Source organism: Corythoichthys intestinalis, chromosome 12 (genome assembly GCF_030265065.1).
Source record: "Corythoichthys intestinalis isolate RoL2023-P3 chromosome 12, ASM3026506v1, whole genome shotgun sequence".
Classification (NCBI taxonomy): domain Eukaryota; kingdom Metazoa; phylum Chordata; class Actinopteri; order Syngnathiformes; family Syngnathidae; genus Corythoichthys; species Corythoichthys intestinalis.
In genome coordinates this window covers 19,470,754-19,542,842 of record NC_080406.1, presented here as the reverse complement: position 1 = coordinate 19,542,842, position 72,089 = coordinate 19,470,754, and the positions used below count along the sequence as shown (strand labels likewise).

At 39.8% G+C, this 72,089-nt stretch overlaps 4 protein-coding genes across 7 annotated transcripts; 1 reads left to right on the top strand and 3 right to left on the bottom strand.

Annotated features, from left to right (window-relative positions):
• Positions 1-535: 535 nt before the first annotated feature.
• Positions 536-1,688, bottom strand: LOC130927286 (trace amine-associated receptor 13c-like). Of its 2 annotated transcripts, none has more exons than XM_057852996.1 (2): positions 1,604-1,688; positions 536-1,343 (listed from the first exon to the last, which is right to left on the bottom strand). In XM_057852996.1, the coding sequence occupies exons 1-2, from the start codon at positions 1,678-1,680 to the stop codon at positions 536-538; spliced, it is 885 nt and encodes a 294-aa protein (XP_057708979.1). In that variant the 5' UTR covers positions 1,681-1,688. The 2 variants fall into 2 exon arrangements, with proteins under 2 accessions (XP_057708979.1, XP_057708978.1); XM_057852995.1 differs by having other exon boundaries at positions 1,508-1,680.
• Positions 1,689-14,356: 12,668 nt separating this feature from the next.
• LOC130927289 (trace amine-associated receptor 13c-like) lies at positions 14,357-15,490 on the bottom strand. Its single transcript, XM_057852999.1, has 2 exons — positions 15,318-15,490; positions 14,357-15,164 (listed from the first exon to the last, which is right to left on the bottom strand). The coding sequence occupies exons 1-2, from the start codon at positions 15,488-15,490 to the stop codon at positions 14,357-14,359; spliced, it is 981 nt and encodes a 326-aa protein (XP_057708982.1).
• A 13,534-nt stretch (positions 15,491-29,024) lies between these two features.
• LOC130927224 (trace amine-associated receptor 13c-like) lies at positions 29,025-30,927 on the bottom strand. 2 transcript variants are annotated; one of them, XM_057852900.1, is made up of 3 exons: positions 30,509-30,927; positions 30,230-30,345; positions 29,949-30,023 (listed from the first exon to the last, which is right to left on the bottom strand). In XM_057852900.1, the coding sequence occupies exons 1-3, from the start codon at positions 30,679-30,681 to the stop codon at positions 30,004-30,006; spliced, it is 309 nt and encodes a 102-aa protein (XP_057708883.1). In that variant the 5' UTR covers positions 30,682-30,927; the 3' UTR covers positions 29,949-30,003. The 2 variants fall into 2 exon arrangements, with proteins under 2 accessions (XP_057708882.1, XP_057708883.1); XM_057852899.1 differs by having other exon boundaries at positions 29,025-30,345.
• Positions 30,928-43,200: 12,273 nt separating this feature from the next.
• Positions 43,201-68,449, top strand: esd (esterase D/formylglutathione hydrolase). Of its 2 annotated transcripts, XM_057851704.1 has the most exons (9): positions 43,201-43,291; positions 53,159-53,226; positions 53,324-53,412; positions 54,403-54,501; positions 59,078-59,202; positions 59,293-59,412; positions 59,547-59,645; positions 64,176-64,343; positions 68,273-68,449. In XM_057851704.1, the coding sequence occupies exons 2-9, from the start codon at positions 53,159-53,161 to the stop codon at positions 68,351-68,353; spliced, it is 849 nt and encodes a 282-aa protein (XP_057707687.1). In that variant the 5' UTR covers positions 43,201-43,291; the 3' UTR covers positions 68,354-68,449. The 2 variants fall into 2 exon arrangements, with proteins under 2 accessions (XP_057707687.1, XP_057707688.1); XM_057851705.1 differs by lacking the exon at positions 64,176-64,343.
• Positions 68,450-72,089: the final 3,640 nt, after the last annotated feature.

Sequence of the window (72,089 nt, the reverse complement as noted above, 5' to 3'; positions counted from 1 at the left end):
AATATTTAATGTAAAGTGCCTTATGAAATACTGTATGTATTTTATACATAATCTACACATGATATAATAAACACTATAAATATGCAGAATACATACCACATTTATGTTGGTTATAATAAACATACATATACATATTTAAATCATGCTTTTCCATACATGCTAATTCATAAATGATGCTCCTTGACCTTTTTTTAAGGTGGAATATTGACTGATTTATTATCAATCCAACATTGTATATACGGGAGAGGAAATCGGAAACAATGTAGACTGGATGTAGCAGCTTGGTCAGGGCGAGGCAGACGTGATGGATCCAATTGCTGGAAAGAGGGAGGTGAGGCTGCGGAGCATCACAAATTAAAACACATTTATTTTCTAAAATGCATAAAGTACTGTGCTTACTAAAGCAAACACTTGAAAAGTCAAAGAGGAAAGTTAGGTGATTCAAAACACATTAGAGTAAAACAACTTGCAGCAACACACGCACGTCAATGTGGTTATTCAGAGGGCATTCAATTTGAAGGTGAGCACATTGAGATTACAGTATATTGGCATCACAAGAGCCGGGCTGCAGTACGCGCAAAGTGACAATGTTCTTAAAAGCTCTTCTAAAACAGGGGTAGAACACAGCATATATCAACGGATTCACACACGAGTTCAAACTATACAAATAAGCAACATAATTCATCACGTTCTCATGATAAGCGATCAGACTGACGATATTGTACGGACAGAAACACATTAGAAAGACCAGGACGACAATACCCAGAGTCTTGGCGGCCTTCAGCTCAGATTTCTTTGCTCTGAAAGGGGCAGAATTTTGTAATTCAACACATTTATCGTGAGAGCGCATGGCTCTCGCCTGAGACACTGCAACCACAAACACTCTTGTGTATAGAATGACAATGATGCCGAGAGAAAGAAGGAAGTTCACGATAACGTCCAGAATGCCCCCGATAATGTCAATATGGTAAACACACTCTCCAAGGCAAGTGTTACCGTTTTCAGGATGAGCCAATTTTCCCTTCAAAACAATCCCACAATGAATAACAGCAGCACACCAACAGAGACAAATACAAATTTGAATTTTTTTCATGGTGACTTTGGCAGTATAATGCAGAGGATCACAAATAGCCACAAAACGGTCGGCTGATATCAGCACCATGTTTCCTACTGAGGAAGACTGACAAATTAAAGTCAGGTAACTCAATAGAGTACATGCAATGTCACCAAGAAACCAGCAGGATATGCTCATGGTGATCAAAACTGGCATCCCCACCAAGCCCACCAGGATGTCAGAGACGGCGAGGGAGAGGAGGAGGAGGTTGGTTGGAGTGTGGAGCTGCCTGCACAAACACACACACATAAAACAATCAATAATGCAAACAACTTGTTATTATTAAAAACCCTCTCCGGTCAATTACAATTAAGTGGATACATCATTTAACACATTGGAACATTTCACTGCTGTCGCAATCTAATGTTAGGTTCAGAGAAAAAGAGCATGTGCCTGAAGTGGGAGATTGAGATGACGACGAGCAGGTTGAGCAGCACAGTGAAGATGCATGTGGTGGGTAGGAGGACTATGAAAAGAAAACTCTGATACCAATCAGACGTTGGCTTCCTGCAGGAGATGTTGCCTAGCTGTGGGAAGCAGAGATCTGATTGTTCCTCTGTGTCCATGGAGAACCTTGAGGTCGAACAGCGTTCTGCCTAAACCTCTATGTTGTCCATCTTACTTTATGTGTTCTTATCCCCTCCCTCAAGCAATTGTGATTGGTCAATTTTGCCAAAATATGATGTCATGATGAGTGCCAGACCCCAGATGCTCATTTACCCAATTTTATATATTCCTAAAATGGCCTTAATAGTAATAATCAAGGAGTTTCATTGCAACGAAAGTTTGAATCTCCGGCATTATCGAGCCAGATGACCGCCGTGACCTTGCCTATCAAAATGATGCTTTTATTTCTTTGGAAGCTCCTGATACACTCAGAAAATGCACATGCACTATTTTAACTTTTAAATATTATAACTTTTAAATAGGTGTTTTTCATTGAATATACACATAAGCATTGTGTTTTTACTAATTACCTGGTCTTTCCAAGATCAGGTATATGTTATTCTGTTTTTTTTTTTTTTTTGAATGGGAATCCTTCGGCGCGACGCGCAGCCCGAACCGCTTGACCGATCAGCACCGTTCAAGTATCCACACGTCCGGAATTTTCGCGCGACGCAGGCTTTTTTCCGAAAAATTTTCCGTTCGCTCGTAAACGGCAATTTTCCGAAAAAAAAAAGCAATTTTCAAAATGTATCTAGTCCTACAATTTTTGACCAAATCACATAATTTGGGTATCAAAAATTCCGGGACGGTGAGGGGCATAAAAGTTGTGTACAGAATTTGGAAACAAATTACGGTTCCCCGGAAATTTGCCAAAAACTCTCCCATTCATTTCTAATGAGAGAAAAAAAATTCAAAATGTATCTAGTCCTACAATTTTTCACCAAATAACACAATTTGGGCATCAAAAATTCCAGGACGGTGAGGAGAATAAAAGTTATTAACACAATTTGGAAAAAATATACGGTTCCCCGGAAATTTGCCAAAAACCTGCCCATTCATTTTTAAGGGGAAAAAAAAGACAAGTTTCAAAATGTTACTAGTCCGTCAGTTTTTGACGAAAACACACAGGACGGGCATCAAAAATTCCGGGATGGCGAGGGGCATAAAAGTGACAGAGAAAAAGGTTTTGATAATATGTACGTTTTCCCGGCAATTTGCGAAAAACTTGCCCATTCATTTTTAATGGGAAACAAAGAAAAGTTTCAAAATGTATCTAGTCCTTCAGTTTTTGACCAAATCACACAATTTGGGCATCAAAAATTCCGTTAGGGTGAGGGGCATAACAGTTGTATACAGAATTTTGAAAAAAGTTGCGGTCCCCAGGAAATTGGCCAAAAACTGTCCCATTCATTTCTAATGAGAACATTTCCCATTCACTTACAATGGGATTTCTAATTGAAGTTCCATTGCATTGATGCCATTGACGGCCATGCATGTCGAATCTATTGATGCCAATGTACTTGGATTCAATTGACTGTATGGATGTTGATGCCATTGACGGCCATGGACGTCCAAATTTTTTCCCATTCATTTTCAATGGGGGAAAAAACAAAATTTCCCCAATTCAACAGAAAATGACCAGATATCAATAGGATGTGTCCCCCAAATGTCCCCAATTCCATTGACGCTTATGGAGGGTGCTGCCAATGACTGCCATGGAAGTCCAAATTTCCCATTCATTTCTCATGGCATTTACTTTGTTTAATGCCATTGACGGGCATGTTTCTCCATTGTATTGATGCCAATGTACTTGGATTCCATTGACGCCTATGTAAGTCGATGCCATTGACAGCCATGGACGTCCAAATTTTTTCCCATTCATTTTCAATGGAGAAAAAACAAAATTTCCCCAAATCAATGGAAAAGGACCAGATATCAATAGGACGTGTCCCCCAAACTTCTCCGCTTCCATTGACGCTTATAGAGGGTTCTGCCATTGACGGCCTTAGATGTCCAAATATCCCATTCATTTTTAATGGCATTTACTTTGTTTATTGCCTTTGACTGGCATGTTTGTCCATTCTTTTGATGCCAATGTACTTGGAGGCCATTGACAGCCATGGCCGTCCAAATTTTCCATTCATTTCTAATGGCATTTAATTTGTTTAATACCATTGACAGACATGTTTGTCCATTCTATTGATAGCCCTGGGCGGGGCTACGATCTGTATAGCCACACAGGAAAGACCAGGTGTAATTTCTCCAGAAATTGCAGTTTCTAGTTACTGAATATATTGTTGTATTCATCATGTAAGAGAGTCAGTTAAAAAACTTATGAAAAAGCACTGCTTAATATATACGTACATAACGTAATTGCACATACTGTATGACTTTTGTCAATCTGAGGTTGCCGTACACAGCAAAATCTTGAGTTGATCGATGTTGATTTGGGTGTTGTTTTAACATGATCCATAGACTTCATAATGATAATAACGGGACACTTTCCACAGACACTGCGCCACGCCTTCAAGTAGGGGGCCGTCCCACAGTCCGCTTCAGTTATTTGCAGTCGGTCGCAGTTATTCAACACATGCCGCGAGCTAACGCCGGATTTAGTTTGAAAAAGTACGAAAGCTGTACCGCATACAAACAGGAAGGGCTGTTTCAGGAGTGATTTTTTTCGAGGATTCAAGGTAATTATTATATTTTTCGTACCATGCATGCATTTTGAAACGTTGTGAAAAAAAATCAATGGGAGAAATTAACCGCTACACCATTGGCGTCATAATTCGCAATATTTACGTAAAAATGCCCGATTTTTGTTTTTTTGCTTTTGACCAAGAATCGAGACTGTTTTATGTTCATATCTATAAAGAATTCGGGGATTTAAGCATTTATTCACAATAATTTTCAGCGTAAAAAGCTGTTTGTGGTGATAAGGCGGCGCTAGAGTGGCTTAAAGACTGGCAGCACATTTGACATATTTACTAGGGCTGCCAAACGATTAAAATTTTTAATCGAGTTAATTACAGCTTAAAAATTAATTAATCATAATTAATCAATCAAACCATCTCAAAAATATGCCATATTTTTCTGTAAATTATTCTTGGAATGGGAAGATAAGACACAAGATGGATATATACATTCAACATACGGTACATAGGGACTGTATTTGTTTATTATAATAATAAATCAACAAGATGGCATTAACATTATTAACATTCTGTTAAAGCGATCCATGGATAGAAAGACTTGTAGTTCTTTAAAGATAAATGTTAGTACAAGTTATAGAAATTTTATATTAAAACCCCTGTTAATATTTTCGTTTTAATAAAATTTGTAAAAATTTCAATCAAAAAAATAAACTAGTAGCCCGCCATTGTTGATGTTAATAATTACTTACACAATGCTCATGGGTGCTGAAGCCTCCCACCTTCCATAGACCCCCTCCAGTTCGCGTATCGGTCGAACCGCTCGACCGACGACGCCATCACCACCACCCTCCACTCAGCCCTCACCCATCTGGACAATAAGAATGCCTACGTCAGAATGCTGTTCATTGATTTCAGTTCAGCATTCAACACAATCATTCCCCAACAGCTCATCATTAAACTGGACCAGCTGGGGATCAACACTTCACTTTGCAACTGGCTGCTGGACTTCCTGACTGGGAGACCTCAGGCAGTCCAGGTCGGCAGGAACACATCCAGCACCACCATATTGAACACTGGGGCACCCCAAGGATGTGTGCTAAGCCCCCTCCTCTTCACCTTGCTGACACACGACTGCACAGCTCCAACCTTCTCGTCAAGTTCGCCGATGACACGACTGTGGCGGGCCTCATCAGCAACAACGACGAGACCAACTATCGGAGCGAGGTGAGCCGCCTGGCCCTGTGGTGTGACCGCAACAATCTCTCTCTAAACGTGGAGAAGACAAAAGAGATTGTTGTGGACTTCAGGAGAACACGCCCTCAGCATGCACCCCTGACCATCAACGGTGCGGTGGTCGAGAGGGTGAGCAGCACCAAGTTTCTGGGGGTGCATGTCACTGAAGACCTCTCCTGGACCACCAACACCGCATCAGTGGCCAAGAAAGCCAACCAGCGCCTCTACTTCCTCCGCAAATTGAGGAGAGCCAGGGCCCCGGCCCACATCATGTGGACCTTCTACAGAGGTACTATTGAGAGCATCCTGACCAGCGGCATCACCGTGTGGTACGGAGCCTGTTCCAGCTCCTGTAAGAAGGTCCTCCAGCGCATGGTGAGAGCCGCTGAAAAGATCATGGGTACCTCTCTCCCCTCTCTTGGAGAACTGTATACCTCTCGCCTCACCCGCAAAGCCCTCTGCATTGCGAGAGACTCCACCCATCCATCACACAGCCTCTTCAGCCTGCTGCCATCAGGCAGGAGACTGCGGAGTCTGCGAGCCAGAACCAGCAGACTGAGGGACAGTTTCATCCACCAGGCTGTCAGGATTCTCAACTCTCTCCCTGCTCTGCCCTCGCTCCTCACATCCGCTCCATCTGGACTCTGACTTCCCAGTCCCACTTCACAAGCAACAGTCATTTTGCACGCAGTCACTTTACAATAGGCACCTTAAAACAGTTACTTTATACTCACTTTATAATAGTCATTTATAAATAGTCATCTAGTCACTTTATATAACCCTTTTTGCACAATCATACATGTTGGTATGTATGTATGTATGTATGTATACGTGTGTGTGCGCGCGTGTGTGTGTATAGGACAAAACATTTGCACTATTGCAGTCTGCTACTTTTCCAGTACCTGTTTTTATTTCGTGTGTTTCACATTGTCAGATTGTACAGTTGTCTATTTTTATATATATTTATTTCTTTTATTTCATTTTTACTGCCACTGAGGTTAGAGAGTCACGCAATTTCAATTCTCTGTCTGTCCTTGCACATGTGGTAGAATTGACAATAAAGCAAACTTTGACTTTGACTTTGATAAAATCAGTCGCACCCAAGCGCCAGCAGAGGGCGGCAAAACTCCATAAAACACAATTAATATGTGGGCATTTCACTGTACTGTCATTTAAATCTGTCTGAGCGGGGCATGTGCGTTAATTGCGTCAAATATTTGAACGTGATTAATTAAAAAAATTAATTACCGCCCGTTAACGCGATAATTTTGACAGCCCTAATAGTTACATTAGAGAAATGCTAACTGCCCGGTTCTTTGCTCTTTTGACAAAGAATCAAGACTGTTTTGCGTCCATATCTATAAAGAATTCAGGGATTTAAGCATTTATTCACAAAAAATCTCAACGTGAAAAGCTCTTTGTCTATGTTTCCACTCGGTCAGCTTTGACAGAGATAGGCCCCCTATTAATTGGCCCCGCGCCCTGTCAATATCATAATGAAGTCTATACACTAGCAGTGTTAAGATCGCTCTTGGCGCGGTGTCAATTAAGTTAATTGAACACAGACACCCCTAGCAGAGTGCGCAAAAACTTGTGGGTGAAGTGACACCACGACTGTAAGCAGTATTGTCTGTAAATAGTTGGAGTGTGTTTGGTTGAAAAAGCATAATAGCGACCTTGACTTTTATGCATACTAAAGTGATACAAAGTCACTCTGTTACCTCTCACGAGAGCAACAGAAGAGTACAATTGCCAATTAGGCCCATGTTCTGCTCTAGGGTTCCCCCACTCATCCAGAATATTAATGAATATTTTAAAATAACAGTCCTATTGTAAGAAAACAAAAGGTTGTTACACATTTTGCATGTAAAAGGTTTGAATTGGAATTGCTTAAGTTGTTCAAATCAATTAGGCATTTTTCATTTCAGTACAAAACGTAGTAGTTACTTAAAGTGCCTGTGACACGAAAAAGCATGTTTATTTCATACACGCGGTATTTTATACTCCTGAATGATATGGACCGCTTGGATGTGTGTGGAAGCGATGGCTATATTTATTTAGTTTTTTTAATCCCGCGCCATGAAAATGAGTGAATTTTGGCAACAGTCTCGAGTTGAGAAAGAGGGCGCTGTGACGTGTACGGAGAAAGTCCTCTTCACAATACAGCCGTATACTATACCGTACTATACAGAACTAAGGATTCAGCTGATTTTGTGGATTAATACGTTTATTTTTCGCATCACGCCAGCCAAACGGCTGCAGAAAAATCTTGTTGTCTGAGGGAGAGGCGTGTACGCCTTTTTGGAGTTTCAAAAGGTTCCCATTCACTGGTGGATATTGGCCAAAACAAGCCCTACTACTGTGGGACCATGGGACTCACGAGTAAGTGAGTAAACATCTTGTTTTGTATTATGTCAAATACTGCAGCGATTACAAAGTAAACACTACAAACTTTCTTTGAATAAAGGACTACTTACGTTTGATCATTGATAGGCATGTAAAAAGCTCTCCTCATGCACATTAGCTGCACGTTAGCTGCACAACAACTGCAGCCGCCCTCCTCCGGGGAACGAGCTGTAAATTGCTCTCCGCCGGGCGGTTCGCCGATCCGCAAAGACAATCAAGAACCCAGTCGTCATGTCAAATAATCCGGGCTAGTTATGTGTGATTTTCCACTTCGAAGACTTTGAAACATCACTCGGTTCGGGTTAGCATGTCGTCTAGCTGTCACGCCTCTTGGTTTGTTTACATTCTCCAAAGCCGTGGAAGGGAAATGACATATGTCCGATTTAGGTAGTAAAACCAATGAGCCCAGTCTCCCGCTGACGTCATCCACCTGTTGGGGACGCTAGAGCCCTATAATGGTAGGCGTGGCTAACCAGCAGATTAAAAAACTAATTTCTCGTCATCTGCGCTTTGCTAAATTGATGTATATAGTCGAATCATCTCAAAATATGATTGTAATTCACATAATAATGCTATTTAAGACTTTTTTTTTCTCCTGTCGTATGCTCTTTAAAGTATAAACACTACTCGGGAAAAAGATGGGCTCCTTGTCGGAAAATGGTCTTTTTAATCCGAGATCTATCAAATAAGAAAACGAATAACTTGTGAGGATGCTGAAGTCAGAAGTCAGTGTTTTTAGAGTCAACATTGCAAAGTCCCGATTTCAACCCTGTTAAAAAAATATGGGCAACTCCATAGCAAAAAAAAATGATATGTTCAGACATCTTCAAATTGAACATTGTATTACAACTCATAAAGAATGTTATCAAGAATGTACCATCGGATTTAGACAGATATCTCATCAATATCATCAAAAACCAGTTAGCCAAGATAAAAAAAAAATATATTTCTCATTTATATGGAAATCTATTGCTGGACATAGTAGATACAGTGCTGGTCAAAAATATTAGCACCCATGCAATTCTGTCAGTTAATGCTTAGTTTCTCCCAGAAACTGATTGCAATTACAAATGCTTTGGTAGCAATAGCTTCATTTATTTTGCTTGCAATGAAAATAAAAATTCAATGATTATCATTTTACACAAAAATGGGCCGGACAAAAGTATTGGCACCCTCAGGCTAATACTTGGTAGCACAACCTTTAGACAAAATAACTGTGAACAATCGCTTCCGGTATCCATCATTGAGTGTCATACAAAGCTTTGCTGGAATTTTTCTTTGGCCAACTGCTACAGGTCTCTGAGATTTGAAGGGTGCCTTCTCCAAACTGCCATTTTCAGATCTCTCCACAGGTGTTCTATGGGATTCAGGTTTGGGCTCATTGCTGGCCACTTTTCAAGTCTCCAATGCTTTCTCTCAAACCATTTTCTAGTCTTTTTTGAAGTGTGTTTTTGGTCATTGTCCTGCTGGAAGACCCATGACCTGTGAGGGAGACCCAGCTTTCTCACACTGGGCCCTACATTATGCTGCAAAATTTGTTGGTAGTCTTCAGCCTTCATAATGTCATGCACACGGTCAAGCAGTCCAGTGCCAGAGGCAGCAAAACAACCCCAAAACATCAGGGAACCTCCGCCATGTTTGACTGTGGGAACCGTTTTCTTTTCTTTGAAGGCCTTGTTTTTATTTCTGTAAACTCCATGCTGATGCCTTTCCCCAAAAAGCTTTACTTTGGTCTCATCTGACCAGAGAACATTCTTCCAAAAAAAACTCCAGCCTGGCTTTTTTATGTCTCTGGGTCAGAAGTGGGGTTTTCCTGGGTATCCTACCATAGAATCCCTTTTCATTCAGACGCCGACGGATAGTACGGGTTGACACTGATGTACCCTCGGACTGCAGGATGGCTTGAACATGTTTGGATGTTAGTCGAGGTTCTTTATCCACCATCCGCACAATCTCTCTTTGAAATCTCTCGTCATTTTTTTCCCGTCCACATCAAGGGAGGTTAGCCACAGTGCCATGGGCTTTACACTTATTGATGACACTGTGCGTGGTGGACACAGGAACATTCAGGTCTTTGGAGATGGACTTGTAACCTTGAGATTGCCCATGCGTCCTTACAATTTTGCTTCTTAAGTCCACAGACAGTTCTTTGGTCTTCTTTCTTTTCGCCATGCTCAATGTGGTACACACAAGAACACCCGACAGAGGTTGAGTCAACTTTAATCTATTTTAACTGGCTGCAAGTGTGATTTAGTTAGTGCCACCACCTGTTTTGTGAAACAGGTAAGTAACAGATGCTGTTAAATACACAAATGAGAGAAGCATCACATGATTTTTCAAAGGGTGCCAATACTTTTGTCTGGCCCAATTTTGGAGTTTTGCGAAACATGATAATGATTTAACACTAGAAAACCCAGCAGAGGCCGACTCGGCCTTTCCCAAGACAAGTACGCCTAATATTCTCCTAATATATCCTCCTTCTCACTACACAAACTCAGCCTGTTACTGTTTTTCCTCAAAGTTTTTACACATTTTGTTGGACCAACTTCAGACACAATGACCACAATTCATGCTCCGTGCCCCTGATTCAGTCCTTCTAAACAATAGACACAATGCCTGCTATACACTCAAATTGCAGTTCTAAAACGCTATATTTCAAAACAATGTACACATTTGGGCCATTTTTTCCCCTGTTTTTGTGTGTAGTGTAGGAGAAGTGAGTTAAAAAATGTGCAATAAGTACAAAACTCCAAAAATAAATGTAAATAAATAAATGTAGCTTGACTTGAACTGACGCAAACTATCATATGAATAGTTCAACCTTGGTGTGTTCCCTTCCGTTTGGGCTGCATCCCAACACAATGTATATCTAGTAATTGCACTTCCATATGAACAGCTGTTGTCTGTCGGACAATGACTTGCCAGTTTAAAAGCATTTGGGTCATTTTGGCCGCCTCTGGGTTTTTCCAGGGGGTATGCCATTTCGGGCATTGCTTGAGACTATTAGGAGTACCAGCATTCTCTGGGACTTTTAGTGTTAATTCTTTTTTTTCTTTTTAAATTCTTTTTCATGTTATTTCATTGCAAGCAAAATAAATGAAGATATTACTACCAAAGCATTTGTAATTGGAATCATTTACTGGGAGAATTTGAGCATTGTCTGACAGAATTGCAAGGGTGCCAATACTTTTGGCCAGCAGTGTATGTTTCCAGAAAAGATGGAGGCCTAAGTATTGAAGAATACTTAGTTTATTGAAGGGTATCCATAATATGCTGTATTCATAGGAATATGAAATCATGCATAGATGTATTTGCTTTTCACTCACCAGCCTTATTTTGTCTGTTTTCTCCCAACATATGTATACCTTTTGTAGACTATTGATGATGTTGTCAAGGATTCTTTTGTGTTGTATTCTGCTGTGTGTTCAATAAAAACAAAGCCCCCCCTCAAAAAAAAAAAAAAAGTTTGGCCAGACCTGAAATGGCGAGTGCAAATCCCAGATTTGGCTCAATTAGACAACTTCTGTTTGAAAGAATGGGCAAATCTTGTGAAAAGATATCAAAACCATTTGATCCAAGTCATACAATTTTAAGGAAATGGTTCTAAATAGATACTAATTAAATGTATGTAATCTCAGATTGAGAATCATTAACATCTATATTCACAGGTTGACCCAGACAGCTTCTCCTGCTCCACCTCTCTCGCTAATTTCCTCTAAAATCTATTAAATTTTTCAGGAGCAAAATGCGAATTACAGGGGTAAAATCTGTGCTCGCACTCGTGCTCCTATTCTTTTTTACTCTTCTTACAACAAATTATTTTTAGGTGCAAATACAAGCAAAACGCTCGCACTGAACAGCCATGGCCGGGATACACCCAGAATTAGTTGTCAGCCAATCACAGGGCACAATGACACAAACAACCATTTGCCTCACACGCGCACCAAAAGACAATTCTAAAACTTTCCAGTAAGCTTGAGAACGATTAACCGATACGACCGGATATCCGGTTTTACATGTGAGAGACACAGATGTATCGATAGTAAAGTTACCATTCGACAGTAATTAGCCATTAAATATTCAATGAACCGATAATAGAGGTAGAATTCGGCTATCGCAAGCACAAGAATCAGCTTCTAATGCCTAGTTCAATGCATTGCTTAATATGATAATAATTTAGCTTTTACTTCACATGCTGCGCTTGTGTCATTCACCACACAGCGCACTTGGCTCGAGACCACACTCATGATATAATATGGACAAGCACTACTCACAGTCATGGTTGCCTCAACTTCCCATGCATTTCGTCAGAACCGCTACTTGTCGCCGTCATTACCCGATCGTCACGGGCGTGTCATAACAACGCGAGAGCTAACGAAACTACTGTAACGCACGCTCCGTAGCATTTTCTTCACAGCCCAAAACGAAACTAGTAGTGGCAACGAAGTAACATGCTAAAACAATGGACAGTGTGATCACCGACGCCAGCGACGTGCAGCGATTGATTTTCAACGCACCCAGAAAACAAAAGTCGGAATTTTAAGTGATGAAGGCAGCCAGATCTGTTCGCATGGGACAGAGCTTGTGTGACGTGTGGAGCGGTACAGAGATCGTGAGTTTTTAACCCTGAAAAATAACCCACTACAATGGTGGAAAGGGCGGCATATTGTTTCCACGAAACGCAGTCTACTTAAACATGAACATGTGGATTAGTTGATCTTCCTCAAGAAAAATCTGCCCTTCAAAAAAGATATGGACAGTGATGAGGAATAAAAAATGAGGAAGCACAGGCATTAGTAAATGACTTTGCTGTGTATTAGGTTAAAGTAATGATTATTGACCTGTTTGTCTAAAATGCCATGTTTTTATTCCCCAAATTATACCAGTCGTAAAACATAATTTATCATTTATTTATGATAACACTAGCAGGTTTAATTCTTTTTTTTTCTCTAGAGCTGCTGCATATAATTAATATTTTTTGTTTGTAAGATGTTTACGTTGAAAGTTTGCACTTAAATTACTTACCTCTTGTGTTAAAAACACCAGGAAATACAGTAATTGAATTAGTGCACTTTATTGTTGTCTGTCACTGGAGTTTTATTTTATTATCAATCCCATCCAACAAAATGAGGGTCATATAGTAAGCCTTATCATTTATTTTTTTTAAATAAAAAAATATAACATTGGTATGAAATTTTGTTGTTTAATTTTGCTATATTAGAAATGTGGTCTTTTTATATGTTTACAATACTGTACAAACACACAAAACAAATATTTACTATCGTATCGTTTTCACTCTATCGAACCGTATCGTTCTTACACTGTATCGAATCATATCGAATCGCTCTGTATCGTTTTTTAATCGAATCGTAACCTGTGTATCTAGATACATATCGAATCGGCTTCATGCCAGAGATTCTCAACCCTACTTTCCAGACATGGTTTTGAGTTGTGGGCGGATACAAACCCACACAGGCACAGGGAGAACATGCAAACTCCACACTGGAAGGTCGGGATTAAACCCTTGTGTCAGAACTGTGAGGCGGACGTGCTAACCACTAAACCACCACTTACTTTGATAATGAGTCCCCCCCCCCAAATTCTGTCTCAATATTCTGGCATTTACCTCACAGGAATATATTATGTGGACAAACCCAATTTTGTAGTAAAACGCTGACGTCATACTGCTTTTAACATTGTCAACTAGATGAAAATAAAACGACTTTCTTGTTTGTCTTTCTTTGTGTCTGCTGCTAATATATGTAATATATTTAATAATATATGATTATCTTATATTTGTTTGCTGTCAGGGTGGCTAATTCAGTCCACGTGTTTATCTTAAACATATCACAGAGAGTAAAAGTGACATTCGGTTTATTTTATATTAATTTTATATTTAAAAAATTATTTCAAACAAAAAAACAAATGACAAATCTACAGGCAGTCTGTAAAGGCCTTTGACTCTTATTGAACAATATTTAATGTAAAGTGCCTTATGAAATACTGTATGTGCTTTATGCATAATCTACACATAATATAATAAACACTATAGATATGCCCAATCCATACCACATTCATCTTGGTGATAACAAACATATATATTTAAGGGGGAAAATGCTTTTCCAGACATAGTAATATATAAATGATGCTCTTGTGAGGGTGGAATATGGACTGATTTATTATCAATCCAACATTGTATATACAGTAGAAGAACTACAAAACAATGTAGACTGGATAGAGCAGCTTGGTTAGGGCGAGGCAGACGTGATGGATCCAATTGCTGGAAAGAGGGAGGCTAGGCTGTGGAGCATAACAAATTAAAACACATTCATTTTCTAAAATGCATAAAGTACTGTGCTTACTAAAGCAAACACTTGAAAAGGCAAAGAGGAAAGTTACGTGGGTGATTCAAAACACATGAGGGTAAAACAACTTGCAGTAAGACATGTACCTCAATGTGTTCATTTAGAGGGCATTTATTTTGAAGGTGAGCACATTGAGATTACAGTATGTTGGCATTACAGGAGCCGGGCTGCAGTACGCGCAAAGTGACAATGTGCTTAAAAGCTCTTCTAAAACAGGGGTAGAACACGGCATATATCAACGGGTTCACACACGAGTTCATAATATACAAATAACCAACATAATTCATCACGATCTCATGATAAGCCATCAGACTGACGATATTGTACGGACAGAAACACATCAGAAAGACCAGGACGACAATACCCAGAGTCTTGGCGGCCTTCAGCTCAGATTTCTTTGCTCTGAAAAGGACAGAATGTTGTAATTCAACACATTTATTGCGAGAGCGCGTGGCTCTCGCCTGAGACACTGCAACCACAAACACTCTTGTGTATAGAATGACAATGATGCCGAGAGGAAGAAGGAAGTTCACGATAACGTCCAGAATGCCCCCGATAATGTCAATATGGTAAACACACTCTCCAAGGCAAGTGTTACCGTTTTCAGGATGAGCCAATTCTTCCCTCAAAACAATCCCACAATGGATAACAGCAGCACACCAACAGAGACAAATACAAATTTTAATTTTTTTCACGGTGACTTTGGCAGTATAATGCAGAGGATCACAAATAGCCACAAAACGGTCGGCGGATATCAGCACCATGTTGCCTACTGAGGCAGACTGACAAATGAAAATCAGGTAATTCATTAGACTACAGGCAATGTCACCAAGAAACCAGCAGGATATGCTCTTGGTGATCACAATTGGCATCCCCACCAAGCCCACCAGGACGTCAGAGACGGCGAGGGAGAGGAGGAGGAGGTTGGTTGGAGTGTAGAGCTGCCTGCACAAATGCACACACGTAAAACAATCGATAATGCAAACAACTTGTTATTATTAAAAACCCTTTCGATTAGGCGGATACATCATTTAACACATTGGAACATTTCACTGCTGTCGCAATCTAATGTTAGGTTCAGAGAAAAAGAGCATGTACCTGAAGTGGGAGATTGAGATGACGACGAGCAGGTTGAGCAGCACAGTGAAGATGCATGTGGTGGGTAGGAGGACTATGAAGAGAAAACTCTGAGACCAATCAGACTTTGGCTTCCTGCAGGAGATGTTGCCTAGCTGTGGGAAGCAGAGATCTGATTGTTCGTCAGTGTCCATGGAGAACCTTGAGCTATGACAACGTTCTGCCTAAACCTCAATGTTGTCCAGCAACTTTATGTGTTGTTATCCCTCCCTCAAGCAATTGTGATTGGTCAATAATGCCAAAATATGATGTCATGATGAGTGCCAGACCACAGATGCTCATTTACCCAATTTTATATATTCCTAAAATGGCCTTAATAGTAGTAATCCAGGAGTTTCATTGCAACGAAAGTTTGAATCTCCGGCATTATCGAGCCAGATGACCGCCGTGACCTTGCCTATCAAAATGATGCTTTTATTTCTTTGGAAGCTCCTGATACACTCAGAAAATGCACATGCACTATTTTAACTTTTAAATATTTTAACTTTTAAATCGGTGTTTTTCATTGAATATACACATTAGCGTTGTGTTTTTACTACCTACTGATTATATTGTTGTATTCATCATGTAAGAGAGTCAATTAAAACACTTATGAAAAAGCATTGCTTAATATATGCGTACATAACGTAATTGCACATACTGTATGACTTTTTTCAATCTGAGGTTGCCGTACACAGCAAAATCTTGAGTTGATCGATGTTGATTTGGGTGTTGTTTTAACACTATCCATAGACTTCATAATGATATTGACGGACTTTCCACAGACACTGCGCCACGCCTTCAAGTAGGGGGCCGTCCCACAGTCCGCTACAGTTATTCGCAGTCGGTTGCAGTTATTCAACACATGCTGCGAGCCAACGCCGGATTTAGGTTGAAAAAGTACGAAAGCTGTACCGCATACAAACAGGAAGGACTGTCTCAGGCAGAGGTTGCGCTAGACATTTTCGTTGTCTGTCATTTTGACTGACAGGGTCATAAAAATCCGGTCATAATCTATTTTTACCCGTCACTTAAATTTTTTAAATGATAATGATGACATATTCAATAGTATTTAGTTTTCATTCATTTTTAATTAGGGCCCGAGCACTAAGCGTGCGAAGGCCCTATTGTTTTGCAAAGGATTATTATTATTATTTTTTTTTTTTTTTTTTTTTTTTTTTTTTCAGGGCAAATGAAAACGGCCAATTTGGAGGCCTGAACATGCACGAAAAGTCACCAAAATTTGCACATACGTCCGGAAAATTGTAAATTTCGATAATTTTGCAACGTTGCAAAAAAATATAACAAAATGGCTCAGTGGCGCCCCCTTGAAATTTTAAAATTGGCCTATAACATTAGGGTCTGTCAGCGTAGAGCAATGAAATTTGGGGGGTCTATACCTTGTCCAAAACCGCTCCAAAAAAGCATTTACACGCATATTCCAAACCCAACAGGAAATCGGTTATTTTGGATCAAATATGAAATTTTTATCGATTTACAGGGTGCACATTTGAGACCTTTTCGCCGAGGGAGTTAGTTGGATCATCTTCAAAATTGGTGAGACTGTTCAGGAGACATATGAAATCTTAAGTTTCTAAAATGGTGCGTTTTCATTCACGGGTCTGACCTGGGCGTGGTGCCAAAGTCGGCCTTTTTTTCGGCAAAATGACAAATTCAGTAAATGACTAATAGTTCCTTGACACAACGTTCAATCTTTTTCATATTTGGCATGTATGTGTGGTATCCCACCCTTAACACGAGTGCATTGAAATATTACACATTAGGTCTAGCGCCCCTTAGTGAGAACAGGAAATGCCTTTTTTTACGAGACAGGTTCCTCCTCCAAGGGAAAAAAATCTGTTGACCTCAAACCTGCATCAGGGGAGCCTTAAGACCTGTGTTCAGGTGCCTGATGAAAAATATTGAGGTTTCGTTGAGGCGGAGGGGTCCAAACAGGAAAGTGAAAATGAACGTCAACAATTTGTCACGCAAAAAACTTTGAACAGTCATAACTCGGCAGATACTGTATACGACATATCTGCGCCAAACTTCCCGTGTTTGTTGAGAGTCATACCCTGAAGGTTCTTGTAGGGGTCATTTGCATCAACTCTACAGTGCCAACTAGTGGCGACAGAAAGAAGTTTTAAAAAAGGCCTTTCCTATTGGGTTTTTTCAACATAGAGCAAGGAAATTTGGGGAGTAGATACCTTATGCAAAACTTCTCCAAAAAGTCTCTTGCACCCGTATTCCAAATCCAACAGGAAATCGGGTATTTTGGATCGAATGTGAAATTTTCATGGGTTCACAGTAGGAGTTTACATTTGGAGGCTTGAATATGCACAAAAACTCGTAAAAATTTGCACATACATGCGGCTTTGGATAACGTTCGATAATCTTGCAATGTTACGAAAAAATGTAACAAAATGCCTCAGTGGCGCCCCCTTGAATTTTTCAAAAAGGCGTTTCCTATTAGGTTTTTTTTAACATAGAGTGATGAAATTTGGGGAGTCGATACCTTGTGCAAAACTGCTCCAAAAAGTCTCTTGCACCCATATTCCAAATCCAACAGGAAATCGGGTATTTTGGATTGAATGTGAAATTTTTATCGGTTCACAGTAGGAGTTTACATTTGGAGGCTTGAACATGCACGAAAACTCACAAAAATTTGGACATACATGTGGCTTTGCATAACGTTCAATAATCTTGCAACGTTACGAAAACATGTAACAAAATGGCTCAGTGGCGCCCCCTTGAAATTTTCAAAAAGGCCTCTCCATTTAGGTTTTTTCAACGTAGAGGGATGAAATTCGGAGAGTCGATACCTTGTACAAAACTGCTCCAAAAAGTCTCTTGCATGCGTATTCCAAACCCAACAGGAAATCGGGTATTTTGGATTGAATGTGAAATTTTTATCGATTTACAGTGTGCACATTTTACACCTTGGCACCTAGGGAATTAGTTTGATCATTCTCAAAATTGGCGAGACTGTTCATGAGGCATATGAAATCTTAAGTTATCAAAATGGTGTGTTTTCATTCACGGGCCTGACCTGGGCGGGGTGCCAAAGTCGGCCATTTTTTCGCCAAAACACCGAATTCGGAAAATTACTGGTAACTCCCTCATACAACGTTCAATCTATTTTAAATCTGGCATGTGTGTGAGGTATACCAGCCTGAGCAGGACTGGATTGAAAATTTACCATTTGTGCTTGGAGCCTCCTAGTGGGAACAGGAAATGCCCTTTTTTTACGGGACACACTCCTCCTCTAAAGGGAAAAAAATCAATCTACCTCAAAGCTGCATAAGGGAAGCCTTAAGACCTGTCTTCAGGTGCCTGATGAAAAATATTGAAGTTTCGTTGAAGCGGAGGGGTCCAAACAGGAAAGTGAAAATGACTGTCAACAATTTTTCTCTCCAAAAACTTTGAACAGTCATAACTCGGCAGATATAGAACATATCTGCGCCAAACTTCCCGTGTTTGTTGAGAGTCATACCCTGAAGGGCCTTGTAGGGGTCATTTGCATCAACCCTACAGCGCCATCTAGTGGCAATAGAAAGTCACTCGTTTTTCCAATACATGTCCAGTTCTTTTCAGGTTGGTCATTGTAGTTTCAAGACCTATTAAAATACTTATTTACGGCCCATGTCCACGTGTCTCTGTCTGTTGCTGTGACGACCCTTTGTTCGCCATTTAAAGGAAATATTTTTTTTCAGAGACTCAGGCAGCTTATAGAGCCACAATATTTGGCACACTTGGTCGAATTGGCCCAGTTAGAAGATTAATTTTGGTTTTCAATAAGGGCTTGGCTGTTGAGCTCAGTAGTGGCTCCTTTTTTGTAGTACTCTCTCCAATAGGGGTTTTTATCTCTTGGGTCTGGGACTGTAAATAGGCGACTTTCGAGCATGTTAGGTTCTAATGAGATGATTAGAGAGGAGGATCTGCCACCACCCTAACCTGCACACAGTCCGAGTTGCGTGACGTCCGAGTTGCGCTAGATTGCGAGGGCCCGTTCAGTCCTGCTTGCAGGCCTAGTTAATATTGTAACGCTTGCTTGGCGGCGAAAAATTAGACACGGAAGTCGTGGCATTTTTCTCCCTCTTTTTACTCTGCTTACCGCCAACAACACCAACAAAACAACAACTCCGCCCCCAAAGAAAAAGAGGCAACTATATAGACCCCAATCACCAACGTCACACAATGATCTTAATTGTGGTTGTCAGCCCAAAATCTTCTAAATATATATTAAATGCATCTTACCAGATATAAAATGACTACTACATAGTCTGTGGTGATCGTTTGGTGCCCAGATTTCTTGTCGAATTACAGCAGTCCATCTCGCTCTCCTCTTCGGGTCTCTCAGAATACGGTAGAACTTCAAGTCTCTCCGTCTATCTTCTCTGTTACTGCAACCAACCGCCACACACGCCTTCACCGTTTTGATTATTAATGTTAACGAGCAGAAAAACACGCCGTAATAGGAGGCATGTACGTAGCGGTAATGTGTAAACACGACGAGCTGACACACAATATGGCGGCTCCAGTCAGGGGGGCGGACTTGTGATGTCATGTGATTGGGGTCTATACACAGGCGGCAATCTAGTCCACCAATTGGATGACGCGCTGGCACACCGGGTACACCAATAAGAACCTCGCGTTGATGTGTCAATCACAGTGCCGCCGCCAGACCCCGGTGACGCTACAATATTCTGACAGAATAGCCAACGACGTCATGCATTAAGAGAGACAATAGCTAATTAATATGCTCACTCGCCACCCTGTGGTCTGGGGTGTGAATTGCAACCTGTCAAAATGACAGATGGACTTCAGTTTTTTCCGTCACCGTTTTAAAAAACCGGTCAACGACGGAAAATATTCGGTTAACGCGACCCCTGGTTTCAGGAGTGATTTTTTTCGAGGATTCAAGGTAATTATTATATTTTTCGTACCATGCATGCATTTTGAAACGTTGTGAAAAAAATCAATGGGAGAAATTAACCGCTACAGCATTGGCGTCATAGTTCGCAATATTTACGTAAAAATGCCCGATTTTTTTTTTTGTTTTTGACCAAGAATCGAGACTGTTTTATGTTCATATCTATAAAGAATTCAGGGATTTAAGCATTTATTCACAATAATTTTCAGCGTAAAAAGCTGTTTGTGGTGATAAGGCGGCGCTAGAGTGGCTTAAAGACTGGCAGCACATTTGACATATTTACTAGGGCTGTCAAACAATTAAAATTTTTAATCGAGTTAATTACAGCTTAAAAATTAATTAATCATAATTAATCGCAATTCAAACCATCTATAAAATATGCCATATTTTTCTGTAAATTATTGTTGGAATGGGAAGATAAGACACAAGATGGATATATACATTCAACATACGGTACATAGGGACTGTATTTGTTTATTATAACAATAAATCAACAGGATGGCATTAACATTATTAACATTTTGTTAAAGCGATCCATGGATAGAAAGACTTGTAGTTCTTTAAAGATAAATGTCAGTACAAGTTATAGAAATTTTATATTAAAACCCCTGTTAATATTTCCGTTTTAATAAAATTTGTAAAAATTTCAATCAAAAAAATAAACTAGTAACCCGCCATTGTTGATGTCAATAATTACTTACACAATGCTCATGGGTGCTGAAGCCTATGAAATCATTCGCACCCAAGCGCCAGCAGAGGGCGGCAAAACTCCATAAAACACAATTAACATTTGGGCATTTCACTGTACTGTCATTTAAATCTGTCTGAGCGGGGCATGTGCGTTAATTGCGTCAAATATTTGAACGTGATTAATTTAAAAAATTAATTACCGCCCGTTAACGCGATAATTTTGACAACCCTAATATTTACATTAGAGAAATGCTAACTGCCCGGTTCTTCGCTCTTTTGACAAAGAATCAAGACTGTTTTGCGTCCATATCTATAAAGAATTCAGGGATTTAAGCATTTATTCACAAAAAATTTCAACGTAAAAAGCTATTTGTCTGTGTTTCCACTCGGTCAGCTTTGACAGCGATAGGCCCCCTATTAACTGATCCCGCGCCCTGTCAATACCATTATGAAGTCTATACACTAGCAGTGTTAAGATCGCTCTTGGCATGGTGTCAATTAAGTTAATTGAACACAGACACCCCTAGCAAAGTGCGCAAAAACTTGTGGGTGAAGTGACACCACGACTGTAAGCAGTATTGTCTGTAAATAGTTGGAGTGTGTTTGGTTGAAAAAGCTAAATAGCGACCTTGACTTTTATGCATACTAAAGTGATACAAAGTCACTCTGTTACCTCTCACGAGAGCAACAGAAGAGTACAATTGCCAATTAGGCCCATGTTCTGCTCTAGGGTTCCCCCACTCATCCAGAATATTAATGAATACTTTAAAAATAACAGTCCTATTGTAAGAAAACAAAAGGTTGTTACACATTTTGCATGTAAAAGGTTTGAATTGGAATTGCTTAAGTTGTTCAAATCAGTTAGGCATTTTTCATCTCAGTACAAAACGTAATAGTTACTTAAAGTGCCTGTGACACGAAAAAGCATGTCTATTTCATACACGCGGTATTTTATACTCCTGAATGATATGGACCGCTTGGATGTGTGTGGAAGCGATGGCTATATTTATTTAGTTTTTTGAATCCCGCGCCATGAAAATGAGTGACTAAGGATTCAGCTGATTTTGTGGATTAATACGTTTATTTTTCGCATCATGCCAGCCAAACGGCTGCAGAAAAATCTTGCTGTCTGAGGGAGAGGCGTGTGCGCCTTTTTGGAGTTTCAAAAGGTTCCCATTCACCGGTGGATATTGGCAGGGGCGGACTGGGACTAAAAAGCAGCCCTGGACTTCGACTCAGCTTAGCCCACAAAAATTGCTGTACGAAGGGAAACACAGACCTTCTAGGGGGGTCCAGGGGCATGCCCCCCCGGGAGAATTTTTTTTTTTTTTTTACATTTTATTGTAAAATGCACCAATTTCGTGCACTTTGAGAGAAGAATGAAGCGGCTATGAAGAACTACACATTGCATTATTATACATTTTAACTTGAATACACACTGAGAAATTAACTATTTCAATTTCATTTTCAATGAAAATACAATAAACATTTCAAGACAAATCCTGTATACATAACCTTCATTGGAAAGTATTTACCAGAAAACAAAACAATATACCATATCGGCCCGAATATAAGACGGCTCTGATTATAAGACGACCCCCTCTTTTTCAAGACTCAAGTTTGAAAAAAGACTTTTTGAACACCATATTTATTTTTATACAGAGAATAATTACAGTACATCTGAAAGAAATGATTATAATGATATATTTGAGAGAAAAAGCATTTTATTTTGCCTCATTCAAATCTTAATATCTTAACTTTTAAATATGTAAACTAAAGTGCAATCACATTCGTAAATTAATGGCTTCTGGTTTTTTAAATGTAAATAAACCAATCTATTGTGATAAAACAACAAAATTCCAATAACTGTATTAACCATCAAAGTGAGGTCTAACTGTAACTGTAGTCATGAAACAAATCTGAATAAGGAAAAACATTGCAATAAAATAATGCAAACTGGTTAAACTTGAGAGTAGCTGAGATCTGTCATGACAAAAACATTACTCCTCAAGTTCAGCATTCGCTTCAATGATATCTGGCGCCATCTAGCGTCGTGAATGGGTAGAAAGTCTAGACCGCGAATACAAGACGACCCCCACTTTTTCAGTCTTATTTCAATGCAAAAAACACCATCTTATATTCGGGTCAATACGGTATAAATGATTAAAAATATATATCATATCAATTTAACTACCTAATCTTCAAAGTAAAACCATTCATTTAATTAATATTTTGTTATATTTCTTCTGAATTAATATTGCTGCTGCGTGTGCAGACGTTGTTTTACAGCTAAAATATTTTTTCATAGGAGAGGGATAGTAGGTCTAGCATACTGTAACTTGACACGATTGCAAACGGGGACATGGACTAGCTGGCACTAACCCTTTAATTGCCATCTATTTCATTTAAAATGTAGCTACCTGGTGGATAACAATTGCCAATATACCTAGTAAGTAACCCTCCTCATCCCTACTTACTTGCCCTGCGCTTGTCTGGGACACTTCCACCAGCTCATCATCACCCTCTCCCTCGTCTGTTTTTGCCACCACAATCCATATTGTTTATCCACGCTCGTCGCTATTTTGCTTCCATAAGGAGTAAGTAGGCTACTCTGTGCTTTCTTCGTTCTTCTCCTATCAGATTGGCGGTTAACAGCCATGCGCATTGCTGCCACCTCTGGGATTGGATGCAAACTGTAGATACTGAGGATAGTGGGGGATAAAAACAGTGATGTATGTATGGCGGCCGCCGGCTGTCCAGAGCACCAGCCGTTCTGTGATCCTCCAGAAGCGACAGATTACCAGTCCGCCCCTGGATATTGGCCAAAACAAGCCCTACTACTGTGGGACCATGGGACTTACGAGGAAGTGAGTAAACATCTTGTTTTGTATCATGTCAAATACTGGTGAATACAGCGATTACAAAGTAAACACTACAAACTTTCTTTAAATAAAGGACTACTTACGTTTGATCATTGATAGGCATGTAAAAAGCTCTCCTCATGCGCATTAGCTGCATGTTAGCTGCACAACAACTGCAGCCGCCCTCCTCCGGGGAACGAGCTGTAAATTGCTCTCCGCCGGGCGGTTTGCTGATCGGCGAAGACAATCGACAACCCAGTCGTCATGTCAAATGATCCGGGCTAGTTATGTGTGATTTTCCGATTCGAAGACTTTGAAACATCACTCGGTTCGGGTTAGCATGTCGGCTAGCTGTCACGCCTCTTGGGTTGTTTACATTTTCCGAAGCTGGGAAGGGAAATGACATAAGCCCGATTTAGGTGTCATAAAGTATCATTCGGGAGGTGCGACAGTAAAGGTGAAGTCGACAGTTTTGACCATTATGGAGTAATTTTGCCATGTCGTCCTGAATAAGTGCATTTTTATTATTTCATATTCCATTTAGCACAAGACTGTTATTTGTCATGACCATGCCATTTATCTAGCAATTGAGGAAAAAATACTTGGATAAAAAGAATATCCTGTAAAAATATTGAAGTAGAGAGACAGAAACAATGACATTTTGTGGCTCTCTTCGTCGCGTTTTCCTCGTTCTGAATAATTCCCCCTCAATGGGCTGAATAGTAAAACCGATGAGCCCAGTCTCCCGCTGACGTCATCCACCTGTTGGGGACGCTTGAGCCCTATAATGGTAGGTGTGGCTAACCAGCAGATTAAAAGACTAATTTCTAGTCATCTGCACTTTGCTAAATTGTTGTATATAGTCAAATCGTCTCAAAATATGATTCTTATTCACATAATAATGCTATTTAAGACTTTTTTTTTCTCCTGTCGTATGCTCTTTAAAGCAGTTGTGTGTAACCACTTGAAATAAGGATCTTGCATAAATACTATGATTTATTTTTTTGAGTGGACATTATTTTATTGAATTAGTGACACTCTTGTGAATGTGTTAAAGGCACACCGAACACTCGTTACTTTTTTGTGTAACATGACTAACATCATGGCAAGTCAAAAGAAATCAGACAAGATATCAGGAAGACATTTGTGGGCTTTTACAAGTGTGATTCATCTTTGAGGTTAATTTCCAGATGGCATATGTTCAAACAAATAAACAATCATATTCAAGTATTAACACAACTCGGGAAAAAAATGGGCTTCTTGTGGGGAAATGGTCTTTTTAATCCGAAATCGATCAAATAAGAAAATGAATAACTTGTGAAGATGCTGTCTGAACCTGGCAAGAACCTGCAGTTGCAATTACAAATGCTTTGGTATTAATATCTTCATTTTATTTTTCCTGCAATGAAAAAACACAAAAGAGAATGATTTAAAAAAATATTTTTTTTTATGAATATCATTTTACACAAAACTCCAAAAAAGGGCCGGACAAAAGTATTGGCACCTATTGAAAAATCATGTGATGCTTCTCTAATTTGTGTAATCAACAGCACCTGTTACTTACCTGTGGCACATAACAGGTGGTGGCAAAAACTAAATCAAACGTGCAGCCTGTTAAAATGGATTGAAGTTGACTCAACCTCTGTCCTGTGTCCTTGTGTGTACTACATCTAGCATGGAGAAAAGAAAGAAGACCAAACAACTGTCTGAGGACTTGAGAAGCAAAATTGTGAGGAAGCATTGGCAATCTCAAGGCTACAAGTCCATCTCCAAAGACCTGAATGTTCCTGTGTCTACCGTGCGCAGTGTCATCAATAAGTGTAAAACCCATGGCACTGTGGCTAACCTCCCTAGATGTGGACGGAAAGGAAAAATTGACGAGAGATTTCATCGAAAGATTGTGCGGATGGTGGATAACGAACAATATAAGCTGTTCTGCAGTCCAAGGGTACAACAGTGTCAACCCGTACTATCCGTCGGCGTCTGAATGATAAGGGACTCTATGGTAGGATACCCAGGAAGACCCCACTTCTGACCCAGAGACAGAAAAAATCCTGGCTGGAGTTTGCCAAAACTTACCTGAGAAAGCCAAAACATTTTGGAAGAATGTACTTTGGTCAGATGAGACAAAAGTGGAGCTTTTGGGGGAAAAGGCATCAACAGCGAGTTAACAGGAGAAAAACGAGGCCAAAGAAAAGAACAAGGCCCCCTCGGTCAAACATGGCAGAGGTTCCCTGATGTTTAGGGGTTGCAATGCTGCCTCTGGCACTGGACTGCTTGAGCGTGTGTATGGCATTATGAAGTGTGAAGACTATCAACAAATTCTGTAGTATAATGTAGGGCCCAGTGTGAGAAAGCTGGGTCTCCCTCACAGGTCATGGGTCTTCCAGCAGGACAATGACCAAAAACACACTTCAAAAAGCACAAGAAAATGGCTTGAGAGAAAGCACCGGAGACTTCTAAAGTGGCCAGCAATGAGTCCAGACCTGAAACCCATAGAACACCTGTGGAGAGATCTGAAAATGGCAGTTTGGAGAAGGCACCCTTCAAATCTCAGAATCCTGGAGCAGTTGGCCAGAGAAGAACGGTCTAAAATTCCAGCAAAGCATTGTATGAAACTCATTGATGGATACCGGAAGCAGTTGTTCGCAGTTATTTTGTCTAAAGGGTGTGCTACCAAGTATTAGGCTGAGGGTGCCAATACTTTTGTCCGGCCCAATTTTTGGAGTTTTGTGTAAAATGATAATGATTTTTTTTTTTTTTTTTTTCATTGTCTTTTGTGTTTTTTCATTGCAAGCAAAATAAATGAAGATATTACCACTAAACCATTTGTAATTGCATTCACCTTCCGGGAGAAATTGAGCATTATCTGACAAAATCACAGGGGTGCCAATACTTTTGGCCAGCTCTGTAATCCTTTTTATATCAAAAACAAATTGTTACAATTGAGGATTCATAATGGAGAAAAATGTGTATTGGTTGCCATAGAGGAATTAATAGTAACACATGGAAAGACTTTGATTGGAAAACAAACACAAGGTTCTTCAGCACACCCCTGACTGTCTCTAAATTTGTAAATGACCCATATGTAATGAAGTGCTGGAGGGATGATTGGTGACCATACTCACATGTTTTGGGACTGCCTGAAGTTACATAATTTTTTAGAAAGGACTTAATTGACATAGTCTTGGGTGTTGTCTTACTGTTTACCTCAAAACAGTTTCTCCTGGCTCTAACCCGTGTAGATGTCTTTACGGAGGAACAAAAATATCTTTTGCACATTCTATTAATAGTGGCCAGGAAACTGGTGACTATTAAATGGAGGAATCCGCAGCCTCCCACAGTGGTGCAGTGGGAACATAAGTTGCGAGAGGTGTATGATATTGAGGCTTGAACTGCCAGGCTACAATTGATTTATATGGCGGAAAACACAGACGAAACTGAAAAAGCAGTTTCTGCTCTTGCACTCCTCTTTAAAATAAACTTCTGTATTTTAAGCCAAAACAATTGTTGTGTTTGATAGAACAATATGTCTACATGCTGCCATAGCAGATTCATGGCGCATTAAGCTCCCGAACTATTTTTAATTTGTTCGTTTTACCCTGTAAACCCCCGTTTACAGACGTCGCGCACCGCTTTTGTTTCAACCCAGCCATTAAACTCAGGTAATTAATTATATTTATTATTCAAAATGTTTGTCATTTTTAGCTTAGAATCATTCATTGATGTCTAATATTTCGTTAAAAAAAAAAAAAGACGGAAAAATTATTCACTCGCATATTTTAAACTTTTAAACAAATTACGTCACAATGAAAAAGCATGGAAGACGAAACCCAAGAATGTTGATGAACTCTGGGAGGCATGCAAGACTGCTTTCTTTGATGTTCCTGATGACTTCCTCAATAAATTGTATGAATCCTTGCCGAAGCCCATGGAAGTCATACAAAATATCAAATTTGGAGCTCACAGCACCACTACTTAATTCTCTTATGTTATGTAACATATTTTTGTATTTGAAGTACATTTTTGGTTTAGTTTTCACACTACTTTCTGTAGGCCACAAAACTTTTCTCTTGCCAAAATTTGACCTCTATGTCTTCATTAAATGATAAATCTTTTTTCAGTGGAACAAATATATTTTTGTACATTCAACATCATTTGGGAGGGTCATAGCTTTCATATGAGCTATTTCTGAAACCAATTGAATAATTCAAAGTCAGGTTATTAGCAATTGTCTCTACAAAATGGATAACCGACTAGACTTTTGTCAGGGACTGTATATTCACAGGTTGACCCAGATCCAGAAGAAATCTCCTGCTGCATTTCTCTCACCAATTTCATCTCAAACGCTTATACAGTATTTTATAGGAGCAAAATGTGAATTAAAGGGGTAAAATCTGTACTGCATCCTAAATCTGCACTCGTGATCCAATTTTTTTTTTCTCTATTTAGAAACAGATTTTCTTTAGGCGCAAATGCGAGCAAAATGCTAGCACTGTACAGCCATGGCCGGGATACACCCAGAATTAGTTGCCAGCCAATCACAGGGCACAATGAGACAAACAACCATTTGCCGCACACTCACATCAAAGGACAATTCTTCTGTACATGCTTTGATATGTGGGCGGAGAAAAACCCACACAGGCACATGCACATTCTACACAGGAAGGTTGGGATTAAACCCTTGATGTCAGAACTGTGAGGCGGACGTGCTCGCCACTAAACCACCAATTACTTTGATAATGAGTCCTGGACATTTGCCCCCCAAAATTCTGTCTCAATATTCTGGCATTTACCTAATAGAAATATATTATGTGGATAAACCCAAACTCTACAATTAGTTGGTGCTAAGATAAATTGATCTTTGTAGTAAAACGCTGACGTCATTCTGCTTTTAATATTGTCAACTTGATGAAAATAAAACTACTTTCTTGATGGTCTTTCTTTGTGCCTGCTGCTAATATATATATAATAAATTTAATAATATATGATTATCTTATATTTTTTTGCTGTCAGAGTGGCTAATTCAGTCCACGTGATGTTTATCTTAAACATATCACAGAGAGTAAAAGTGACAATTCTGTTTATTTTATATTAAAAATTTTATTTCAAACATGCAAAGAGACAAAAAACAAATGACAAATCTACAGGTAGTCTGTAAATGCCTTTTACTCTTATTGAACAATATTTAATGTAAAGTGCCTTATGAAATACTGTATGTATTTTATACATAATCTACACATGATATAATAAACACTATAAATATGCAGAATACATACCACATTTATGTTGGTTATAATAAACATACATATACATATTTAAATCATGCTTTTCCATACATGCTAATTCATAAATGATGCTCCTTGACCTTTTTTTAAGGTGGAATATTGACTGATTTATTATCAATCCAACATTGTATATACGGGAGAGGAAATCGGAAACAATGTAGACTGGATGTAGCAGCTTGGTCAGGGCGAGGCAGACGTGATGGATCCAATTGCTGGAAAGAGGGAGGTGAGGCTGTGGAGCATCCCAAATTAAAACACATTCATTTTCTAAAATGCATAAAGTACTGTGCTTACTAAAGCAATCACTTGAAAAGGCAAAGAGGAGAGTTAGGTGATTCAAAACATATTAGAGTAAAACAACTTGCAGCAACACACGTACCTCAATGTGGTTATTCAGAGGGCATTAAATTTGAAGGTGCGCACATTGAGATTACAGTATGTTGGTATCACAGGAGCCAGGCTTCAGTACGCGCAAAGTGACAATGTGCTTAAAAGCTCTTCTAAAACAAGGGTAGAACACGGCATATATCAACGGGTTCACACACGAGTTCAAACTATACAAATAAGTAACATAATTCATCACGTTCTCATGATAAGCCATCAGACTGACAATATTGTACGGACAGAAACACATCAGAAAGACCAGGACGACAATACCCAGAGTCTTGGCGGCCTTCAGCTCAGATTTCTTTGCTCTGAAAGGGGCAGAATGTTGTAATTTAACACATTTATTGTGAGAGCGCACGGCTCTCGCCTGAGACACTGCAACCACAAACACTCTTGTGTATAGAATGACAATGATGCCGAGAGGAAGGAGGAAGTTCACGATAATGTCCAGAATGCCCCCGATAAAGTCAATATGGCAAACACACTCTCCAAGGCAAGCGTTACCGATTTCAGGATGAGCCAATTCTTCCTTCAAAAGAATCCCACAATGGATAACAGCAGCCGACCAACAGAGACAAATAAAAAGTTGAATTTTTCTCACGGTGACTTTGGCAGTATAATGCAGAGGATCACAAATAGCCACAAAACGGTCGGCTGATATCAGCACCATGTTTCCTACTGAGGCAGACTGACAAATGAAAATCAGGTAACTCAACAGAGTACATGCAATCTCACCAAGAAACCAGCAGGATATGCTCATGGTGATCACAACTGGCATCCCCACCAAGCCCAACAGGACATCAGAGACGGCGAGGGAGAGGAGGAGGAGGTTGGTTGGAGTGTGGAGCTGCCTGCACAAACGCACACACATAAAACAATCGATAATGCAAACAACTTGTCATTATTAAAAACCCTTTCTAGGCAATTATGATTAGGCGGGACATCATTTAACACATTGGAACATTTCACTGCTGTCGCAATCTAATGTTAGGTTCAGAGAAAAAGAGCATGTACCTGAAGTGGGAGATTGAGATGACGACGAGCAGGTTGAGCAGTACAGTGAAGATGCATGTGGTGGGTAGGAGGACTATGAAAAGAAAACTCTGAGACAAATAAGACGTTGGCTTGCTGCAGGAGATGTTGCCTAAATGTGGGAAGCAGAGATCTGATTTGTCCTCAGTGTCCATAGAGAACCTTGAGGTCGAACAGCGTTCTGCCTAAACCTCTATGTTGTCCATCTTACTTTATGTGTTCTTCTCCCTCCCCCAAGCAATTGTGATTGGTCAATGTGGCCAAAATATGATGTCATGATGAGTGCCATAGCCCAGATGCTCCTTTACCTAATTTTACATATTCCTAAATGGCCTTAATAGTAGTACCTCAATCCAATCATTGCAACGAAAGTTTGAATCTCCGGCATTATCGAGCCAGATGACCACCGTGACCTTGCCTATCAAGATGATGCTGTTGTTTCTTTGGAAGCTTCTGATACGCTCAAGTAAATACACATGCAATATTTAAACTTTTGAAAAGGTGTTTTTTATTGTATATACGTACACATTAGCTTTGTGTTTTTACAAATTACTGAATCCATTGTTGTACAGTATTTATCATGTACAGTAACAGGGTCAATTAAAACACTTATGACTATGCATTGCTTAATATATACAGTGGGGCAAATAAGTATTTAGTCAACCACTAATTGTGCAAGTTCTCCAACTTGAAAATATTAGAGAGGCCTGTAATTGTCAACATGGGTAAACCTCAACCATGAGAGACAGAATGTGAAAAAAAAAAAACAGAAAATCACATTCTTTGAATATTAAAGAATTTATTTGCAAATCATGGTGGAAAATAAGTATTTGGTCAATACCAAAAGTTCATCTCAATACTTTGTTATGTACCCTTTGTTGGCAATAACAGAGGCCAAACGTTTTCTGTAACTCTTCACAAGCGTTTCACACACTGTTGCTGGTATTTTGGCCCATTCCTCCATGCAGATCTCCTCTAAAGCAGTGATGTTTTGGGGCTGTCGTTGGGCAACACGGACTTTCAACTCCCTCCACAGATTTTCTATGGGGTTGAGATCTGGAGACTGGCTAGGCCACTCCAGGACCTTGAAATGCTTCTTATGAAGCCACTCTTTTGTTGCCCTGGCTGTGTGTTTGGGATCATTGCCATGCTGAAAGACCCAGCCACGTCTCATCTTCAATGCCCTTGCAGATGGAAGGAGATTTTCACTCAAAATCTCTTGATACATGGCCCCATTCATTCTTTCCTTTACACAGACCAGTCGTCCTGGTCCCTTTGCAGAAAAACAGCCCCAAAGTATGATGTTTCAACCCCCATGCTTCATAGTGGGTATGGTGTTCTTCGGATGCAAGTCAGTATTCTTTCTCCTCCCAACACGAGAACCTGTGTTTCTACCAAAAAGTTCTATTTTGGTTTCATCTGACCATAACACATTCTCCCAGTCCTCTTCTGGATCATCCAAATGCTCTCTAGCAAACCGCAGACGGGCCTGGACGTGTACTGGCTTCAGCAGGGGGAGACGTCTGGCAGTGCAGGATTTGAGTCCCTGGCGGCGCATTGTGTTACTGATAGTAGCCTGTGTTACTGTGGTCCCAGCTCTCTGTAGGTCATTCACTAGTTCCCCCCGTGTGGTGCTGGGATTATTGCTCACCGTTCTTGTTATCATTTTGACGCTACGGGGTGAGATCTTGCATGGAGCCCCAGATCGAGGGAGATTATCAGTGGTCTTTTATGTCTTCCATTTTCTAATAATTACTCCCACAGTGGATTTCTTTACACCAAGTGTTTTACCTATTGCAGATTCAGTCTTCCCAGCCTGGTGCAGGTCTACAATTTTGTCTCTGTTATCCTTTGACAGCTCTTTGGTCTTGGCCATAGTGGATTTTGGAGTGTGACTGACTGAGATTGTGGACAGGTCTCTTTTATACCAATAATGAGTTAATACAGGTGCCATTAATACAGGTAATGAGTGGAGCCTCGTTAGACCTCGTTAGAAGAAGTTAGACCTCTTTGACAGCCAGAAATCTTGCTTGTTTGTAGTTGACCAAATACTTATTTTCCACTCTAATTTGGAAACAAATTCTTTAAAAATCAAACAATGTGATTTTCAGTTTTTTTTTTTTCCACATTGTGTCTCTCATGGTTGAGGTTTACCCATGTTGACAATTACAGGCCTCTCTAATGTTTTCAAGTAGGAAACTTGCACAATTCGTGGTTGACTAAATACTTAGTTGCCCCCCCTACGTAATTTGCTCTTAACTTTTAAGTATGTGATTTTCATTGTCTATACAAATTGCTGAATCCGTTGTTATACTAATTACAGTGCTGGCCAAAAGTTTTGGCACCCCTGCAATTCTGTCAGATAATGCTCAGTTTCTCCCAGAAAATGATTGCGGTTACAAATGCTTTGGTAGCAATATCTTCATTTATGTTGCTTGCAATGAAAAAAACACAGAAGATAATGAAAATAAAAAAATCAATAATTATCATTTTACACAAAACTCCAAAAATGGGCCAGACAAAAGTATTGGCACCCTCAGCCTAATACATGGTAGCACATCCTTTAGACAAAATAACTACATACAACGGCTTCCGGTATCCATCAATAAGATTCTTACAATGCTCTGCTGGAATCTTAGACAATTCTTCTTTGGCCAACTGCTACAGGTCTCTGAGATTTGAAGGGTGCCTTCTCCAAACTGCCATTTTCAGTTTCAGCAATTTCATTGCAACGAAAGTTTGAATCTCCGGGATTACTGAGCCAGATGACCGGCGTGACCTTGCCTATCAAGATGATTCTTTTGTTTCTTTGGAAGCTTCTGATACGCTCAAGAAAATACACATTCACTGTTTAAACTTTTAAATAGGTGTTTTTCATTGTATATACACATTAGCTTTGTGTTTTTACATATTACTGAATCCATTGTTTTATTCATCATATAATAGAGTCAATTAAAACACGGAGAAGCATTGCTTAATATATACTAAGGATGTAACGGTACATGGTGGTCGGTACGTGGTGCTCGGTTCGGAACGGAGGCGTACCGAATGACTTTCTGACGTAATGTAACCCTTACTTTTCGAGGCTCTGAGTCGATCGGGTTACAGTTTCTTTGTGTTGATTATATTTACTCCGTCTTCTCTACTATAATGAGGACCAACACGGTAGGACAGTATAACCCAGAAACGTCTACGGCGCGACGTGGCCGCCGCAAGAACGCGTGAAATGCGGGCGTTAAAGTCAATCAGCCAATGAACACCAGTCGTAGTGTGGCCGCGTGTTAGACGTGTCCCAGAAGCGGCTCAACACGACGCACGCGAAAAGAACGGCAGAGTTTATTATTTGACGCGCAATACTACTACCGGTAGCTAGGATCGGGCAGACCGGAAGTCACTTGCGTAAAAATACGGTTGATCCGGTCGATTTTCAAACTAATATGCAATGGTATCCTACTTTTTGAGTCAATCAAATCTCTTGAGTGGTAGATCGGGGCACAGTTGACTTGTCTTTGTTGATTTACTGCTGTCTTCTCTGCTATAACAATAACCAACACGGCCCCGTGTTCAATACAAAACCCTCCAACCACAACAAAACAAGTAGGAACTAATATTCACATAGGAACTAAAGTTATACAACATAAAATACTACATCACATTTGTAAAATATAAACACATAAAAAAATATAAATAATAGCCCATTTAAATAAAATAAATTGAAATGAGCTAAAACACCTGTAATTAAATGATAAGAGTAATACACAGATCCTGCTTACACAATTAAATCTATTAATTTCTGTGTGGCGCTTTACCTTGAGAAAATCCACCAATAAAGCTTTTGAAAACCGTTCATAAGAAAAAAAATGATTCATTTAGGCATTTCATTTGTAAAATACATGTTAAAATCTTTGTCATTGGGATTTTCTCTTTTTTCTTCTTTCTTTCAGAAAGAAAGCTGACCAATACGCGGGGTCTGAAAGGTAAATTGTTGTTGGATTATCTTTAAATACTTTTTGAGCAGAATTCTAGCTTTGTATAGGCTAATGTTCCTATTGTTGAAAGCACAAAAGTGTGTAATAAGCAACTAGCACATTTATATTTTGCATTTTGTTTTCTTACTGTACCGAAAATGAACTGAACCGTGGCTTCAAAACCGAGGTACGTACCGAACCAAGATTTTTGTGTACCGTTACACCCCTAATAGATACTAATAAAATGTATGTAATGTAGGGTTGGGAACCATTTCCCTCTGTAATCACAGGTTGACCCAGATCCCGAAAGCATCTCCTGTTGCAATGCTCTCACCAATTTCATCTCAAACTCTTATATTTTAAAGGAATTAATGTGAATTAAAGGGGTAAAATCTGTGCTCTTGGGCTCCCATTCTTTTTTCTCTACTTACAACAAATTTTGGGGGGGAAAACGCTCGCACTGTACAGCCCTGGCTGGGATACACCCAGAATGGGTTGCCGGCCAATCACAGGGCACAATGAGACAAACAACCATTTGCCTCACATTCACACCAAAGGACAATTTCAAAGCCTTCTGTACATGTTTTTGAGATCCGGGCGGAGAAAAACCCACACAGGCACAGGGAGAACATGCAAACTCTACACAGGAAGGCCGAGATTAAACCCTTGTTGTCAGAACTGTGAGGCGGACCTGCTAACCACTCAACCACCATTTCCTTTGAAAAAGAGTCCTGGACATTTGCCCCCCAAAAACCTGTCTCAATATTCTGGCATTTACCTAATAGAAATAGTATGTGGACAAACCCTAACCCTAGAATTAGTTGGTGCTAAGTTAAATTTATCTTTGGTGTAAAACAATGACGTCATTCTGCTTTCAACATTGTCAGCTAGATGAAAATAAGACTACTTTCTGTTTGTCTTTCTCTGTGTCTGCTGGGAAAAACACAAGTCTTGCCTCACGTGTCTTGTTGTCTTCACACCTCTAATTGCAGACCGCTGTCATCATCATCCTATACTAATAGGCCAAGGTGTGAATCAACAACAGTTAATGGTCGACCGAAACCTCCAAGGACATCCTCCCGGAGAAATGTAAGCTGTACGGGAAAATAAACTTTAAATTTCACAAGAATTGAAGGTATATGGTTTTTAACCTAGTGCTTCTTATTACCATGTTTATGAAGTTGATGAATAGTCGTTCAGTGCTGGTCTAGCCTCAGTCCACACTGCCGGCCAATCCGAGTTAGAGAAAACACTTCTGGGATCCAGGACTGAGATGACAAAAAGACCTTTTAAATGTGTCAAGTCTCATCTGGTTCCACTGTGAAATAGAGAAACAAATCAAATAGTGACAAGAATTTGGGCCCTACTTAATCAAAGCGGCGAACTGAAGAAGGTCTTTTCGTGGGCCCTGGTCAGCCATTTACTCATACTGTAGATTCACATCCCCTGACCCCTCTTACAAGCCCTGGTGGTAATACCCACCATTCGACTAGTCTTAAATCTAATCCGTTCAAAGGCTTGCTTAAGTCAAGCACGCCTCTGTCTGTTGTAATTGAGCTCTCGTGATGGATTGTCATTAACGCATTTGCTGCCATTGACAACGCTGAATCCCTCTCGTCAACAATGACACTAGAACATTCTCATTCCCTGTAAAAGCAGACGTGTTTTTGCATATCTTATGTTTAATTAGCATTTTGTTTTGCTTCGACTGCGTCGTCATGCTCATTGTCATCACAAAAACAGTTCATTTTATCCAAACATTACTGTTGAAATTTTGAAACATGTCAGTGCACTCTATGTGGTGTCCACTGTGAATGACGTCAAGTCGAGTTATATAAAAAAGAATGTATTTAAGTTATACATTCATTCATTCATTCATTTTCCATGCCGCTTTTCCTCACGAGGGTCGCGGAGGTGCTGGAGCCTAACCCAGCTAACTCGGGGCAGTAGGCAGGGGACACCCTGAACTGGTTGCCAGCCAATTGCAGGGCACAAGGAGACATACAACCATTCACGCACACACTCATACCTACGGGCAATTTAGAGTGTTCAATCAGCCTACCATGCATGTTTTTGGGATGTGGGAGGAAACCGGAGTTCCCGGAGGAAACCCACGCAGGCACGGGGAGAACATGCAAACTCCACACAGGAAGGCCGAAGCCCGGGATTGAACCCTTGATCTCAGAACTGTGAGGCAGACGTGCTAACCACTCAGCCACCGTGCCGCCATTTTAACCCTAAGTTATACAGTGGGGCAAATAAGTATTTAGTCAACCACTAATCGTGCAAGTTCTCCCACTTGAAAATATTAGAAATGCCTGAAATTGTCCACATGGGTAAACCTCAACCATGAGAGACAGAATGTGGAAAAAAAACAGAAAATCACATTGTTTGATTTTTAAAGAATTTATTTGTAAATCATGGTGGAAAATAAGTATTTGCTTCATACCAAAAGTTCATCTCAATACTTTGTTATGTACCCTTTGTTGGCAATAACGGAAGCCAAACATTTTCTCTAACTCTTCACAAGCTTTTCACACACAGTTGCTGGTATTTTGGCCCATTCCTCCATGCAGATCTCCTCTAGAGCAGTGATGTTTTGGGGCTGTCGTTGGGCAACACGGACTTTCAACTCCCTCCACAGATTTTCTATGGGGTTGAGATCTGGAGACTGGCTAGGCCAGTCCGGGACCTTGAAATGCTTCTTACGAAGCCACTCCTTTGTTGCCCTGGCTGTGTGTTTGGGATCATTGTCATGCTGAAAGACCCAGCCACGTCTCATCTTCAATGCCCTTGCTGATGGAAGGAGATTTTCACTCAAAATCTGTCAATACATGGCCCCATTCATTCTTTCCTTTACACAGACCAGTCGTCCTGGTCCCTTTGCAGAAAACCAAACCCCAAAACATGAAGTTTCCACCCCCATGCTTCACAGTGGGTATGGTGTTCTTCGGATGCAATTCAGTATTCTTTCTCCTCCAAACACGAGAACCTGTGTTTCCACCAAAAAGTTCCATTTTGGTTTCATCTGACCATAACACATTCTCCCAGTCTTCTTCTGGATCATCCAAATGCTCTCTAGCGAACCGCAGACGGGCCTGGACGTGTACTTTGTTCAGCAGTGTGACACGTCTGGCAGTGCAGGATTTGAGTCCCTGGCGGCGCATTGTGTTACTGATAGTAGCCTTTGTTACTGTGGTCCCAGCTCTCTGTAGGTCATTCACTAGGTCCCCCTGTGTGGTTTTGGGATTTTTGCTCACCGTTCTTGTTATCATTTTGACGCCAGGGGGTGAGATCTTTTATGGAGCCCCAGATCGAGGGAGATTATCAGTGGTCTTTTATGTCTTCCATTTTCTAATAATTGCTCCCACAGTTGATTTCTTTACACCAAGCGTTTTACCTATTGCAGATTCAGTCTTCCCAGCCTGGTGCAAGTCTACAATTTTGTCTCTGGTGTCCTTCGACAGCTCTTAGGTCTTGGCCATAGTGGAGTTTGGAGTGTGACTGACTGAGTTGTGGACAGGTGTCTTTTATACTGATAATGAGTTAAAACAGGTGCTATTAATACAGGTAACGAGGTAACGAGTAGGTAACGAGCCTCGTTAGACTTCGTTAGAAGAAGTTAGACTTTTTTGACAGCCAGAAATCTTGCTTGTTTATAGGTGACCAAATACTTATTTTCACCTCTAATTTGGAAATCAATTCTTTAAAAATCAAACAATGTGATTTTTTTCCCCACATTCTGTCTCTCATGGTTGAGGTTTACCCGTGTTGACAATTACAGGCCTCTATAATCTTTTCAAGTCGGAGAACTTGCACAGTTGGTGGTTGACTAAATACTTATTTGCCCTACTGTATATATGTGTTGATATGTCGCCACACTTTGTTCTGCTTGTCATTTTCCCCCCGCTTTGAAAACACGAAACGGGTAGAAATGTTCTTGTTCTCAAATATGTCTGTTATATCGTGACTGTGTAATGTTCATGTCACCTTATACAGTACCGTGGTATGAAAAAGTATCTGAACCTTTTGGAATTTCTTACATTTCTGCATAAAATCACCATCAAATGTGATCTGATCTTTGCCAAAATCACACAGATGAAAATACAGTGTCTGTGTTAACTAAAACCACCCAAATATTTATAGGTTTTCATATTTTAATGAGGATAGCATGCAAACTGACAGAAGGGAGGGGAAAAAGTAAGTCAACCCTCAGCCTAGGAAGACTTAAAGAGCAATTGAAACCAATTTTTACCAAACATTTTAAGTCATGTGTGTGCCCAATCAATGATGAGTGGTTTAAAGCTGCCCTGCCCACTATAAAACACACACTAAGAATTGTATTGACGAGAAGCGTTGTCTGATGTGCATCATGGCTCGGTCAAAAGAGCTGTCTGAAGAACTGCGATCAAGGATTGTTGATTTGTATAAAGCTGGGAAAGGATAAAAAAAAACATCTCTAAAAGTCTGGATTTTCGTCAATCGACAGTGAGAGAAGTTGTCTACAAATGGAGAGAGTTTGGCACTGTTGCTTCTCTCCCAAGGTGTGGCCGTCCACCAAAGATGACGCATATAGTTGAGCGCAGAATACTCAGGGAGGTTAAAAAGAACCCTTGAGTGTCTGCCAAAGACTTACAGAAATCACTGGTGCAGTCCAATATCTCTGTGTTCATGGGAGGACTCCATGGAGGAAGCCACTGCTGTCAAAAAAAAAAAAAACATTGTTGCTTGTTTAATGTTCGTAAAAAAGGCACTTGGACACTCCATAGAAGTTTTGGCAAAATATTTTGTGGCGTAAAGAAACCGAAGTTAAATTGTTTGGGAGTTACACAGCTTCATGTGTGGATGAAAAATCGAACAGCTCACCAACATCAACATCTCATCCCCACCGTGAGGCACGATGGAGGGAGAATCATGATTTGGGGCTGTTTTGCTACCTCAGGGCCTGGACAACTTGTAATCATTAATGGAAGAATGAATTCAGAGGGAGATTGACAGGCGGATCGGTGCAGCGTCTGCAGTGATGCGGACTCTGCACCGGTCCGTTGTGGTGAAGAAGGAGCTGAGCCAAAAGGCGAAGCTCTCGATTTACCGGTCGATCTACGTTCCTACCCTCACCTATGGTCACGAGCTGTGGGTCGTGACCGAAAGAACAAGATCCCGGATACAAGCGGCCGAAATGAGTTTCCTCCGCAGGGTGTCCGGGCTCTCCCTTAGAGATAGGGTGAGAAGCTCGGTCATCCGGGAGGGGCTTGGTGTCGAGCCGCTACTCCTCCGCGTTGAGAGGAGCCAGTTGAGGTGGCTCGGGCATTTGGTTCGGATGCCTCCTGGACGCCTCCCTGGAGAGGTGTTCCGGGCATGTCCCACCGGTAGGAGGCCCCGGGGTCGACCCAAGACACGCTGGAGAGACTATGTCGCTCGGCTGGCCTGGGAACGCCTTGGAATCCCGCCGGAGGAGCTGGCTGAAGTGGCTGGGGAGAGGGAAGTCTGGGCTTCCCTGCTAAAGCTGCTGCCCCCGCGACCCGACCCCGGACTAAGCGGAAGATAATGGATGGATGGATGGATGAATTCAGAGGTTTATCACGATGTTTTGCAGCAAAACCTGAGGCCGTCTGTCAGACTGTTGAAAGTAAAAAGAGGATGGATGCTGCAACATGACAATGATCCAAAACACAGAAGTAAATCAACTTCAGAATGGTTTCAGAAGTACAAAATACACGTTCTGGAGTGGCCAAGTCAAATTCCAGACTTAAACCCCATTGAGATGCTGTGGCATGACCGAAAGAAGAAAGTGATTCATGCCAGACATCCCAGGAATCTGATTCAACTACAGCAGTTTTGTAGAGAAGAATTAAGATTAGTCCTGATTGATGTGCCAGACTGATCGGCAGCTTCAGAAAGCGTGTGGTTAAAGTTATTGCTGCCAAAGGGGGTGGGGGGGCACAAAATATAAAATGTGATGGTTCACTTACTTCTTTTTCCCCCTTGTGTCATTGTTTGCATACTATCCTCATTAAAATATGAAAACCTATAAATGCTTGGGTGGTTTTAGTTAAAGCAGACACTGTTTTTTCATCTGTTTGGTTTTGACAAAGATCAGATCACATTTGGTGATTTTATGCAGAAATGTGAGAAATTCCAAAAGGTTCAGATACTTTTTCATACCACAGTATGGGGTTAACATTTTTATTGAACGTCTTGCAGAAGTGGCTCTTACAACAACACAATACAAGGAAAATGCACTCACATATCAGCACATCTACAAATCACGCATGCTCTCTTTTGACGAAATCCCAAATTCAAAAGTTCATCATGTGGGAAAAAAATGTTTGTTGTCTCCTGTGAATGTGACTTTCTTATAGCAATTGACTGGAAACTAGGATGTGATGCACTGTCAACGAACGTTCTCACTCGGGTTCCTTTGTTGTTAAAGCTGGACATCACAACTACTACTGCTTACAAAAAAAAAATCTAACTTTGTTTGAATGATAAAGTCTTGTATTAATAACATTGTCGAGGGTCATTGAGATCATGTGCCTCTTGTGTTTGTATGTCCTAACAAGTCATTTTCAAGTCATTAACATAGTTGTGTCCACATAGTCATCATCATCACAGGTGAATGATCATCATCATCATCATCATCACTATCATCACTCAAGAAACCACAAGCATTTACTTCAGCTCATGTACTGACAGTACACATATACCTACAGTATATAAGGGTTAAGATGCAAAAAAAAAAAAAAAAAAAAAAAATCTAGATTTATTTAAATAAAAATCTCAAATCTTTCTCTGCTTGACTGTTTTATGTAGAATGAGTCTTTTTGTCCCCCACTTCCACTTTAGGTTTAAAGATTGATTTTGAAAGTACTTATTCACAGGTTATTGTGTTATTTTAAAAAAAATAGCCTGCGTATTCCTCGTTGATATGTAGTCTCACACTGTAGCACTTTGCTTAATTAAATTATGAAGAATTCAAAAATGAAATTTTCTTAAACAAATAAATGTGTACACACATTTTGTATGATTGTGTTCATTTTGAAATCTCCTTCAGTAATTGGCAAATTGCTATGTATTTATTAAATTGATTAAATATTAAACCATTAAATAATTTATACATGTATTTTGCAATTTTTAAAAAAATCCATTTCAAATGATTGGTTGGTTAATTTCAATGAAATTACTGTATCTTTTTGAAGTCCAGTCTGCAAGCTCTGTCTTGATCCAAAATTACCTCAAGATTTTTCAGATTTGGGAGGAGCGCATTTGTTGTTGTTGATGTTCACTTTTAGGGGTGCAAATAGCAGTCAAACAAACATTTAAAAAAAAAAATAGAATTAAGTGTTCAATTTAAAAATTCACAATAAATAATTTCAAATCTAACTGAAACTCTTTTTTTTTTCTTTTTCTTTTTCTTTTTTTTTTTTTTTACATTTTACCAAGGAATAATTATATTAAACATATGAAAATATATTTAATTGATTCATATGTATGTTATTTTTCAATTTGAAGACATCGTTTAAAAAAACGCTCTACTGCTATCTGCTGGCTCAAATCTGTACGTACAACACGTCATCACAACATCCAGACAGATGTCTGATGCGTGCTTTAAATTTATCTTGATGGTCTTCGTCACTTTTCGGTCGTTTTAATAAAATAACATAGGGGACGCGTGCCTTTAAATAGTTACAGTCAAGATCAATTCAATCAGTTCAATTTCGAAATGATTTTGAAGCTGTCGTAAATGCCAGAGATGCAGTAAATTTACTGCATACTTAAAATAAATCCGATAAATAATACAATAATTATTTTCTACATCCTGGATGAATCATAGCCACGTTCATACAGTTAGATATAAACCAAACAGTTTGTAAATATGTTAAGTATTCAGCCAGTTAAGATTATTTTAATGGAGAAAATCACTCACATTAGGTCAGCTAAAAGAGCTCTGATGCAAGAAATGACCGCAATTACTCACTCCACCATAATCCATCTAGACGAAAAGAAAAAGAAACTAAATTAAACTCAGCAAGTTACAAGTATTTTAGTGGATATATTCACTCACTTTACATCCGCTGCAGTAGAGCCCGACGCAAAATGGCAACCCGTTACCTACGCCGCCCAATCCGCCTTTAGTCATCTAGCCTCACAGATGGCGACTACATAGATTTGATACTATATGCATTTGATATCTATGAAGTATTTAGATATCGCTGCGCTGCAAATCCACACAGATCACATACGAGGCTAGATGACTTATGGCGGAGTAAGTAACTGCCGGCCATCTTGCGTCGAGAGACGTCTCTGTTAAGCTTGCTAAAGCGGACGTAAAGAGAGCGAATATTTTAACTTAAATATTTTTGATTTGCTAAATTCTAGCTAGATTTATGCCCACAGTTTATTTTAATAAAAAGCCGCATTAACAGGACTATAATTCAGACTCGATGTTGAATGTACCGGAACCCCCCCCCCCCCCCCCCCAAACGACAACCTATAACTTATTTTTAAGTGTGTAGTAAATTTACAACATCTTTTACTTTTATGTAGAACCAATCATCTTTAAAATCACTTGAAATCTGATCTATTTCAGGTATGCTTAGTGACTGACTCCGACGCAAAATGGCCAACAAGCGACAACGCCTGTCTTCATTGGTTTACAGTGCAATTTGATATCTAGTGTTATTTATATGATATCTGTTTGCACAGCGGACTTGTGGACTGTGGCTGGAGCAAAACTGCAGGCGGACATTTGGAAGCAAAAAATTAACAAGACGACAAAATACTCCGTTTTTTGAAGGTACGTTTTAGCTAATTGTCCGTGTGTCTGACCACCAACATTCAAAAAAGAATGTTGAACGTCTTTTCCGAACGGGATGGCATCTCCTCACTCATTCAGCTAACTGTTCACTGTCAGAACACTGAGTCCAACTTTAGTAGTGCACTGTACGCAACACTCATAATGGAAACACGCCGTTACGTTTCTCATAGTTTCTCAACGTGCACCTGCTTGTCGGGAATACTCGACGCTGGCCACGCTCTGCAAACATTTCACGACAATGCTGTGGTGGCGTGGCTTTTCTTTTGCTTTGCAAATTGATGTAATTCCATCCGTTTGCAAACTAGTAAACTGTTTGGATTTGTAACTCCATTTCTCTTTCTTTTCTTCCCTTTTTTATTTTTTATTTTTAAACAGACTAAGTTTTTAACTCTGCAATCTATTTTGTTTTGGGCATGAACCATTCACACGTGGACTACAGGGTTTGAGTCTTTGAGTTCATGGCATTGCACCTGTCAAAGCGTAAAGGTGTGTGTCGAAGGTCAAGGTCACAATTAATGCTAGACAAGTCAAAACACCAAAAATCTCAATTTCTCAGGCAGTTTTTATTGAATCATTTTCAATTTTACTGGCCATACCATAGACCCGGGGTGTCCATAGTTTTTTCTCTGAGGGTCACTTTCATAAATCAAAGGATGCAAGGACCAATTCGAAATCCTTCCATTTGTTAGAGGGTCAGAATCGGGTTTAAAAGAATCGAGTTTTTAAAATGTATGAGGGCTACAACTAGTGCTGCAAGGGTTAATGGATTAACTCGAGTAATTCGGTTAGAAAAAAGCTTTGAATCAAATTTTGCTGCTTCGAGTATTCGTTTAATGAGAGAGTCGTTGTTAGTTTTGAAAGTGTTTGCATTTAGTTTTACTGATTTGGCAATTGGCAGTGAATATAACTCATTCAACATGGCTGAATCCAGCGGCTCCGTTAAGAACAACATAAGGTAAGTTTTGTTTGAGCCAATGTTTTTTTTTTTTTTTTTTTTTATGCATTTGCTATTTAGTTCATAGTAGGGCTGGGCGATATGGCCTTAACTCATTCACTCCCAGCCATTTTCACCAGAGCAAGGCCCTTCGCTCCCGGCTGTTTTTTTCCAGATTTTGACTGATTTTGAAAGGCCCACAGAAAATTCTGTTTCATTGCTATAGACCCTACCCACGTGACGTCACAACTCCTTCCTCCTGACTGGTGCCGCCCATTTGTCCGTCAACACATCATGTTTACCTGTTACGGCTACGTACATTCCTCCTATTTACGACGTGTTTTTCTGCTCGTTAACATTAATAATCAAAATGGTGAAGGCGTGTGTGGCGGTCGGTTGCAATAACAGAGAAGATAGACGGAGAAGACGGAGAGACTTGAAGGTCTACCGGATTCCGAGAGACCCGGAGAGAAGAGAGCGAGATGGGCTGCTGCAATTCGACGAGAAAACTGGGCTCCAAACGATTACCACAGATTATGTAGTAGTCATTTTATATCTGGTAAGATGCATTTAATATATATTTAGAGGGTTTTGGGCTGACAACCACAATTAAGATCATTGCTAGGCTAATCGCCGACAACATACACGTATGTATGTAGTGAGAGTGCTATCGCTAAACCATATAAACATTAAAAGCCCTAACTCCATTGACAAACGACATGAAATACATTAGACTTGACAGTGGATGTTAGCAATAACAAAAGATTTTGAATTGAAAATTTCGTAACTCACCTTTCCAAGCACAAGATAGATTCCTGCCGAATTTTCGTGGACGAGGACCTGTTTCACCCAACCAGCAACGAAGTATTTATAAGCCTCCAAGCTCTTAAAGTTTTTCAAACTTTCGTGAGAATAGGCTGATTTTGTGTGGACAAGATAGTTGTACATATCAGGGTAGCTAGCAGATGTCAGGCAAATACGGCGGAGACAGCGGGTCGAAAAACATCGATTTAGGCATCAAATATGGATCTGGCGAATGGATAAACTGAAGCTTTTCCACATAACGCCTTTTATGCAACGCATCAAGTGAGTTTACGGCATCCGAAAGCATGAAAAGCATGTCTTCCATGAAATGCATTATAAATTGCTCGATCAATTGAGACCATTGATAATACAGACACAAAATGACGGACAAGGGGGCGGAACCATACAGCGAGCACGTGATTTTGTGACGTCGGTGGGTAGGGTCTATATAAACATGGAACCCACCAAAAGAAAGGTTAGACTCTCTTCTTTCAGCAGAAAAAAAAAAATCTTTTTCCATTCTTTAGAAATCAGCATTAGAAAATGGCTTAGTTTGAGCAATTTTCCAATTTCTGATGAAAAAATGGAGAAAATTAGCTTTTTGTAAACGCATACATTTCAAACATAAGTTTGACTTTAACAAAGCTATTTTTTGCATTAGTTACATTCCAAACATCTGAATAATGTTTTCCTTTTACAAAATACCATGAATAACCAGACAAATAGAGCTTTAGATAGCAAAGTAACAATTTATTCACACACGACTACTGAGAGATGACGGTTTGTCGCCGAGATGACGCCGTTGTCGCCACGTCAGCCGTGTAAACTTTTCCCTCATCGTTGTCTGTCTCACAAAGATGGATTATTTTTGCGTTTCTGCGGGGTCTGCTTGGCGAGCCGCTTTACTGAGGGTCTCACTCGTTTTGCGCAGTTTTTCCTCTCATTGTTTTGTTCGGTCGGAGCGCCGCCTGGCATTGTGCCGGCAGCACTCCGACCATGCTGCCCGGCCGTTCACTGCTGTTGAATCGGGTTGCCTGGTCTTGCAAAATGCGCTACTGCCCTCCAGTGGCCAGTTTTATTGCTTTAAAAGGGGTTTGGAGTGTTGTTCTTTGTTTCTCAGATACAGTGTAAGGTATATATGCTTCTTATTAAAAAAAAAACGCAAAAGATGTATAAATACGTTTCTGGGACAGTTAAGCATTTAAAAATAGAACGTATTTATACGTTTCCGGGAGCAAATGAGTTAAGCATGTATCGCGGTAAATTGAGCAGATTTACCTCGATAACGATAAATGACGATAAATTCGCCCAAGCGGACTGTTATATAATTTGAAAATCTGAATCAATGCATGAAATACAGATTAACCGTTTCTTGTTGATTTATATAACAGCTTTCAATTTAATATGTTTAACAATTGTACATGCAGTCTAAACATTAAGTATACAAAAATTTATTGTAAACAATAAGAATTCAAGTTTGAACATTTATAATGGCTTGTATGGCTTGAACAATGTACATTGTCAAAATCAATATGCCTGTGCAAACATGTCATTGTAATACAAATAATTTATGCTTGAACAGTACACTTCAAAAAGACAACTTTTTGTTAATGGCTGCTGTGACATATTTACTTAACACAAGTGTTTACTTCAGGGATTGTTTTTTTTTCCCCAGTGCATTTTTTTAAAACATGCAAGCACACATGAACCCCCACACAGACACACACACACACACACACACACACACATTGAAGCTGTATTGATCTAATGACACAGAATGGCGTACCGCAAGCAACACGTCACTTCCGCTCATTAATATTCATGACATTAGCTACCGTTGCTAACCGAGGACAAGCCATCGTTTGTCCCTAATAGGAAATGAATGGAACTCGTGTACGAAGGAGACGTTTACAGCGCTAAACCTACCAATTCTCTCCGAAAATGATGTGCCTGGTGCCAAATTGACTGGCATAGATGTGGAAGAACATAAAAATATTCAGTTAAAGAGATGGCTTTAGTGTCGAAGGCTGAAAAAGACGAAAAAAACGAGCCGACCTAAGCATAGCTTTAGCTTTTTTATCGACGCGACTGACAATGACATTCTCCCGTTTCAACAAGCTATCCTTTACCATCAGCCCTGTCTTTCTTACATATCCTCTGGTTGTCCTACGCCTCTTACCGTTCTTGGGGGTAATTTAGTTAGCTTTGTGTAGCGATCGCAAATGCTACTCAGTGACAGCCAACGAACACTTTTATTTTTTCATTGATAACACATCTTAATCCTATAATTTATTTACACTCCCCCCTTACTAAAGTTGTTTTTATATATATATATATATATATATATATATAACAGAAACGGTAACAGTGGCAGTCAGATACCATTATAATTCTTTTCAGGTCATTCATTGTCAGACAAGCAGTACGGCACAACGTTACGCTAAAAAAATAAGTTAAAAATATAAAAATGGCTTACCTCATTGTCTTCTGAAAGACCATGCCAACCCAACATAATGTTTACTGCATATGAAACGTGAATGGATTCGCCGAGCTGGTGTTAAAGTCCGCGCAAGTTGATTCGGTCTTCACATTTTTTCCTCCCGAGTTTTTGGTTTCCAGGAACGTATGAAGAAAACATCCTTCATGGTCGTAATGTCTAGAGTCGTTTCTACAAGTTCCAAAAAAGCAATGCGTGATCGGCATGTTGGTTTTTGAAAGATTACCGGCGAAAAGTAGCACTTTTTACGTTTGTCTATGCGAGGGCGGGTCTATAATGTCCCACTTCGGCTTTACTTCCGCTTTACGATGCGACGTCACGGTCTAAAAATAGCCTGCGTGCGGTACGCCATTAAGCACATACAGAAAAATAGCTGGGGCCATTAAACAGTCATATTAAAATTTTCACTGTTGGATTGTACTTTATGCTGAATGCTTTACTATCACAACAGCCATCAGAAATCACACATAGACAGAGATGCACAATAACGTGACATACTAATTGCTAGATGCAGTCCGTGCCCAATCCACTCATTAAGTTCAGCTGTTTTGCCAAGGTTAGAGCCGCTATCCGACTCCATCACGTTTATTTGTAGCGTTAGCCGCTAGCGTTAGCCACTAGCGTTAACCTGTGGCTTGGCTACTAGTAGAAAGAATTGAAAGCATCCTCTTTGGAAATCGTGAGAACAAGGGAGGACAGCGGGTGAAAGCCTGTCTGGATGCCGCCAAGAGTCTATTTAATGTCGGGTGAAAGTTTGGCGAACCTCCCTTAAGCCACACTCCATCACGTTTGCTTGTAGCGTTAGCCGCTAGCGTTAGCCACAGGGCTCTTGTTTGTTTGGCTTCCTGATAACAACGTGATTCAATACGTAAGCACACTTTCTGCTTTCGTAAAGGGGAATGAACATTGCCGAACAACACAGTCAAAGCGGGATAAAAAGACTATATTTTCTTGTTTTATTAAATTACTGAATTTACCGTCATGGTCAAAATTACATCGATCATCGTCAAGAATTTCGGTGCCGGTAAATTTTCGGTTTACCGCCCTGCTCTAGTCCATAGGTATATTTTAGAGCTGCAACGATTAATCAATTAACTCGAGTATTCATTTAATTACAGTGGCGTTGTAATGCTTTCTTTAGAAAGTGTTTGCATTTAGTTTTATTCATTTGGGTGGATACATTTCCCGCTAGTGGCAACAATGAATATGACATAACTTATTTAACACGGCTGAATCCAGCTGCTCCCTGTTAAGACCAACATAAGGTAAGTTTTTGTTTGAGCAAATTTATATATTTTTTTTTATTTGCATTCGTAATTTAGTTTTATAGGTAAATTTAGCCTTTTTTTGGGGGGGGGGGGGTTGTGTTTTTGAAAGAAAAAAAAATGTTAGCATTTTATCGCATTTAAGCTAGCGGACTTTTGCTATGCGAGTTATCCAGTTGTTCTTTTATCGTACTTACATCCGCATTTATTTATATATTTTTACCGTTTGAGGCCAAGATCAGCCATTTTAATTTCTTTTAAAGTTAAAGTGCAATTCTGCATAGTTTGAAGAAACACTCAGGAATTTTGTATTCATTCTTATGAAAGTGCAATCTTGCAAGCCTATGTTTTACATCTCCTAAAATTTATTCAGCAACGCATTAAATGTTCCTAATCCGATTACTCGATTATTCGAACTAACTAGTTGATAGATCAATTGACTGCTGAAATGATCGATAGCTTCAGCCCTAGTATATTTAGCTGTTTTTGTGGGAATACATGTTTGAACAATTTGTTAAGCATTTTATAGCATTTAGGCTAGCGGACTTTTACTATGCAAGTTAGCCAATTGTTGTTTTGTTGTACTTAGATCCTCATTTTTTTTTTTTTTTTATACCATTTGAGGCTAAACTCCTAGAGCTGAAACGAATACTCGAGTAAATCAAGTTTAAAAACTGATCCGAGTAATTTTATTCACCTCGAGGAATCGTTTAATTCTGCCAGCTCTAAGCATTACGTTTTGCCCGGACTACTTTTAATGCGGGACAACGCTCTGACGTCACGTGCGTATAGGAAGAAGCAATAAAAAAATAAAAACTTTACTGCAGCCGACAACCGCTACAAACTACGCCGACGTTGCTAAAAACTACGCCAGGATGATGGTACTACGGTGGTAGCAGGTAGCGTCTGATGTGTGTCATAGATATCACATGTATGTAGAACTACATGCGAAATGACATACTCGGCGGCGTTAGTAAACAGCCGCCATCTTAAAGCAGTAGACTTCTCAGCGCGAATAAATATGATTAACGTTACTGTCACTCGTTCACGTAGCGTTAGCCCTGCGGTGGGCTAGGTTTCTATTAATTATGACCATTGTTGATGTGTGGCTAACAGGCTTTATTTAATCTGTGAAAACATAGCGTTGTAGAGTGATGAGGGTGTAAAATAAAAACTTAATAAAGCTAACATGGCAGCAGCACCGTTGGTGTGTGAATGTGTGCGTGAAAGGTTAAATGTGTGCTAATGTAAAGCGCTTTGGGCATGGTAACAATGTAGATAATGTGCTATATAAGTACGCACTGTCCATTTAGCATTTACCATTAACTGTCAATTTTAGCTCAGTAGTCATTGCTGGATAAAACACACAGTAGCACTGGTCCCTAATGTGCCTCAATACAGCAGGTATCATACATTTATTTTGAACACTGCAAAACCTCTAAATCCAATCAGTGGCCTATACTACGAACCGAGTTCGACCTCCCCAGAAGTAATCCAGTTTACCAGCGGGTAACCGGAGTTGACAAAACCTGGTTGTCTAGTTTGTGATCAATCGGTGCTACGACGCTGATTATGAGGTTGATTAGTCGAACCTGTGTCAACCCAGTCAGAGTTACTGCGCGTTCACATAAAAGGGGGCGGAGAGCAGAGTCAAACACTACTTGTGACGATGGCACGGGCACCTTACTTCACAGAGGAGGAATGCGCGATGATTAAAATCCACCCTCACCGCGAAATCCAACACCGATTCGGCGAGTTGAGCGCGACGGGTCTGTTGACAGCGAATTTACAGATCGTGTGATTTGTGAATGCGTCAATATGCCAGTTTACTTATGTCCATGAAAAGAAATAAAGCCTGCTGTCAGGACAATAAAAGAAGATTTGGTACGTTAACAGTAAGAAATAATTTATCGCGCATCACCACATGAAGCAGGATGATTGTATGTTTAGTCTCCTTGACTGTATGAATACGTATGTTCTTTTTTTTAGTTTGGGCCTAAAAAATCCAGCTCGACCCGACCCGAGTCCGATCAATCAACTTGATTTGTAGGCCCAAGCCCAACGCCCCCTCCCAAAATTTTATGTTATATTTGTGAGGACTCAGGAGAAGAAGAAAATGCGGGGATGCCATGCGTTGTTGCGTAAATTAAAGCCCGTCTTTTGTAACGAATTTTCGCTGACAAACAAGACTGTAAGATGCATATTCAATAAACATTTATATCTTTTATATTTGTGCGTCTGTCCTATCAGTGGATTTGACAATTTAATCTCTTCGAGTTGGTAGAAAAAAACGCAAGTTTTCTCAATGTTTAAATAGTCTACATATTTCTATGATTATTATAAATATTTACACAACGAAATAACGCTGGAAAGTCCGTTAAATATATTTCTTGTATGAGAGCAAAGCTCCGCATTCGTTTACATTCAGCGATTTCAACAATCAATTTGAAGCGTTTCCATACCCCACTCCGAATCGCACGGCATACAGTGTTCTTACGCAGATATTCAGCATCACCGATGGACTCATGGAATACATATATTGTTCCTGGCAAAAGAGCGCACGGACAGGCACACAAGCTGCGCGGTTGTGAGGGCCTGACTCGGCGGGTTACGTTAGTGACGTCCGCCTCGATCAGTTGGAACAGGTAAAGAATTTCCTCACTTGAAATTATGTCTTTCATGGAGAACATCTTCCGGGTACGCCAGCGAATTTTGGCGGTCCCGAAATACCCGTGCCCTCCGGAGAGAGCCCCTCACAATCCGCGCGCCAATGTCGTATGGGTCGTCCAAGTACGCTGTCATTGTCAGGAGGACACGTCCGCGGAGGGGTGCTGTTTAAATAGAGCGTGGTTAATTGGAATCCTGATGTTAAGCAAGATCTAACTCTGACACGACCAGGTTTGGCGTGTGGCGTGTGTTGCCATGGCAACACTTCTCGGTTCCAACATATCCACCTTTCGTAGTCTCGCATAGCCGCGAACTTACGTCGCACGTGATAAAGTTACTCTCGAAGTTACCCTGCTAAGCCAGAAAACCGGCTTCGTAGTATAGGCCACAGGACTTACAGTTTAGGCTAACTTAAAACTTAACTAGAACTTAAAAATACTATCCCTTACTATCCTTCTCCCTATGATAAGAAATATCACGGGAATCAATGTGGGGAAGCATTTGATCTTTTTCTTAACACCTTATGTTATTTCCCAATGCAGAGAAGATATATCAATTGGTAGCACTACGCTCAGTCATGGTTCCACTTCCCATCATGCATTTGGGCCTGAGCTTTCAGTATCATTTACTGAAAGTATCATTTACTGAAAGCTCAACAAATACACTAGATGGCAATATTTAGTCACAATACACAAAGTCACAAGTCTTTCTATCCGTGGATCCCTCTCACAGAAAGAATGTTAATAATGTAAATGCAGTCTTGAGGATTTATTGTCATAATAAACAAATACAGTACTTATGTACTGTATGTTGAATGTATATATTTGTCTGAGTTTTATTCATTTTTTTCATAATGCATTGCCAAAATGTATATGATCGGGAAAAATTATCAGGAATGATTGGAATTGAATCGGGAGCAAAAAAAAAAAGCAATCTGATCGGGAAATATCGGGATCGGCAGATACTCAAACTAAAACTATCGGGATCAGATCGGGAGCAAAAAATCGGAACAACCCTTGTAGCAAGGTTTTTAATTCAATGCTCTCATAGCTATGTCAGGATATTCCGGAATGACTTTAATCAAGAACCTCGATTGAGTTTTTGTTAAAAATGTACATTTAAGGTCGCCGTCATTTGCGATCTCTACAAGCTGATCCTCCTGTTGCACAGACATGCTCGAATCACTCGGTTTATTCACAAACGGGTCACGAATCCACTCCTTCGCAGTTCGTGGGTCTTCGAGGTTGAAAGCTCATCTTCTGGCTCGTCAGGTGCCCTTTTCGCCGTAAAAAATATCTCCAAAGATGTCTGTTTTCCAGTCATCTACGCTCGTGTGGGGGCTAATTATTTCCGGGAACAAATGTGCTGCGCTCGCGGCCTTGTAATACGTTATTATCGAGGACAAGCACCCATAGATATATTATATACACAAAACGAGATGTACTGCTAGCAGTCCAATCAATGGATTTCTAATCAACATAAACATTCTAATCTATGTGTTAAACAGGGGCACAGGGTTACCTCGGCCAGAATGCGGACATTAATAAATTATTATTTCTGTGCGGCCTGGTAGCAAATGCGCCACGGACCGGTAACGGTCCGCGGCCCGGCAGATTGGGACCCCTGATTTATGCCATTATTTTGCTCTTTATTATTGTTGTGCTCTTCTCCACTATTAGATGGCGCTCACTCAGGTGTCGTCCAACAAGTGTGCAGGAGGTTTCCAGAAAGTCTTTGAACATGACAGGTGAAAGCTGAGCATGTTTGTATGCATGTTTTAAAAAACATTTTCTGGGGTAGTAAACCAGAGCTACTTTTTGGTTGTTCTTGCTTTTTTTTTACAGCGTGGAGCTGAAGTGCAAAATGAAATTTGCTGTCTTCCTGCCGCCCAAAGCGGAGACTGACAAATGTCCCGTCCTGTACTGGCTCTCAGGTTTGCACCCTCGTCAAAATGAATTGGTACTCCAAATTGCCTTTCTGCTGACTTGGTTAAATAGTCGTTTTTTAAATCTGGAATGCTGGCTCCCTTTAGTGGTATGAAGAAGTACAGCAATATTAATCGGTTTACTTTATTTTAAATCATTTTGCTTTAAATCTTGACAACCTTTTTGTTTTTACAGATATGGATACATTTTTAATATATTTGTATATATTGTATTTAAATATATATATATATATATATATATATATATATATATATTTATATATACATATATATGTATTTATATTTAATATATTTTTAATATATAATAATATTTGAACTTCTGTGAAATGTATTTTGATGGACATCAGTTTATTTTTCCTATTTTTAACTCATTGGCTGCTATTGATAGCACTAGCCGTCCAATCCATTTCTAATGCTAGCCCTCCTCTTTTTAAATGGATTAGACGTCTATCGTTGTTAATGAATTAACCCTTTACAGGGCACTCTTTTAAATGCCATGTAAAAAAAAAAAACCAAAAAAAAAAACCCAAAATCAACAGTAAGTGACCTGCAGTTTACTAACCAGCAGATTAAAGCATCCCACACAATATCTCCAGAAATAGCATTTTCTAGTTTAGTGTTAATATTTTATGAATTTATAAATGTATTTAGTGATGAAAATATAAAATTCATTGATAATTAATACGACAAAATAATTACGTAATGATAATTAATGATGTTAAAGTTAAATTACCCAAAAGCCACTATTAAGGATTAAACAGCTACCTTGCACTACAAACATACTGTTACGAGTTTAAAAAGGCATACTCGGTGTTGCAAATTTAATCTTTTGATTAGATTCAGCCACTTTTTGGCCCTCCAGCGATTTTCTTTTCCCAAAAAGGGATTCCCAATTCCAGTCATTGGTGCTGAAATACTGCCAAAGACACAGGACAGCTTTTTTTTCTGGGTTGTAAAAGGTTCTTTGGTATTTCACAGGCCTGACGTGCACTGAACAGAACTTCATCACCAAGGCAGGAAGTCAGTTGGCAGCCAAGGAGAACGGCATCATCATCGTTGCACCGGACACCAGCCCGCGTATGGTGACACACACACGCAGGCAACGACTGTTTCCAAATCTTATTTTATCTACTGTTATATATACATGGAGTCCTCGAGTTTCGAACAAATTCCGTTCCTACATAACCAGAATTTCCGCGCAAGTCAGTTTTCACCGTTAAAGTTGAAACTTACGTCAATACTTGAAAAAAAAAAAAAATACTTGGGAAAAAAAAAAAAAAAGATGCTGGACTTACCATTACTGCAAAGAGGTGGATCGAGAGTTGGGGTTTCCAATGGTTTATTTGCAACCAACAGCATTGAACAGGACTACTGACCACTCACCCCCCCTTCCCCCCATTTTAATTTCAACAATAAACATGGTGGTGCAATGTAGGCATTTTTTTCCATAACTTCGTTTGACGTTCTTATTTTTCACCGAATGTTTAATTGGAAAACCTTGAAGTTGTTACATTTATCATTCTTAAAGCATCCAACTGGGCATCACATTACAGTTAGTCATAATATGTTAAGTCCACGACCGCAGGAGTGGAGTTGGAAAACGTTGCGATATCTGTTAAAAAGTCATGATTGTACAACTCTAGTATTTACACATCGTTAGTTGGCATGTCCCCTTAAAGAGCATACGACAGGAGAAAAAAAAGTCTTACATAGCATTATTATGTGAATTACAATCATATTTTGAGACGATTCGACTATATACAACAATTTAGTAAAGCGCAGATGACGAGAAATTAGTCTTTTAATCTGCCGGTTAGCCACGCCTACCATTATAGGGCTCTAGCGTCCCCAACAGGTGGATGACGTCAGCGGGAGACTGGGCTCATCGGTTTTACTATTCAGCCCATTGAGGGGGAGTTATTCAGAACGAGGAAAACGCGACGAAGAGAGCCGCAAAATGTCATTGTTTCAGTCTCTCTGCTCCAGTATTTTTACAGGATATTCTTTTTATCCAAGTATTTTTCCACAATAGCTAAATAAATGGCTTGAGAAGGACCAGTCAGCCAGTCGAGGGTGAACTATTTACAACGAGGAAAACGCGACGAATAGAGATGCAAAATGTCATTGTTTCTGTCTCTTTACTTCAATATTTTTACAGGATATTCTTTTTATCCAAGTATTTTCCTCAATTGCTAAATAAATGGCATGGTCATGACAAATAAGTCTTGTGCTAAATGGAATATGAAATAATAAAAATGCACTTATTCAGGACGACATGGCAAAATTACTCCATAATGGTCAAAACTGTCGACTTCACCTTTGCTGTCGCACCTCCCGAACGATATTTTATGACACCTAAATCGGACATATGTCATTTCCCTTCCCCGGCTTCGGAGAATGTAAACAAACCAAGAGGCGTGACAGCTAGCCGACATGCTAACCCGAACCGGGTGATGTTTCAAAGTCTTCGAAGCGGAAAATCACACATAACTAGCCCGGATTATTTGACATGACGACTGGGTTGTCGATTGTCTTCGTGGACCGGCAAACCGCCCGGCGGAGAGCAGTTTACAGCTCGTTCCCCGGAGGAGGGCAGCTGCAGTTGTTGTGCAGCTAACGTGCAGCTAATGTGCATGAGGAGAGCTTTTTACATGTAAGTAAATGTAAGTAGTCCTTTATTTAAAGAAAGTTTGTAGTGTTTGCTTGGTAATCGCTGTATTTGTATTTGACATAATACAAAACAAGATGTTTACTCACTTCCTCGTAAGTCCAATGGTCCCATAGTAGTAGGGCTTGTTTTGGCCAATATGCACGTGAATGGGAACCTTTTGAAACTCCAAAAAGGCGCATACGCCTCTCCCTCTTAGAGGAAGATTTTTCTGCAGCCGTTTGGCTGGCGTGATGCAAAAAATAACGTATTAATCCGCAAAATCAGCTGAATCCTTCATCCTTCTCATACACAACATTACGGGTGTAGAGTGAAGAGGACGCCTTCAACCGTACACGTCACAACGCCCTCCTCCTCAATGCAAGACTGAAGCCGGAAGTCACTCATTTTCATGGCACAGGATTAAAAAAACTAAATAAATATAGCGATTTCTTCCACACACATTCAAGCGGTCCATATCATTCAGGAGCATAAAATACCGTGTGTATTACGAAATAAACATGCTTTTTCGTGTCACATGCACTTTAATGTGCTTATGACAGCAAAAAAGCATGTTTATTTCATATTTCACGCAGTATTTTATGCTCCTGAATGAAATGGACGGCTTGGATGTGTGTGGAAGTGATCGAATTATATATTCTTTTTTTTTTTTTTTAATTCTGCGCCATGAAAATGAATAACTTCCAGGATTGAGGAGGAATGCGAATGTAACGTCACCCGGGTCAGCATCTCACAATACAGCGTTGCTTTACATCATACAGATGGACTGCGGATTCAGCTGATTTTGCGGATTAATTCGTTTATTTTTCGCATCACGCCAGCCAAATGTGCTGCAGGGTTTTGTTGCTGCACCAGGGAGAGGCGTGTGAGCCTTTTTGCATTTCAAAAAGTGCCCGTTCTCTGCAGATAATGGCCCAAACAAGTCCGACAACTGTGTGACCATTGGACCGACGAGGAAGTGAGTAAGCTACGTGTTTTATATCATGTCAAATACTGGGATCGTGGCACACGTTTTAATAACGAGGTGGCTTCCATTTTGTGGCTGACAATGCTCCTTGTCCACCGAGAACGCCACTCGGCCGACGACCAGTGGCTTGTTGCACACCCCCCTCGGTCCTCTTTGCGTGTCCGCTGGGAAAGCGCGATACTCAGCTTATACTCGTGCGGTCCTCCGTATCGTCCCGACTTCCAGCCCCCTCTGCCATCTTAGTGTGCCTGGCAATAGACCACTATCCTCGGGTTGGGCTCGGGCAGCTACGCGCTTCTCCGACGTCGGCCGGTTTGTATGGCGGTCATTCTCCAGCTGCTTCCCCGGCAAACGAGCTCTCCTGCCCGCTGCAGGGGAACGACGAGCTGTAATTTGCTCGCCCCCGAGGGGTTGCTGATTGGTGAAGACAATCGACAACCCCGCCGTTGTGTGACATGGTCCGGGGTAGTTTTGTGCAAGAAGTTGACAGTTTTGACCATTCTGGAGTAATTTTGCCATGTCGTACTGAATAAATGCATTTTTATTATTTCATATTCCATTTAGCACAAGACTGTTATTTGTCATTTATTTAGCAATTGGGAAAAATACTTAGATAAAAAGAATATCCTGTAAAAATATTGGAGAGGTTGAAACAATGACATTTTGCTGCTCTCTTCGTCGCATTTTCCTCGTTTCGAATAATTCCCCCTCAATGGGCTGCATTCGAAATCAGATGAAATCGTGACCCTCCCGAAGTCATCATCCAGCTGGGGACGCTAGAGTGCTATAATGACATGAGGGGCTAAACAGCAGATTAAAAGACTAATTTCTCGTCATCTGCGCTTTGCCAAATTGTTGTATATAGTTGAATCGTCTCAAAATATGATTCTAATTAACATAATAATGCTATTTAAGATTTTTTTTAATGCTGTCACAGGCACTTTAAACCAGTTTTTTTTTTGTTATGCCCCTATAAGGAAAACATGGTGCGAATTTAGTACTGTACAAATATTTTGCATTTCATTTAAAACAAAGGGTAGTCATTGTTAAAAAGTTAATTAGATATAATACGTATTAGGCAGTAATTTCAAAACTTACAATTTTTGCTAAAGGTTACAATATGATACCAACAGTAGAGGGGTTGAAATTTCCGATTCTTAGATTATACGTGATTCGGCCGTGGAAGATTCGAGAAAGATTCAAAAACATCCAAGTTCCGTTCATTGAATTATACTAGGTAAGCAGAACTAAAACAGAGACAGCGCAGTTTTCGGGACGCAGTAAATATCATGTTCAACTCATGCCGCTAGATGGGAAAAAAAAAAAAAAAAAAAAAACAGTAATTCCCGACTGCGGCCGACAGCTGCTACAAACAACACCCAGTTGCTAGTTGCTACAAACATACGGCCACATACGGCTGCGGTAGATATAATATATATGTAGAACTAGATGCCAAATGACAGAGTTGCCGGCGTTGGTAAACAGCCGCCATCTTAAAGCAGTTTACTTCTCCAGAAGGCTCTGTTGTAACGAATTAATTAACTTTTTATCTAAAATATCCTAAATCGGCAGTTTTAAAACTTAGGGAAATAATGGAATAACGGGAGCAATTTTAACAACTTTAACGTTTGATTCACAACATTAATTAAATATAGTTTAACACTGCTGATACAGAATGGAGACTTGAGTATTTTACTGTTTTTAACCGTTAACGTGATACTGAAATATTAGTTTAGCCTGAGAGGTTTTTTGAACAATTTTGGAACTAATGTACAAAACATTAAAAGCGGGTGGTGGTACATTAATAATCGATTTATAATCCAATCAGAACCTCTGAATCGTAACGATTCGATTATTGTTAGGTGCCCCAAGATTCCCACCTCTAACCAACTGTGCCAGAGCCTTTGAATGAAAGTATGGTGTATCTGTTGATTGAGCTATTTTTTAAGTTCATGGTTGTTTTGAGGGCCTCTTTGAATTTTGGGAGCGTCTGAAGATTGTGTCTATGTTGTTTTCAGGTGGCTGTGGCGTGGAGGGTGAAGACGACAGCTGGGATTTAGGCACTGGCGCTGGTTTCTACGTGGACGCCACTCAAGAACCATGGAAGAACAACTACCGCATGTACTCCTATGTCACCAAAGAAGTGCGACAAGGGGGTTTCACTTTGCTTTTGTTTGACCTGAACATAAAAGCCATTGTAGTGACCAAGTTTTTTTTTTGGTCTCGCCCTCAGCTGCCCAAGCTCATAAACGACAATTTCCCAGCCGATCCTAACAGGATGTCCATCAGCGGCCATTCCATGGGCGGCCACGGGGCGCTTATCTGTGCCCTCAAGAACCCTGGAAAGTACAAGGTAACACTAGTTGATTATATGACGACACACAGCTCTGATAGGACCATGCCTTCTTTTCTCTCTTCTGACAACCCTCTAGAACAATATTCTGGCATCTCCTGATATTCAGTCACTCAGTTTTCTTTTCTCGGCAGGCCGTGTCTGCGTTCGCTCCCATCTGCAACCCAATGCAGTGTCCGTGGGGGCAGAAAGCCTTCGCCGCCTACCTCGGTCCTGACCGAACCACCTGGGAGGTAAGCAGTTCTCGTCTTCTTCTGAAGTCGGCTACTCTTGGACGTGGTTAAATTAATAAGCTATGTTTTGGAGGAGATATTTTGCTGAAAACTGCACTTTGTCAGGGTTTATGCAGGTCATTAAAGAGCATTAAAAGTCATTAAATGCATGTCAAAATTCAGGCCTTAAAAAGCATTAAACTAAATGTTTGAGACATTAGAAATTAAATTATTATTATTATTTTTTTACATTATTAAGGGAGTTCCAAAAAATAGATTACTAGATGCATCGCGATTCAAGACGTGACGATTCGATTACGATTTATAAAGGTTCAAAAACGATGATTTTTCCCTAATAACCTTATGACAGCCGCTCGTTGCGGAACGAGATTCAAGACACGTCTACCGCCCGGACACCTTTAACGAATGCACGCACAACGTTATCATGGATACTGCCGGTTACTGAGTGAGAGATTTACTGCTTTTCAAAAGACTGGAAAATAAATTTGTGTATGAGACAGGCAGCTCCTGTCCGCAAGTTTTTTTTTAGAGCGAAAGGGGAAGAGAGATAGTTCGTTGCTCCTTGTCTTTCAGTTGTCCAGCAGTAGGTTAAAGTCGTGTTAATTGGAAAAAGTCCATAGTGTTTTGCTAAGTCCGGTGTCAGTCTATCAGAGGTGAGAGCACACGAACCCTTTGTCTTGAGATGTTACTAGTTAGTAGAGCTGGGAATCTTTGGGCACCTAACAATTCAATTATGATTACGATTCACAGGCTCTGATTCGATTATAAAACGATTATTGATGCCCCCCCTCCTTTTTGTTTTGTTTTTTTGTTTTTTTTGTTTTGTACATTAGTTCCAAAATTGTTCAAAAATCCTCTCAGGCTAAACCAAACTACTATTTCAGTATCAAGTTAACATATAACAGTAAACAAATATACAAAAATAACAGTAAATGAAATACTCCAGTACCCATTCTGTATTAGCAGCTTTAAACTACATTCAATTAATTTAATGTTGTGAATCAACAGTTAAAGTTGTTAAAATTGCTCCCGTTATTCCATAATTTCCCTTCTGTCTACTTTTGTTAAGTTTTAAAACTATTTCATCATTTAAAGATAGATTCAAGACAAGATTCTGCTGATTTAGGAGTATTTTAGATAAAAAGTTAATTAGGTTCGCTACAACAGAGCCTTCTAGAGAGGTCTACTGCTTTAAGATGGCGGCTCTTTACTCACGCCGGAAAGTCTGTCATTTCGCATCTCTGTTCAATAATACATGTTCTAACACCGACGACGTCTGTCATTTTGCATATAGTTCTACATATATATGATATCTACTGTAGCGGTATGTTTGTAGCAACTAGCAACTGGCCGTTGTTTGTAGCAGCTGTCAGCAGCAGTCAGGTATGATTTTTAAAAAAAAAATTTTTATCTAGCGGCATGAGTTGAACATGATATTTACTCTCGGTCCGTTCCTCATTGCGTCCGAAAGACCGCGCTGACTGTGTTTTATTTCCGCTTTACCTGGTATAATTCAATAATTGGAATTTGGATATTTGTGAATCGTTCTCGAATCTTCCACGGCCAAATCGCGAATAATCTAAGAATCGGAAATTTCGCACACCTCTACTAGTTAGCGCTGCGCTGAGCACTATGCTAATTAGCTACTTCGCTAACATATATTTCCATGTCAAGTTGTTCGGTGTTTGGTGGTGTACATAAGTTACTCCAGATGCAGAACGTTTAAAACCAGGATTAAGTACAGCGGTAACACTACAAACATGTGAAATAGTACAGAAATCTGTGACAACAAAGTATATTGCTTATGGTCTTATTTTTATGGTCTTTGTTTGTTTCCAGAAAATGTGGTATTCATTCCACCAGTGTAAATTTTATGGTATTGTTGAGAGAAATAAGTACTGCCTTTGAAACCGCTAATGTTTTTGCACCCTCTTGTGAAAAAAAGTATCTCAAGGTCAGCTATCTTTTGTATGGGCATGTTTCCATCGTTCCTGTTGAATCATTGGGATTAGGGCTGTCCCAAACAACTAATTTCCTCCCGATTAGTCAGCCGACTATTTTTATGATTAGTTGACTATCTAAAAAAAATTTAAAATTTTATTTTATTTGTTTACTACTTTAATGATGAAATTCTTGTTCAAGCTTATTAATTCACAAAAAACATTTTGGAACACCTAAATTCTTTATTAACGTATAAATAACATAAATACCAATAATCACAAACAATGAGGTCAAATGCTGCTGGCATTAACTAGTTCAAAAAAATGTAAACAAAAACACTTCATCTCTTTAACAGGAGTCAAAACAATTCTTACTCTTTTTGTGGTATGTCATTGTCTATGTTGTTCTAAATGTTAAAATGAATTGCATTGTCCCGGACAACCATTTTCTGAATACTTTGTGTGAGTTCAAGTAACTAACATTAGTGAAGTCATGGATTACAGTAAGCAGGCCAGTGCTGTTTCCATATATACTTTTATTATGTATATACAGGATATATGTATATATTTTACCCAAGTGGGAGCTTCCATAATCCTAATAAATTTAATAATAATGTGAAAAAAATATTATATATTATATATGTATTAATTATTCTATTAAATAAAAATGCACGTTGATACGACGCACATAAAGGCAACTTCCATTTTAAAAAATCGTTAGAAAGTTGTATAGACTTACAATCCGCTAGCTTGTTGTTTGTTGTCTTCGAAAATTACACTTGGGTGTCGGCGCTTCAAGTGTTCGTTCATAGCTGACGTGCTATGGTGGTATGCAAGCTCAGCTTAGCAAAGAGTACTCAAAGTGGCACCCTCCATATTTTCCTTTAAATAATTCCAGGCTCTGGCTATTCGGTCCACTTTTTTAGTTTTATGCCGCTTTCACGTGTTACCAATTCTGCCCGTTTTGGTAATTGGCAGTGTTTTCAGCTCCTCGCCATAGTGAGGAGTGAATCGGGCGATTCACTTGGCTCGTTGTCGTCGGTTCGTCAGATTTCCTCCTCAGGAAGGCGGCGGCGTGCATAAAAACACCGAGAGGCGTCGGATGGCTCTTTATGGATACTTTTATTGACCAAAACAAAAACGTGGGGGACGCAGCCACTCAACTCGGCGCTACCCGCTCAATTTTCCAACTCACCGATCTCGCTCCCTCTCGCTCGCTCGCCCACTTTCTTCCTCTTTGCTCACTCTGACAACGCCGGTTACATTGAAATAACAGCGGCCCCCTTGGGGTTGCCAGTAACAACCGCTTGCATCGTGATCGCCTGCCATTCTAAACTTTATCCGCATGTAATTTTTTTTAACCCGTCGACGGTATGTTTTGCCCGTCGACGCATTTACGTCATCGACAACGTCGACTAGTCGGGACAGCTCTAATTAGGATATTTTAAATAACGGACATAAATTTGTTTGGCTACTTTATTAATTAGTAATGTACGATGCATCGATAATTGTGATCGCTATAACCGTGATCATCGTTCAATAATCGAATCGTAGCACCCTGAATCGTAACTGAATCGAATCGTGGGGTGCCAAAGATGGCACACCCCTATTATTTATTTGAGTTGTCTGATATTATCAGGTAGCCGGGATAAGAGAACATTAGATAAGATCATTACGGGAAAAAAAGAACCGATACTATCGGCTACCCAGTGATATCGGACGATAAATGCATTTTCAAATTATATAGGATAATATCGACATTGGTTTATCATGATCAGTTTTGGACCAGTATGCATGTTGCCTTCAAAGTGAATGTAGAAGCCTTCGTGTTGCAAACATTAAATGAGTAAGTGATTGAAAATTAATGAATTATAATCTCATTACATACCTCTTTCACTGTACTGAAGCTGTGTGCCTTTGTTATTTTAAGCCAGAAGCACTGTGTGAGCCATATGTGATACAGCAGTGCCTTATCGGCACTTTGCACTTGATCCAAAAAACAGGGTTAGGGTTTTTTGATTTTAATAGTATAGTGGTGCATTATAGGCACTTTTTGTGTATAACTTCAGTTGAAGTTGTCCTCTTATTTATTTATTTATTTATTTTTGATAAAATGCTTATTGGAAAATCTTGGAAGTTGTTACATTTATCGTGATTAAAGTATCCAGTAGGGCACCACAATATGTGAAGTCCACTAACGCATATATCTGTATCGGACAATAACGTAATATCTATTTAAAAAGAAAATTATCGGACAACACTACATAATACAATTTGTGTGTGAAATTATTTGCAGTTGGGCATGTGCATTAGTTTAAAGTGGCATTCTAAAGTATTCAATGAGATTTGCTGATACCTGTAGAAACGGAAATTTTTTTTCCAAAAGGATTACAGTGCACAATGTATGCAATTTTCGTGAGGTTTGTAAACTTCACAGACAAGCTGGGCATTACCCTCTGCTACGCCTTACGAATATGGTGACACTAAACGGGTGGATAACAGCTGACCAGTAAAAGTGGTCCACAGCGGTCGATGAGTCAAGTGAAATTGCCCGTGACACTAACGCATGCCTGTGGCGGCCTCCTCCAAGGCATACGACGCCACAGTCCTGGCGTCGAAGTACTCCGGTCCGCAACTGGACATCCTGCTGGACCAGGGCCAGGACGACCAGTTCTTATCCGCCAGCCAGCTCCTGCCCGACAACCTGATCGCCGTCTGCTCAGAGAAGAAGATCCCTGTCGTCTTCCGCCTGCAGCCCGTCAGTCCACTTCCTTTTACTTATGCCATTTATATTGAAGTCCGTTGCACATCATTCATACATGATTGAGAGAAAAAAAACTCATTTGAAACAAATATATTTTATGGGAATATTTTAAAAATGTTAATAGAAAAAGTTCATTTGTATTTTTTGTAATTTGATTCAAATAAGCTTTTTAATACATAGTATTTACAATAATTTAATGAGTATACGTGATAGGGATGCACCAAAAAAAAAGGCTTGGCCAAAAACTCAGAAAAAGAGAGGGGAAACATGACCAATAGATGGCAGTGTTGCCCTTAAGGTTGACTTATGCTTCTGCGTAGCGGTGACGGTGGACCTATGCCGTCAACTCAGACCCGATTTAAGACCGTAGCCCAGTGGTTCCCAAACCGGTCCTCAAGGACCTATTTGGGCCTATTTGGTTTAACAAATGAGGTTTCTGCTATAACAAGCAGCACCTGACTACAATCAACTGATTACACTTGTAAAACACCAAATTAGGGCTGTCCCAAACGACTGATTTCCTCCCGATTAGTTAGCCGACTATTTTTACGATTAGTCGACTAATCTAATAATTACAAAAAAAATTTTTTTTTATACTACTTTAATAATTTAATTTTTGTTGAAGCTTATTAATCCACAAAAAAACATTTTGGAACACCTACATTCTTTATTAACGTATAAATAAATAACATAAATCAATAATAAATCACAAACAATGAGGTCAAATGTTGCTGGCATTAACTAGTTCAAAAAGAAAAAAAAAATGTAAACGGAAACACTGAGACTTCACCTCTTTAACAGGAGTCAAAACAATTCTTACTCTTTTTGTGGTATGTCATTGTCTATATTGTTCTAAATGTTAAAATGAATTGCAATGTCCGGGACAACCATTTTCAGAATACTTTGTGTGAGTTCAGATGCTTTTTCTGGTGTGCGTTCCGCATTTTTGGGGGAGGGGAAAAACTGTTCAACTTTTGTTTGTTTTAACCTGAAAATAGATAAAGTAGAGGGCACACTGAAATATTACAACTATTTTGAATGAGAGGCACACATACTCACAGTAACAAAAATTAAATATATAGTATTAATTTTATAGTATACGACAATATATATACACAATGATACTTTATAATATAAAGTGACTAACATTAGTGCAGTCATGGATTACAGTAAGCAGGCCAGTGCTGTTTCCATATATATTTTCATTATATTATGTATATACAGGATGTACAGTGAGGAGAACAAGTATTTGATACACTGTCAATGGGAAAACCAATTTGCAGTGTATCAAATACTTGTTCTCTCCACTGTATGTATATATTTTCCCCAAGTGGGAGCTTCCATGATCCTAATAAATTTAATAATAATAAAAAAATATATATATAATTATATATACATTAATTATTTTATTATATAAAAATGCACGTTGATACGACGCACATAAAGGTAAAAAATCATTACAAAGTTGTATGGACTTACAATCTGCTAGCTTGTTGTTGTTTGTTGTCTTGGAAAAATATACTTGGGTGATGGCGCTTCAAGTGTTCGTTCATAGCTGACGTGCTACTGTGGTATACGAGCTCAGCTTAGCAAAGAGTACACACAGTGGCACCCTCCATATTTTCCTTGAAATTATTCCAGGCTCTGGCTATTCTGGTCCGCTTTTTTGGCTTTATGCCACTTTCATGTGTCACCAATTCTGCCCTTTTTGGTAATTGACGGTGTTTTCAACTCCTCGCCATAATGAGGAGTGAACCGGCGATTCACTTGGCTCGTTGTGGGCGGCGGCGTTCATAAAAACACCGAGAGGCGTCGGATGGCTCTTTATCGATACTTTCATTGTCCAAAACAAAAACGCAGGGGCTGCAGCCACTGAACTCCGTGCTACCCGCGCAGCGTGCACTTTCCAAACTCACCGATCTCACTCCCTCTGTTTCGCTCCCTCTCTCTCGCTCGCTCGCCCACTTTCTTCCTCTTTGCTCAATCTGACAATGCCGGTCACATTGAAATAACAGCGGCCCCCTTGGGGGTGTCCGTCACAACCGCTTGCATCGGGAGCGCCCGCAATTCTAAACTTTATCCGCATGTAAATTTTTTTTTTTTAACCCGTCGACGGTATGTTTTGCCCGTCGACGCATTTACGTCATCGATGACGTTGACGACGTCGACTAGTCGGGACAGCTCTACACCAAATTAGTACACATGTGTCGTCCTGTTTTCTTGGAAAGAAATCCAGCACCCACAGCGGCCTGATGTGGAATAGTTTGGGAACCCCTGCCGTAGCCTGATGTACGCCTCCATAAAATCCTGACTACACGTCACGTTGACGCGCGTCACATGAACGTCGAAGGGCTGTGATTGGTCCGCTCAGAGCGTTGGTTCCGGTTCAGCATGACAACAAAAACACCGCTTCTGTGTCGCGTACACTTCAACATTTGTATTAACTTTTGTTGTTCAATACTATGATCCCTCATTTTTCGCAGTTAATGGAAACCAGAACCCACTGCGATACGTGAAAAACCGCGAAGTAGCGCAAAAAAAAAAAAATGGTGTTCATTTAGATTAAGCATTGGAAAGCGATACATGTAAGACGTTTTTCAGTTTTTCCCCAAAGTATAGCTAAAAAATATATATATAAATTTTAATACACGGTTTTTAAGCACTTCAAATGTAAGAATTATGATTAAACATGTTGCTGTCCCACCGAATTATTTTTAAACAAGAATAGAGAGTAGAAAAAACACTTGGCTTTATTAAATGCTTCATTGAGTGAGTCCACTCAAATCCACTCAAGCTGCTCACTTACAATGAGTTGCCACAGCAACTGTTTAACAAGTTAAATGATGATTGACGCATGCAGCGCTTTTGAAGTTCGTGTCTCTAGCACAGGGGTCTCCAAACCGGTCCTCGAGGGCCACTGTGGGTCCTGGTTTTTGTTCATACCGATCAAGTACAGACCTTTTAACCAATGTGGTTTGTACTAAAACAAGCAGCACCTGACTGCAATCAACTGATTACACTTACAAAACACCAGACTGGTGATAAGGTCTGTACTTGATCTGTATGACCAAAAACCAGGACCCACAGCGGCCCTATGTGGAATAGTTTGGAGACCACTGCTCTAGCAAGATCAAACCCAAAATCTGTCAGTCATCGTTAACTGTAATAAGTGACACCAGTGTACCACGTGTTGAGCAGGGAGAGGGAGGGCGCTAGAGACTACGCGATCGGCTCGGGACAGCTCATCTGTATTTTTTTTTTTTAATTGGGGGGGGGGGGGGGGGATCCGCCATGGACAGAGGGCACGAAGTTTGAAGTACGAACTAGCGAAGGATCACTGTATTGATTTGCTGCTGCTGCAAATACACTATTTCCATTTCCGTTGGAACTAAAGGAATTCGACTAGAGTCCCCCAAAACCGTACAAAGGCAAAGCCACACCCCTCTAGTGGCATGGTGGTGAATTACAGAGCAATGCGTTCTCTTGACGCAGAACTTCGAATGCGCAATGTTGCTCCGCCGTCACCGGAACGCAGAAGCATACATCATCAGCCTTTATATTAACAGTCAATAGGAAGAGGAGCACGACTACTGCTCTCCACAATCTGCCCGTCCAAAGTGCTCCTTTGCTTGCCAAATACATCTGGTGCATGATAGGCTCTGTAAATTTGGTAAAAGTAAGTTTTGCGAGTTAAAAAAGGATGTGGGTGGCCAGATAGTTTGCTCTTCTGGATACACCGCCATATCATTCTGTTTTGACCATGTTAATTCAGTAATGAAAAGTATTTCGGATCGAAATCGAAAAATGTCACATTTAGACGAAAAATTATCAGCCACCGAATTTTCGGTGCATCACTAAAACATTACTGGACTTTTCCCCAATTTTACAGGGCAGAGATAACCATTTCCGTTTTTCTCCAATAGGGCTACGACCACAGCTACTTCTTCATCTACTCCTTCATCAATGACCACATCAAGCATCATGCAAAGTTCCTCAACGCCTAACCAGCTTCCCCAGAGTTTAATCAGTTAGCCACTGATCATGTAATCATGTAACTGTGTGATCGCTGGTTTTAAACAATAAAAGGTCCTCCTTTTTCATTTTCTGTCTGTAGCAAATTTTACTCCGCAGGCTTGTAAACAGGAACAGGAAAGCTATGAAGCAGTTTTTTGGGGCCATTCTTTGTAAGGAAGGTAGTTCCACCAATTCGTTTGAAATTTGTATGATACGTCTATCATACTAGAAATAGAGAAGGCAGCCATTTTTGGCTGAAGCTGTCAAAAGTTGGCAATTTGGTAATCATTTTGAGGATTCATGAGAGTGAGAGAAAGCGTTCCCAGTGTTACCGGTCTGCACGAGACAATTCATCCACCTTGTCAGCACTCATTCCAGCGCCGCATGGCACGTCCAGAACGGCAGGAGCGCGCTAACCGTTCGGCCAAAAGCCAACACACACAACAGACCTGTGTGTGCACCCGTTACAGAAATGTGTTTGGGAAGAAAATGTAGACGAAAAGTCCAGACCTTTTTTTTTTTTCTTTACTTGCAGTGGTAACAAAACACTATGTACAAAAAGCTTCACAGCAGTTAAGGCGCGTTAAAAGGGACTTTCATGCATTAACGAGAAAAACACCATGAATCAAAATATTTCAAATACACTTGCTCCCCGTTGTATTACAAATACAAAAATGTGAGGATGATCAACTAAGAGTTACTTTTTTTTTTTTTTAATAAAATATTTTCATTAGTGTCACAGCCCCCCACCTCCCAAATAAAACATAAATAGCAAAGTTAAAGTGCCAATAAAAGTGTCAGATGTATTTATTGCTATCAGAGCAAAGAAAAATCTTACAAAACCACAAGGAAATGTTACAACAAATGAATTTTTAAAGATGTTTGTAATATGTAAAGACTAAAAAAATGGCTGAAATTTTTTTGGAAAGTGATGTGTCAACGCTAAATTGTCAGTTTTATTTTCAAGGGAACCAGGGATTGAGATCTGAATTTCTTCATATTCTTCATCATGCCCGCAAGTTCTCCGAGTTCAAATTGATTTAACATCTATTGTGTGAGTGGCAGTAAATACGTTTTTAATTTTGTAAGCTTTCATATAATGTCTGTCATTTGCGTCTGTGCAGTGCTTGGATCATATTGTAATGCTGTGCTAAGTTTGGAAGATGTGTCAATGAGGAGTAAGTAGTGTCATCCAAATTTATGAGCATTTAAAGGCATTGTTAAGATTAGTTTGAGAGTTTATTAGTAAAACCTTCACCGTCAAATTAGTGTGACTCCACCCATAGACTTCACTATCAGTTGACGAGACAGCTCCGACAGACATTGCGCCACGGCTTCCCTTAGGGGGCCGGGCCAGGCAGAGCTTCGTGGAAGCTTTCACTGCGATAAACTCGAACATGCTTCGTTCTAACGACGGATTTAGGTGGAAACAGGAAAAGGTTCTGGTGCAGGGGTCGCGTTAACCGAATATTTTCCGTCGTTGACCGATTTTTTTTACCGCCACGTACACGCCTCCTATTACGGCGTGTTTTTCTGCTCGTTAACATTAATAATCAAAATGGTGAAGGCGTGTGTGGCTGTTGGTTGCAGTAACAGAGAAGATAGAGGGAGAGACTTGAAGTTCTACCGTATTCTGAGAGACCTGAAGAGGAGAGCGAGATGGACTGCTGTAATTCGACAAGAAATCTGGGCACCAAACGATCACCACAGACTATGTAGTAGTCATTTTATATCTGGTAAGATGCATTTAATATATATTTAGAAGATTTGGGCTGACAACCACAATTAAGATCATTGTGTGACGTTGGTGATTGGGGTCTATATAGTTGCCTCTTTTTCTTTGGGGGCGGAGTTGTTGTTTTGCTGGTGTTGTTGGCGGTAAGCAGAGTAAAAAGAGGGAGAAAAATACCACGACTTCCGTGTCTAATTTTTCACCGCCAAGCAAGCGTTACAATATTAATTAAAAATGAATGAAAACTAAATACTATTGAATATGTCATCATTATCATTTAAAAAATTTAAGTGACGGGTAAAAATAGATTATGACCGGATTTTTATGACCCTGTCAGTCAAAATGACAGACAACGAAAATGTCTAGTGCAACCTCTGTTCTGGTGCATACAAGAAGGTAGGAGTGTGTCAAGAATGATTTGGTTGAGGATTCAACGTAATTATTCTATAAAATGGCAACATGCATGCACTTTGAAACGTTGTGGAAAAAAATGAATGAGGGAAAAATTGCCTAACTTTACCTTGAAATATGTCAAATGAATGACTGCCCGGTTTTTTGCTTTTAACCAAGAATATAGACTTCTGTGTTCATATACAGTATATTATAGAAATTAGGGGATTTTTTTGGCAAAAAGTAATTTAGACATTTCTGCGTCCATACAAAAAAAAATTCAGCTTTTAGGCGTTTTACTTTATGTAACATTTCAATCTAAAAACGACGAGGGCCAGATAGCTGGCAAGACGTGCTGAGGCAATAGTGACATCGGAATTCAACCTAAATAAGTTGTGATTATATACAGTGATCGCTCGTTTTTCGCGGTTAACGGGTACCAGAACCCGCTGCGATGTGTGAAAACCACGAAGTAGCGCAGCATAGCGCACCATAACAAGTGAGCGTTTCACTGTACTGTCATTTAAATCTGTCTGAGCGGGACATCTGCGTTAATTGCGTCAAATATTTTAACGTGATTAATTTAAAAAATTAGTTACCGCCAGTTAACGCATTAATTTTGACAGCCCTAATATACATATATAATTACGTTAAAATATTTGACGCAATTAACGCACAAATGCCCCACTCAAACAGATTTAAATGACAGCACAGTGAAATGTGTACTTGTGTTTTTTTGGAGTTTTGGCACCCTCTGCTGGCGCTTGGGTGCGACTGATTTTATAGGCTTCAGCACCCACGAGCATTGTGTAATTATTGACATCAACAATGGCGGGCTACTAGTTTATTTTTTGATTGAAAATTTTACAAATTTTATTAAAATGAAAACATGAAGAGGGGTTTTAATGTAAAATTTCTATAACTTGTACTAACATTTATCTTTTAAGAACTACAAGTCTTTCTATCCATGAATCGCCTTTAACAGAATGTTAATAACGGTAATGCCATCTTGTTGATTTGTTATAATAAAGAAATGCAGTACTTATGTACTGTTGAATGGATATATCCATCTTGTGTCTTTCCATTCCAACAATAATTTACAGAAAAATATGGCATATTTTATAGATGGTTTGAATTGCGACTAATTGCGATTAATTACGATTAATTAATTTTTAAGCTGTAATTAACTCGATTAAAAATTTTAATCGTTTGACAGCCCTAATATATATTTTCTTACCTAAAAATGCCATTAAGCTTGATAACACACATCACTTAAAAGTTAGGTGTTGTTCCCACGTGTTTCAATTTCTACTTGCGTCAAGCTATTTTTAAGTTAAAGTTTTAAGTTATTCTAAACTCTAAGTCCTGATAGGATTTTGAGTTTTTGCAGTGTTCAAAAAGTTAGTCTAAACTGTAAGTCCTGATAGGATTTTGAGTTTTTGCAGTGTTCAAAATAAATGTACGATACCTGCTGTATTGGAGCACATTAGAGATCAGTGCTACTTGGTGTTTTATCCAACAAGGACTACTGAGCTAAAATTGACAGCATTATTAAGTTTTTATTTTACACCCTCACCACTCTACAGCACTATGTTTTCACAGAT

Excerpts from the sequence above, each read along its gene's own strand:
- LOC130927286 (XM_057852995.1), bottom strand. The coding sequence starts at position 1,680 with ATGGACACAGAGGAACAATCAGATCTCTGCTTCCCACAGCTAGGCAAC. Across the intron at positions 1,344-1,507 it reads ATCTCAATCTCCCACTTCAG|GCAGCTCCACACTCCAACCA; the intron begins GCACATGCTCTT and ends GTGTTTGTGCAG.
- LOC130927289 (XM_057852999.1), bottom strand. The coding sequence starts at position 15,490 with ATGGACACTGACGAACAATCAGATCTCTGCTTCCCACAGCTAGGCAAC. Across the intron at positions 15,165-15,317 it reads ATCTCAATCTCCCACTTCAG|GCAGCTCTACACTCCAACCA; the intron begins GTACATGCTCTT and ends GCATTTGTGCAG.
- LOC130927224 (XM_057852899.1), bottom strand. The coding sequence starts at position 30,681 with ATGGACACTGAGGACAAATCAGATCTCTGCTTCCCACATTTAGGCAAC. Across the intron at positions 30,346-30,508 it reads ATCTCAATCTCCCACTTCAG|GCAGCTCCACACTCCAACCA; the intron begins GTACATGCTCTT and ends GCGTTTGTGCAG.
- esd (XM_057851704.1), top strand. The coding sequence starts at position 53,159 with ATGGCGCTCACTCAGGTGTCGTCCAACAAGTGTGCAGGAGGTTTCCAG. Across the intron at positions 53,227-53,323 it reads AAAGTCTTTGAACATGACAG|CGTGGAGCTGAAGTGCAAAA; the intron begins GTGAAAGCTGAG and ends TTTTTTTTACAG. Across the intron at positions 59,413-59,546 it reads AGAACCCTGGAAAGTACAAG|GCCGTGTCTGCGTTCGCTCC; the intron begins GTAACACTAGTT and ends TTTTCTCGGCAG.